We start from the raw sequence: 60948 nt of genomic DNA on the forward strand, positions 1-60948 counted from the left end.
CGGGAAGAAGGCCTCTCCTTCCTGGGACTACATTTTACCCCTGGTTTCCTTCCAGGCCAGACTGAAGACGCAAAGCCCATTTCAGAACCTGAGAAAGAGACTCGTGAGTTGGGGAAAATGATTGGGAATCACTTTGCTTAACCTAAGGGTTGGCACACTGGCAGGCACAGCTGGTTTCTGGAAGGTCCACAAGCTGTGAAAGACCATTACATTTTTAGGTTATTAGACACACACACACATACACACACACAAAAGAGCTGTGGCCCACAGCTCCTAAAACATTTACTGTCTGGCTTTTTACAGAAAAAGTTTCCTAACCCCTCCATTAGCCTCTTCCTCCCTTCTGCAGAGGCTAACCTCTTCCTTCCCCAAAGCAGGATCTGAACCGGCAGATGCTCAGCCTCTGGAGCTGGGAGGTCCTGGAGCAGGTGAGCGTGGAACTGGGGCCACCTGGGAAGCCTGGTTGGGAGGTCCTGGGGCGGGTGGGGGATATGCACAGAATGGGGCCAGGTCACCTCGGTTTCACCTCCTGGCATCCCTTTGCTCTTCCCCACTCCCAGCGGAACCGGAAGAGAAGGAACAGCCAACAGGACAGAAGCCAACTTTGAAAAATGATGAACTATAACCCCCGGTTCCCATTCATCCCGCCCCCTTCTCCTACCTCCTCTATTTATTAAACATCGAGGGTCGGGGGAGGGGTTGCTCCTGCCCTCACAGGCTTCAGTTCTTTTTCTCTCACCTTGATCGGAGGTGTGGAGAAGGGGACGGAAGGGACAGCTCACCAGTTCCTTCTGTAGTGGTTCTGTGGTAAAAACTGAAATTGCTCGATTTCCTAATCCCACCCCTGGTTCCCTACCCATCCAGGCCCTAATTTGGGAAAAATCACTATTATGTCTTAATTCTTTGCCTGTGGGTAGGTGAGAGATTGACCGTGAGGGGTCAACGGACCTGGCAGGGGGAGGGATGCCCTGGGATATTAGAGAGTCTCCAGTCTTCTCTGTCCTCCTTCCTGCTCCCTCTTCCACCACGAAGTCCGCCCTACAGGGGCCAGTGTCTACAGAGCCTTGGTTACCAGGTCTGGTTTCTGAGTGCCTATCTCTGCTCTTTTCTTCTCCACGGTCTTGTCTTTCCCTAAAAGGCCTCATCCCTAGTGACTCCTCTTCCCATGGTTTCCTTGCCTTCCTGTGGCAAGTTAGGCAGCCGTCTGCCTCCTGCCCAAGCCCTTCCATCCGGGCAGGCTGCAGCAAAGCTTGATTAATCCCCACCTGCTTGTGCACCCCCCCCCCCCCACTCCCCCCTCCGGTGGCCAGAGTAGGCAGGGAGAAAGCGAAGGAGGGAATCCAGCCACCTCTGTGGGAGAGATGTGTGAAAAACCGGAGCTCCCACTTGCGGGCTCTCGGGCACAAGAGAGTGTGCGGAACGGCCTGCGTGGGATGCCCGCCTCCTGCGAGCACTGTCGGAGTCTGCATTGGCCCAGTAGCCTGTCCCTCCATGTCCCTATGACTCTTGGCCCCCTGCTCTCTCCTCTTTTGCCCACCCAGACATAGCCTTTCCCTGGCCCCCTAGCCCCTTGGGCTGACCAAAATGTGCTTTCTACTGTGAGCCCCTATCCCAAGACCCTGGGAAAAGGAGAGGCCGTGGTGTGAATGTAAAAAGGCCACCTCGCCCTTTTCGCGACAGGCCTTGTGGGGGACGGAAGGGGGTAGGGGCTGGCCTGCCTTTCTTGAGTTGCTCTGCTGAGATGGGGGCCCTTGACCCACCGTGCCCATGTTGGGGAGCCTACCCTCCGTATCCCGAATGGAGCAGGAGGCACAGCTGCCACCCAGCTCCCAGGGTAAGGGGGAATCTGGTTGTGTCTGTCTTCTGTCCTTTTTTTTTTATTTTTTTTTTTGCCACATTGGCAGAAATAAGACCGCAGGGTCCCACCCCGTCCTGTATGTTTGAGTTCTTTCACTAGCGGTTGAGGCTGGTTGGACAGGTTTGAGTCAAATTGTACTTTGGTCCATTGTTAATTGAGAAACTGTTTCAATAAAATATTCTTTTCTACAGTTTTTGTGCCGTGACTTTTTAAAAAGTTTTTAAAATTTATTTGTCAGACAGCACAAACGGCGGTGGGGGGCAGCAGGCAGAGGGAGAAGCAGGCTCCCTGCTGAGCAAGAAGGCTGATGCAGGACTCCATCCCAGGACCCTGGGATCACGACCTGAGGTGAAGGCAGCTTCATCAACTGGGCTGCCCAGGCATCCCTTGTGCTGTGATTTTTTTTTTTAAAGATTTTATTTATTTATTTGACAGAGATCACAGGCAGAGAGAGAGGGGGAAGCAGACTCCCTGCTGAGCAGAGAGCCCGATGCAGGGCTTGATCCCAGGACCCTGAGATCATGACCTGAGCCCAAGGCAGAAGCTTAACCCACTGAGCTACCCAGGCACCCCTGTGCTGTGATTTTTTAAACGTTTGTTTCCTGAGTATAGACAGTTCCATGTTTATTAGAGAAAAATTTTAAGAGGAGTTTGAATCTCAACATTACATACACTGGTACCACCACAATATTAACATTTTGAACTTAGTTGAGATTCATATGTATTAAGTTGTTTCGTTTTTTCATGAAAACAAAACTGGTTTTATTTTTCCGCTGACATTTTTTGGACCTCTATGTCCCAGACTTTTTTAGGTGACAATCACTTTTTAAGATGACAACCCCATTTTGCAAATAAGAAACTGACAGTTCATGGGGCTCCTGGCTGGCTCAGTCAATAGAGCAATGAGACTCTTCATCTCAGGGTTGTGAGTTCAAGCTCCATCTTGAGTGTGGAGCCTACTTACTAACTAGCTAGCTAACTAAATAAGTAAGTAAGTAAGAAGTTGACAGTTGACAGTTCATAAAGGTTTCAGTTACGGACCCAAACAATCAGGTGTTAAGTCCCACAGCTATGTCTGAACTTAATTCTGATCTGTTAGCCCTCGCTGTTAACTGCTCTGATAGGAGAAGGTGTTGCTAGACATTCACCACTCAATTAATTCACCAGCACAACTAATTTAGGTTGTTCATCAGTCTTGATGGAACCATATTTTACCAAAGGAAGATCACTCCGGTCATGAATCACATATCTAAGATGTTTTTCTCTAAAGGCTAAACAGGTCAGACAAGTTTTAAGCCTGGAAGTCTTTTTTTTTTTTTTTTTCTTCAATAGACTATCTTTTTGAGCAGTTTCAAGTTCACACCAAAATTGAGCAGAAAGTACAGAGACTTCCCATATACCCTCTGGCTCCAGACAAGCACAGTCTCCCCACTGTCACCATCCCCCACCAGAGTAGTATAGTCATAATAATCTATGACCCTATATTGATTTTGTCATCACTCGGAGTATAGTTTACGTTAGGGTTCAGTCTTGACATTGTACATTCTTCGGTTTTGGACAAATGTAAAATATATGTACCCACCGTTACGTGTCATATAGAGTAGTTCCACTGCCCAAAATATCTTCCATACTCAGTCTCTTCGTCCATCCCTCCCTTCCCCCTCCAGCTCCTGGCAACCACAGATCTTTTTGCTGTCTCCATAGTTTTGCCTTTTCCAGAATGTCATCTAGTTGGAGTCAGACAGCCTGTAGCCTTTCAGACTGGCTACTTCTGCTTAGCAACATGCAAACGCATTTCCTCCATGTCTTCATGGCTCGACAGCTCATTTCTTTGTAGCTCTGAATAATACCCTGTTGTCTGTATACACCATGGTGTAGCCATTCACCTAATGAAAGACATCTTGGTTGCTTTTCCAGGTTCTGCCAATCATGAACAAAGCTGCTATAAATCTCTGTGTCCAGGTTTTATGTTTTTCAACTTGTAGCGGTATGTAATTTTACATATATTTTTATTTTTATTTTTTTTAAGATTTTATTTATTTATTTGACAGAGATCACAAGTAGGCAAGAGGCAGGCAGAAGAGAGAGAGAGGAGGAAGCAGGCTCCTCACTGAGCAGAGAGCCCGGTGCAGGGCTCGATCCCAGGACACTGGGATCATGACCTGAGCCGAAGGCAGAGGCTTTAACCCACTGAGCCACCCTGGCGCCCCGCATATATTTTTAAATTAATGTTGTAAGCATGCCATTAGCAATTCTTAAATATAAAAGTAGTGGGCTTTTAGTAGCCATTCTTTTGGAAGGATTGATTTTTACATTTTGAGTTTACATTTTGAGTTCTCTAGTTTCCATCATCAGATGGGCATTATTAACAACTCTGTAAAACATTGAATAGATATTCTATGGTTTCCTTAATCTTTCATCTGTTGCTTTCATCTGTTAATCTTTCATCTGTTTCTGCTTTTCAGTATCGCAAGTAACAATGACTACCTTTGGGCTCAGTGTTGTTTTCATGATCTCTTAGGTTAGGTTAGAAGGTAGGAAAATTTAAGGCAGTGGTTCTCAATTGGGGCAATTTTCCAGAAGACCTTTGGCAATGCTTGGAGACATTCTGGGCTGTCAAAATGGGGGGGAGAGGAGGAGAGATACTACTGGTATCTAGTGGACAGATGTCAAGAATGCTGTCAAGCTTCCTACCCTGCACGGAAAACAGCCCTTCCCACCACAAAGAATTACCTCGCCCAAAATGTCAATAGCATTGATATGGAGAAACCTAATCTAAATTCTCAAGTATCACCTTCTTTTAATTCTTTGCCATTGTGGATGGGAAGCAACATCATTCATTGATTAAGGACATGGGTTTTCGTGTCCCAACAAATTAGGAACTAGGTAGTAACCTATTCCTGAGACAAATCATTTGGCTTTGATTTTTCTTTTTAAAGCAAGATGACAACCTCACGTGGTTTCTTTCTTTCTTTCTTTCTTTCTTTTTTTTTAGATTTTATTTATTTATTTATTTGGAGAGAGAGAAAACAAGCAGACAGAGTGGAGGGCAGAGGCAGAGAGCTCCCCGCTAAGCAAAGAGCTCAATGTGGGGCTCGATCCCAGGACCCTGGGACCATGACCTGAGCCAAAGGCAGCAGCTTAACCGACTGAGCCACCCAGGCGCTGCCTTACATGGTTTCTAAAACCAACACAACATTAGTACTTTAATTTTGCCAACCTGATAAATTAAAAAGTGGCTTCGATTTTATTTTAGAATTGAGGTTGAACATCTTAAGTGCTGCTTGTATTTTCTTTCTCTGTGAGCTATCGCTCCTTACCTCTTGCCCCTTTTTTCTGTTAGGTTCTATTGGTCTTAATGACCTTTCAGGATTCTCACTCTATTAAGGAAATCAGTCCTTAATCCATGAATTGTAAATATATCTTACCCAGTTTAGGTTTTGACTCTGTATATGGTCTTCCGCATAAATTTTATTTTAGGTAGAATTTACCATTATTTTTGTATGGCTTTTAGGGATTTGTTGTGGTGTGTTCATCGCCATTCCAAGATTATAAGAATGTCTCCATGCTTTTGTCTAGTACTTATGGTTTTACTTTTTTGTGTCTAGACTTTGGATCCACCTAGAGTTTATGTTATTGTAAGGTATGAAGCAGTGATCTGATTAGCCAGTATTCCAATACCATTTAAATCTGGGTTTTTTTCTAGGCTGTTATGGAGAGCCACCTTTTTTTTTTTTTTTAAAGATTTTATTTATTTCACAGACAGAGATCACAAGCAGGCAGAGAGGCAGGCAGAGAAAGGGGAAAGCAGGCTCCCTGCCGAGCAGAAAGCCTGATGCGGGGCTCGATCCCAGGACCCTGGGATCATGACCTGAGCCGAAGGTAGAGGCTTTAACCCACTGAGCCACCCAGGCGCCCCAGAGAGCCACCTTTATTATATAACAAGTTCTCAGATGGATTTGAGCTTATATTAGAATTTTTAAGTATGTTTCAATGATACTTTTTAGTAATGCACAGCTTTGGGGCACCTGGCTGGCTCAGTCAGAAGAGCATATGACTCTTGATCTTGGGGTGATGAGTTCGAGCCCCATGTTAGGGGTACAGATTACTTATATAAATAAACCTAAAAAATAATGTGCAGTTTTAATTATTATAGTTTTATTCTCTTTTTAAGATTTTATTTATTTATTTGAGAGAGAGAGAGAGAGAGAGAGAGAGCATAAGAAGAGAGAAGGTCAGAGGGAGAAGCAAACTCCCCATGGAGCAGGGAACCCAATGTGGGACTTAATCCCAGGGCTCCAGGATCATGACTTGAGCCAAAGGCAGTCGCTTAACCAACTGAACTACCCAGGCGCCTTGGACTTTTATACTTTTTAATAACCTCATTATACTTTTAAAATTTTGGGGGGTATCTTCCTTATTTTTTTCCCAACAGCTTCAGAATTGGCTTATCTGAGAGGCAGCAAGAATGAGTGACTTAAATCCTGACTGCGCTTATTAGCCCTGTGATGTGGGTGTTTCTTTGCCTCTTGCCTCAGTTTTCCCATAAAAATTGGACTTACCTCATAAGGTTGCTGGGAGAGTTAACAATATATTTCTAATATATCTAATAATATAGAAAAGCTCTCAGAGCAGGGCCAAGGACCTAATGAACACTGTCTAAATGTTTGCTATTGCTATTAGCCAGTTCAAGAATCCTGAAAAAAAAATTATAAATGATGGAAACTGGAGATAGTAAGTAGAGGAATTGAGACTAAGGAGTTTACTTTGTTAAGGGGACAATATCAATTTTGGAAACCTTAAGGAATAGAGAAAAAAGTAAATGTAAGTGTCGTTCTTAATAATTAAGGATATGCTGCCTCCAGAAGGCTCGCTTTATTATATTTTATTTTTAAAAATTTTTTATTTGTTTTGGGAGGGAGAGAAGCAGAGAATCTCAAGCAGACTCCCCACTGAGTGTGGAGTCCAATGCAGGGCTTGATCTCACAACCCTGAGATCATGACCTGAGCTGAAACCAAGAGCTGCACACTTAACCACCTGAGCCACCCAGGTATGCCAACTCACTTTATTTTTTAAAAAATATTTATTTATTGGGGCACCTGGGTGGCACAGTTGGTTACACATCTGCCTTTGGCTCAGGTAATGATCCTGGGGTCCTGGGATCGAGCCTTGCATCAGGCTCCCTGGTCAGCAGGGAGCCTGCTTCTCCCTCTCCCACTCCTCCCCACTTGTGCTCTCTCTCTCTCTGTCAAATAAATAAATAAAATCTTTAAAAAAAATTATTTAATCTCTACACCCAACATGGGGCTTGAACTCATGACCCTCAGATCAAGAGTGGCATGGTCTACCAACTGAGCCAGCCAGGCATCTCCAAAAGACTCACTTTGGATCAAAGACACCAATAGGTTGAAAGTGAAAAAATGGAAAATCATATTTCATATAACTAAAAAAGAGCTGGAGTGGCTCTATCAATTCAGACAAAATAGACTATAAGTCAAAAGAGACTTAAGAAAGACATTCTCGGGGCACCTGGGTGACTCAGTGGGTTAGAGCCTCTGTTTTCAGCTCAGGTCATGATCCCAGGGTCCTGGGATGGAGCCCCACATCAGGCTCTCTGCTCAGCAGGGAGCCTGCTTCCACCTCTCTCTCTCTCTCTCTGCCTGCCTCTCTGCTACTTGCGATCTCTGTCTGGCAAATAAATAAATAAAATCTTAAAAAAAAAAAATCTCCAACACAGAAAACTCCAAGACCAGATGGCTTCACTGGTGAATTTTACCAAATGTTTAGAGATGAATTAACAGGGCACCTGGGTGGCTCAGTCAGTTGAATGTCTGCCTTCGGCTCATGGCCTGATTCTGGGCTCCTGGGATGGAGTCCCACATTGGGCTCTCTGCTCAGTGGGGAGCCTGCGTCTCCCTCTCCCTCTGCCTGCTGCTCCCCTTGCTTGTGCTCTCTCTTTTTCAAATAAATAAATAAAATCTTTTAAAAACTTAAAAAATAAAGACAAATTAACACCAATTCTTCTCAAACTATTCAGAAATCGAACAGGAGCAAATACTTCCTGACTCATTCTATGAGGAAGACAGTAGCATGATACCAAAGCCAGAAGAAGGCACTACAGAAATGAAAACCATAATCAATATGCTTATGAATAAAGAGGCAAAAATCTCAAAAAATACATATACTGACAAACAAATTAAGCAGTATATTAATCAGACCATATCGAGTGACCAAATGAGACTTATCCCAGGCATACAAGGTAGTTTCATATGTGAAAATCAATCAGTATAATATATCACCTTAATAGGATGAAGAGAAAAAACACATGATTATCGTAACTGCTGCAAAAAAAGCATCTGACAAAATCCATCACCCTTCCTGATTTAAAAAAAAAACAAAACACTAAAAAATCTAGGAGTAGAAAGGGATTATCTCAACATGATAAAGGCCATATTTGGAAAAACCCATAGTGAACATCATACTCAATGACGGAAGCTTTTCCTCTAAGATCAGAAATAAGACAAGGATGTTTGTGTTCACCACTTGTATTTAATATAGCTCTAGATGTTCTAGCCAGAGCAATTAAGTAAGAAAAGAGATCAAAGCCATCCAAATTGGAAAGGAAGAAGTAAAACCATCTCTGTTCACAGATGATTTGATCTTCTATGTAGAAACTCTACGGAAACCACAGAAAATCTGTTAGTATGTTTTTTAAGATTGTATTTACTTGTTAGAGAGAACACAAGCAGGAGGAGCAGCAGGCAGAGGGAGAAGCAGGCTCCCCGCTGAGCAGGGAGCCCAATGAGGGGCTCGATCCCAGAACTCTGGGATCACGACTGGAACTAAAAGCAGACACTTACCCATCTGAACCATCCAGACTCCCCTTTCCAGATTGATTTAGAGATTCAAGACAATATCTATCAAAATTCCAGTGAGTTTCTTTGCAGAAACAGATCATCTGATCCTAAAATTCATCTGGAAATTCAAGGAACCCCAACTAGCTAAAGCAATCTTGAAAACGGAGGACAAAGTTTAGGACCCACAATTCCAGTTTCAAAATGCAAAGCTACGGTAGTCAAAACAGTGTAGTACTGGCATATAGATACACATACAGACTAATGGAATAGAACTGGGAGAACCTCTATGTATATACTCAATTGAATTTTGACAAGAGTGTCAAGACAATGCAACAGGGAAAGAATACTCTCTTCAGCCAATGGTGCTGGGAAACTAGATTTCCACATGCAAAAAAATGTAATTGGAACCTTACCTCATGCCATATACAAAAACTAACTCAAAACAGGTCAGGGGATGGGGCGCCTGGGTGGCTCAGTGGGTTAGAGCCTCTGCCTTCGGCTCAGGTCATGATCCCAGGGTCCTGGGATCAAGCCCTGCATCGGGAATCCTGCTTCTCCCTCTCCCACTCCCTCTGCTAGTATTCCCTCTCTCGCTGTCTCTCTCTGTCAAATAAATAAATAAATAAATATCCTACAAAAAATACCAAACAGATCAAAGACCTGAATTTAAGAATTAATACTATAAAAAACTTAGAGGAAAACATAGGGGGATTTGGATTTGGATTTGGCAATTGTTGTATAATATGTATAAATATGACCCTGAAGGCAATAAATAAAAAAACAATAAAAGAAAAATAGGCAAATTTGACTTCATCAAAATTGAAAACTTTGTTCATCAAAGGACCCTAGCTAAAGAGTGAAAAACCAATATTTGCAAATCATGTATCTGATAAGAGTATAGTATCCAGAATACAAAGAGAACACCTACAACTCAACAACAAAAATACAACCCAGTTTAAAAAAAATCAGCAAAGGGTTTGAGTAGACATTTCTTTTTTAAAATATTTTACTTCTAAGTAATCTCTACACCCAACATGGGGCTTGAACTTAGAACCCTGAGATCGAGTCATGCGCTTTTCTGACTGAGCCAACCAGGAGCTCCCCAATTTTTTCTTAATCAATATTTTCAGAGTATTTCCTAGTTTTAGCTTGTCAGAATCTGGCTTTAATACACTGTATTGTAGTTTGTTTTCTATTCCACTAACTTTTGCTCTTACTTCTGATTTCTTCTATTTTCTTTAGATTTTTCCTCTATTTTTTTTTAAGATTTTATGTATTTATTTGATGGAGAGAGAGATCACAAGTTGGCAGAGAGGCAGGCAAAGAGAGGGGGGAAGCAGGCTCCCTGCTGAACAAAGAGCCCGATGTGGGGCTTCATCACAGGACCCTGGGATCATGACCTGAGCTGAAGGCAGAGGCTTAACCCACTGAGCCACCCAGGCACCCCTAGATTTTTCCTCTTTTAAAAAACTGTCAGGGTGCCTGGGTAGCTCAGTGGGTTAAGCCTCTGCCTTGGGCTCAGGTCATGATCTCAGGGTCCTGGGATCAAGCCCTGCATCGGGCTCTCTGCTCAGCAGGGAGCCTGCTTCCCTTAACTCTCTCTCTGCCTGCTTCTCTGCCTACTTGTGATCTCTGTCAAATAAATAAATAAAATCTTAAAAAAAAAAACAAAACAAAACCTGTCTGACTGACCTGAGCTGAAGGCAGACACTTAAGGACTGAGCCACCCAGGCACCCCTATAAAGTAAACTACTTCTGTTGGAAGTACAGTGGTTGCCTGGAGGAAACACATCTATGCAGTTGTTCGAGCTACGAGCCGAATTAGCCTCTTTTTTCATGGAACACCAGTTTTACTGGAAAGAACACCTGAGAAAAAAGCCACAGTTAATGGGATTCGGGTATTTGCCAGACATTTTGTACAAGATGAACAAAGTGATCCCGTCCCTTCAGGGAAAACAACTGACAGTATTTGTGCCAAAAATAAAATTTGAGCTTGACAACTTCCTACTCTTTTAACCCTTTTCCAGTAAAACCAGTGGTGGTATTACCAAATATTTTTTTTTTTTGGTATTATGTAATGAAATGCATTAACATCGGGAAGATCTGCAAAATTCAGTGAACCAACCACTTCCAAGTGACCAATACATGATGTTAAAAAAATCATGCATGGGGGGCTCCTGGGTGGCTCAGTCAGTTGAGCATATGACTCTTGATTTTGCCTCAGGTCATGATCTCAGGGTCATGAGATCAAGCCCTGCCTGGGGCTCTGTGCTGAGCATGGAGCCTGCTTAGGATTCTCTCCCTCTCCCTCTCCCTCTGTCCCTCCTCCCACTGGATGTATATACACACACTCTAAAAAAAAAAAATTATGCATGTGTAAAATACCCATTTTTAGTACAAGATAGACCAATAGATTTTAACTTATCAGAATATGAAAACTTCATTGACTTGGTTTTAGATTCCACATTGCAGCCAGTCTTTAAGAAACTAACATTTGGGGGCGCCTGGGTGGCTCAGTGGGTTAAGCCTCTGCCTTCGGCTCAGGTCGTGGTCTCAGGGTCCTGGGATCGAGCCCCACATCAGGCTCTCTGCTCAGCAGGGAGCCTGCTTCCTCCTCTCTCTCTGCCTGCCTCTCTGCCTACTTGTGATCTCTCTCTCTCTCTCTCTCTCTTTCTGTGTCAAATAAATAAATAAAATCTTAAAAAAAAAAAAAGAACTGTTAAAGGAATCCAGTAACAATGGAAGAAATTGAAGCCTAGAAAGAGTAGGCCCCCAGATGAAGGTATCAATGTATGGACCCATAGATGACTAATTACAAAGAGATACACTTTACAGTATAGAAATCAGATGAACACCATTTTAACAAAATGATCAAACTTATTCCAAGACTCCTGTTGTGGTATATCAGTGTCCACTCAGAACATCCACCAAAAACTGCTTAACGATGCTTATTGCAACAACAGTTGGACAAATCTATATTGAGAGACATTCTGCAAAATAACTGACCTAGACTCTTTTTCATGATTTAATTTAAAAAAATTTTTTACACTCTTGAAAAATATTAAAGTCATGAAAGTTTTTTTCCTTTTTTTTTTTTTTTTGTTAATGGGAAACTTCTTTCTCTTTATTTAGGCCTTGGGAAGAAAGTTAACTTCGGACACATATTATGTTTAAAAGAAAATCCAGTTTTAAATAGATAGGACCAGATGATTAGAGAAATGATTTCTTCTGTAGAATTTGGCCAAATTTTATTTAAAAATATAATATACAGTGTTTCACATTGTATAAAGATTGCTTGGAATCATAACATTCCAAATATATGGCAGGTACAATCCACCCCAACAGATGTCAAAAGTATTTGCTTTCATGTTGCTTTGGTCCAAAGACCAGTACCTAATCTTGTGCCAACATTAATTTAGATTTTTAAAAAAGATTTCATTTATTTATTTGACAGAGAGAGATGCAGCGAGAGAGGGAACACAAGTAGGGGATGTAGGAGAGGGAGAAGAAGGCTCCCAGCTGAGCAGGGAGCCTGATGTGGGGCTTGATCCCAGGACCCTGGTATCATGACCCGAGCCAAAGGCAGATGCCCAACAACTGAGCCACCCAGGCGCCCCGTGTTTTCATATTCTTTGGGTAAGTACCCAGTAGTGGAATTACTGGATCATATGGTAATTCTATTTTTAACTTTTTGAGGAACCTCCATACTGTTTTCCAGAGTGGCTGCACCAGTTTGCATTCCCACCAACAGTGCATGGGGGTTCCTTTTTCTCCACAGCCTTGCCAACACCTGTTTCTTGTGTTTTTGATCTTAGCCATTCTGACAGGTGTGAAGTGGTATCTCATTGCGGTTTTGATGTGCATGTCCCTGATGATGAGTGATGTTGAGCATCTTTTCATGCGTCTGTTGGCCATCTGGATGCCTTCTTTGGAGAAATGTCTGTTTGTGTCTTTCACCCATTTTTTAGTTAAAATTTTTAAAGTTTATCTATTTATTTGTGAGTAATCTCTGTACCCAACATGGGGCTTGAACTCACAACCCCAAGATGAAGAGTCACATGCTCTACTGACTGAGCCAGCCAGGTGCCCCTCATCTGCCCATTTTTAAGTCTGATTATTTGTTCTTCGGTGTTGAGCTGTATAAGTTCTTTATATATTTTGGGTACTAATGCTTTATTGGATATGTCACTTGCAAATATCATCCCATTCAGTAGTAGGTTGTCTTTTAGTTTTGTTGAGGACACTTCATCAGGGGGCTCAGTAGCTTGGAGTTCTTTAGCTGATTCTTTCTCTGTGAATCACTTTCTGAGTCATCTGGACTTTCAGGATCAGGTGAATCACCATCACCATCATCTCCAGCCACAACACCTTCTCCATCATGATCTCCTACCTCACTGGAGCCAAGTCTACAAGGTCCTCAATATCGTCCTGATAATTTACTATCCATACTTTGCTGGTATCGAGACTCTGATTCTTCATTAATTTCTTGTTTTCTCCTAGGTTGGCTCCTCCCAATTGTCTAGATCCAAGACAGCCATCTGGGAGGCTGAATGATTTACCCCCGTGTGGATGGGAATCTCTGACAGCATTCATCATTTCAGGGACCCAGACAGAAAGGAGGGGAAATGCTGATCACACTAAGGGTTCTCATCAGAATCCAATCAAGGATTGTACATTGCATGTAGTTATCATACTGCAGTGTTTTATAATCTCATTTTAAAATCTTTCATGAGGCCTTCTGCTTGGGCTGGTGGCAGATTGTGGGCTTCTCCTCCCTTCCTGGACCACCTTCCCAATTTAAAACTTCTTTGCTGTTAACTTTGGAACACTTAAAATTCTTTCAGCAATTCTCCAGTGGTCTCTATGAAAGCAATTATCTGAATTTTCTTAATTCTTATCTAAATCTTCTATTGAGGAGCACCTGGCTGATTCAGTCGGTGTCACGTAAGACTCTTGATCTCCGAGTTGAGAGTTTAAGTCCCACGTTGGGTGCAGAGATTACTTTAACAATTACAGTTTTTAAAAAATCTTCTAAAAAAAAAATCTTCTTCTGAGTCCTCACAACAAACCTATGAGGTTTATAAAAAACTGGGGCTCATAGAGATTATTATCAAAGGTCACATTGTTAAAATGTAGTGGGTCTGGAATTAGAATTTAAGGTTTATTTCCCGCCAGGTACTTTTAAACACTCCGTCTATTTTATCTTAACCCCGTTCCCAACAGTCTGATTACAGGTTAAATGTTCATATTGTGCTTACTGAGGACTGCCTTAATCTCTTACAGAAAAGACTGTGCTCTCTACAAGACCTTTCCCAGGCTGTGAACAACGCGGGAGCAGTGGTAGTGCACTCACTAAAAACGGATTTGTGGAAAGCCATCAGTTAAGAAGGGAACATACGAATCCAGCCCCTAAGGGGCGCTATCCTCGCCCAAGGACCTATACCTCCCGCAAGAGTAGGACTAAACGCTGAAGGGTGGACTTGGCTCTCAGCCAGCAAGGCGCCGGCGGAGGGCCCGCCCCCAGCGTACGCGCATGCGCCCGCGGGCCCTGCTGCCCCGCTCTACCCTACTCCGGCTCCCGCCCGCGTCCAGGTAGCGGGCTGAATGCGGGGGAGGGGCGCCGCGTGAAGGCGGGGCTGGAGGGGGAGTCTCGGGTCTTTGGGCTCCTTTGTTAGAGCCCCAGCAAAGGTTGCCCTAACTTCCGATACGAACCGGAGCTGTTCCTGCAGCTGCCCCTTCCCGGGCGGGGGTTAGTTCCTGGGTCTGGGGGCTTCCGGGGGCGCTGCCCGTGACCAGCACGCACCTGCTTCTTTTCGTCGCACCATTCCGGTGTCTCCGCACCTCTCCAGCTCCCGCACCCGGGCCCGTGGGCTTCCAGCCCGAGTCGGGTGTCCCGGGTAGCTTGAGGACACGGGGCTGGGCAGGTGCCGAGAGCCTGCGCCTGGCCCCATCCTGCCGGGCTGAGCCACTCGGAGCCCGAAGCGAGGAGCCTCCGGGAGACTACGTGCGGTCGCCTGCCTCGCTCGCGCCTACGCCTTCTGCTCCTATTGCTTTCCCAACTGAGCGGAGAAGCCGGGGGCGTGTTGACGGGGCCCTGCAAAGCGGGCTGGCTCGCGGCTGCCGCCTGAAGTCCGCGGGGTGCACCTTCCCGTCCATGGGCCGTGCTGTCACGGACCCTGCAGTCCCCAGCCGGTCGGAGGGCACCCCATCCTGACGTTCCAGGGTAAAGGGACCAGAAACCGCTGAGTGGCCCCGCCACGACCGCAGCCTTCAGGGCAGCTTTCTATGCAACACAGGGCCTGCAAAGGGAAGTTTCTCTTGCTTACAGGTCTGCAACTATCCATAAACAGTTACACCTGAATATGAATGTGTGCTGAGCCCAGGGAGTCACTTGAGTCAGTGCTAGGAAGACTTGGGAGTCGGGTTGTTGGGGGTTTGTGTCTCATTAAGTGTGTGTGTGGAAACTACCCTGGCACCTAGTGCGGTGCTAGGCAACCAGTAAGCCCTCCCTTAACTTCTTGGTTGGATGAATGAGAAGGTAGGTGACTGAGGGAGCAGGGCTAGCTAGGGCATCTCTGCTTATCCCACCCCTGCCTCCCCTGGGCTCCTGCAGACAAAAGTAATTAGGTTGAGCCTTTAATCACAGCTGGTTTCACAGGCGGGCAGACAAGGAAAAGCAGAGGAACGCAGAAGTTCTGGGGACACAGCATGCTGGCTGGTGCTGGCTCGCTGGCAGCGCCTCCCTCCACGACCCCCTCCAGCCCCCACCTCTTCCCCGTCAGTAATCTGCTGTTTTCTTGTCACCCTCAGGACACTGGGTTCCCTACAAGCCACCCCAGGCTTAATGATTGTCCAGAAGGTGGCTATAAAGGGAGCCTGGGAGGCTGGGTGGAGGAGGGAGCAGAAAAAGCCTAACTCAGCAGATCTGGGCACCGAGAGAGCCACCGGCAGGAGCTGTGGTCAGAGGCTTCGGGCCCCGGGCAGTGGGGCCTGCTCCCTTCCACCATGGCGGCCCAAGGCTACGGCTATTACCGCACTGTGATCTTCTCAGCCATGTTCGGAGGCTACAGCCTGTACTACTTCAACCGCAAGACCTTCTCCTTTGTCATGCCATCATTGGTGGAGGAGATCCCTCTGGACAAGGATGACTTGGGTGAGCCCTGGTGGGGCAAGGGGGTGGGCCCTGGGACCCAGCACTAGTAGGACAAATTGGGTGTTTGTGGCCGTCGGGGGGCAGCCTGCAGGTGCCGACTGAGGGGACTCTGACCATGTACCTGGGTTTGGGCGAGGAACTAGGCATGTGCTCTCCGCGTGCCTGAGGAGTGCTGCTCATCTGATGTGTCCTTATGTGCCTGTGGCCCACGAGTGCCCCCAGAGACATGTGTTATTCTGAGTGTGTTGAGGGTCACCCTGTGCAGTTTCCACACTGCATGCGGTCATGCTAAGACCGCGGGGTGCCTGCTGGCCATTGACGTTGTGAGCAACGGGAACTGGGGAGTTGGCAAAATGACTTCACATGGCCCACCAGGTGACGTTTCGGGAGAAGGAAGGTCCTTGACTCCACTTCTAAGCTCCTGAGGTGGGGCAACAGAACTTCCAGAAGCCCTGGGTTGGAGCCAGTGTGAGGGGGAAATGTCATCAGGCCTTTGTAAATCCCAGGGAGGGGGGCTGCCCGCTTCTCCCTTCTTGCCTCCTGACAGCTGCAGCTGGAACTCTACAGGAGGCTGCAAAGTCATGGGTCAGCCTGGGGCTAGCGCTGGTGGCGAGGAGCGGGGCCCCGGGAACCCAGCACAGGTTTTTCCAAGCCGTCTGGGAGGGGACCTGTCTCACCCTGCCTGGCACCTCGCCACACTTGACCCCATGCCTTCCTCCAGCCCTCCTCTGCCTCTGCCCCGGCCTCTAACTCCCCAGGCGTCCCACGTCCCGCTCTCACCCCTGCAGGACTCATCACTAGCAGCCAGGCGGCAGCCTATGCCGTCAGCAAGTTTGTGAGCGGGGTCCTGTCTGACCAGATGAGTGCTCGCTGGCTCTTCTCTTCGGGGCTGCTCCTGGTGGGCTTGGTCAATATAGCATTTTCCTGGAGCTCCATGGTACCTGTCTTTGCTGCTCTGTGGTTCCTCAATGGCCTGGCACAGGGGCTGGGCTGGCCTCCGTGTGGGAAGATCCTGCGGAAGGTGCGTGCTTGCTTCCAGGGAGCTTCTTTAGACTGGCACAGGGGATGCCTAAGGAGCATGTGGGAGCATCGGCACCCTCATCCCAGGGCAGCAGTTTCCCTGGGAGTTCCAGTCCAGCTCCTATTGCTTGTTAAGATATTTTAGGAGCTAAACATGGTGGGATCGGGTGGCAGATGAGGGAATTGGCCCTGCCAAGTAGAAGCGCCTTCTTCCTCATCCCTGTAACGTGAGCTCCTAGGTCTGCCCCACCTGACCTGCACCTTCAGCGTGTTGAATGGGGGCACCTCCTCCGTCCCCTCTATCCCACAGTGGTTCGAGCCATCTCAATTTGGCACTTGGTGGGCCATCCTGTCTGCCAGCATGAACCTGGCTGGAGGGCTGGGCCCTATCCTGGCCACTGTCCTCGCCCAGAGCTATAGCTGGCGCAGCACGCTGGCCCTGTCGGGGGCCCTCTGTGTGGTGGTCTCCTTCCTCTGCCTCCTGCTCATCCACAATGAACCTGCCGACGTCGGACTCCGAAACTTGGACCCCACCCCCTCCAAGGGCAAGAAGGGTGAGCACCCACCCAAGCTGGTGATTGGGGCACCTTCATTCATCACTTATTTGGCAGACTTTCATTGAGGACTGGCTGTATGCCTGGCCCCGGGCTAGCCAATGGTGGCAGGGGGAGGGATGGTGATGGCGAGTTGGTGGGGAGTAAATAAAACTTCGTTCCAAGAGACACTTAAGTACCAGACAAGTGGCAGATCCAACAAATGCTGTGACTCATGTTATATCCTGGTCCGTCCTCACAGCAGAGCCAGACTCCCCTGTCCTGGACAGCATCCCAAGCTTAAGTGGCTCAGATGCCTTCCGCCATGTGCCTTGGTCCTCAGTTTCTCTCTCATTTGCTGAGGCTTGCAGTGGAGGGGAGAGGGCAGAGCAGTGGGCAAAGGGGTGCCCTCCTGCTGATGCCTGGCTATGGGGATAGACTCTGGCCCTGTGGCTAGTTAATGAGTGGTGGGGGCTCGGTCAGGGCAGAGCAGCAAGAACAGAGCCTGAGGCCTGGCCTCCTCCTGCCCCCAGGCTCCTTGAAGGAGGAGAGCACCTTACAGGACCTGCTGCTGTCCCCCTACCTCTGGGTGCTCTCCACTGGCTACCTTGTGGTATTTGGAGTAAAGACCTGCTGCACTGACTGGGGCCAATTCTTCCTTATCCAGGAGAAAGGACAGTCAGTCCTCGTGGGTAAGATGAGTGTTGGAGCAGGGGTGGGCCTAGGGAGCAGGAATCAATGAAGGGGATGGGAAACTCAGGCCCAACTTCTCTTTATCCGAGGCCAGGCACCACCCAGAGAGTTGCGGCCAGTCACCCTTGGGGACCCGTACCTCTCTGGGTTCCAGCCATTCGGACAACCCCAGTGTGTTTAACCCCCTTCCACTCCTCCTTTCCCTCTTCCCACCACAACTCCTTACTCCAGGTAGCTCCTACATGAGTGCCCTGGAGGTTGGGGGCCTTGTGGGCAGCATCGCAGCTGGCTACCTGTCCGACCGGGCCATGGCAAAGGTGAGTGGGCAGAGGGGACAGGAAAGAGGAGGGTCCCTTTAAACCTTCCCAGCATGACTGGGACAGGCACCAGAGAGGCGGGAGCCCTGGGGCACGGGCAGGCTGGCATATGGGTTGGGGGAAGCTGGAATGATTCCACGCAACTCTTACCTGCTGAGGATGGGGTGGCAAAGTAAGGCTCTTGGGGAAAGGGTTCTAACGGATATCAAGGAGAGCCAGAATTTCTCTCAGCTTAGCAGCGGGGTTCTCTACAGGCCGAGGGAAGCTGGGGTTGAGGAGAGACTAGGTGCAGCTTGCTAGCACGTGTCCCCAAGGTGGAGGAGGGGATGTGGTGGAGTTTGGCCTCGGGATATAATGAGCAGGTCCCAGGGCCTCCCAGAGCTGCCCCGGGGCCAAGAACCGTGGTGGGATTGCCAAAAACCTGTCAGCAGAAGCCCTGCCGTGTCAGAGTCCAGGGGCGGATGTTGCCTGCTGCTTCTGGGGCGTGACACTGCTGGGCCTGTATCCACAGGCAGGGCTGTCCATCTACGGGAACCCTCGCCACGGCCTGTTGCTGTTCATGATGGCTGGCATGACCGTGTCCATGTACCTCTTCCGGGTAACTGTGACCAGTGACTCCCCCAAGGTAAATGAGGAGTGCCTGGCCTGCCACTGGCACAAGGATGAGAGAGCAAGGGCCACTGACTGTCAGGTTCCCTGTCCCTGACTCTACCCTGGCCCAGGCCTTTCTCTGCCTCTCAGATTTCCCTTTCCAGTTCTGGTTTACCTTGTGCCCTCTGTACTCTGGCGCTCCTTCTGGACTTGGGGCCTGGTTTTCTTCTCTTCCCTGTGCTCCTCTAGGATGTTGCTTTCTGGACTCCAGCTCTTCACCCTCTCGCTGAGCTCACAGGCTTTACGGAGCATGAGGTGCCTTATCTGTGGCTTTCCTCCTAGTCTGTCTTCCCCTTGTCCTACCCTGTCTGCCTTGCTGCTAGCATCAGTTCTAAGAGACAGCATCTAACTGGGAGGGATGGCTTCTGCGTCCCCTTCACCTACCCACTCAGGCCCTCAGGTGGACTCAGCATGGCTCCACACCTCTAGCTTGGCCCTGTCAGTTGTATCGGGAAATGGGGAGAGGGAGGCCACTCACTACCTCCTTACTGCAATCATGTGTTCCTGGGGCCAAGCATCTTTCTCTCCCCTGGCAGGGGTAGGTAGGTAGGGCTTCTCAGACTCTAAATGCCACCCTGCATTGTCCTTGCAGCTCTGGATCCTGGTGCTGGGAGCTGTGTTTGGTTTCTGTTCTTACGGTCCCATTGCCTTGTTCGGAGTTATAGCCAACGAGAGCGCCCCTCCCAACTTGTGCGGCACCTCCCATGCCATTGTGGGACTCATGGCCAATGGTAAGCGGTGCTCTCCAGAGCGTCCACCTGATCCCCGCTGTTGCCTTGTGCATAGGCTAGCTGGAGGCTGGGGCCAGCGCCACTGACTCTAGCCTCACAAGTGACCCAGGCTCTTACCCCCCTCCTCTGCAGTGGGCGGCTTTCTGGCTGGGCTGCCCTTCAGCACCATTGCCAAGCACTACAGCTGGAGCACAGCCTTCTGGGTGGCTGAAGTGATCTGTGTAGCCAGCACAGCTGCCTTCTTTCTCCTACGAAACATCCGCACCAAGATGGGCCATGTGCCCAAGAAGGCTGAGTGAAGAGTGTACAGGCTCCAGTGTGTCCTCTCCCACCTGTGGTCTTCCCCTGCACGGGGCTGGGGGGTGGAGGGGGGCAGAGAGAGAAAGGGGGGCTGCTCCGACTAGCACTGAACCTTTGATTTCCTCTTGTGCGCCTTTTCTCTCTCCCAGGTGGCGCTGGAAGTTATCAGTGGCTAATGAGGTCCCAGCTCCCCATCCTCTGTTCTATTTAAAAGGCAACTTTTTTTTCTCAGACTCCATTAGCTCCTATTTTCTGCCTTCAAACAGGAAACCCCTGCTGTCAGGGAGTCCCCTAGACCCTTCTTCCCCTCCTGGGCCCTCCCACGCTGTCCCCAGGAGAGGTGAGGCTCCTCCTGCAGCTGCAGGGCACCAGTAGCCCGTGATTTCTGCCCTAAGGCCACTTTGCACCAGCCAACTGCTATTGCCAGTACCTCCGATTCCTGGGGAGGAGGAGGCCCATCACGCTCACGGACACCCTTCGAAGATGGCAGGCAGGGCTGGGAGGGAGGGGAACTTGACACAGATTAAAACTAGATTTGATACTAAACACTATCACTGAGTCATTCTTTTCAAAAGGGTACTACAAGCCAGAGACCACTTTCTTTGGGAAATATTCTCTTGGTACCTGCTCTTTCCACCCCAAAAGGGGCAGACTTCATCTCCTTGGAATGGGCAACCTGACAGGGACTTCTTTAAGCTTACGGGTCCTCTGCTTTCAGCTTCACTAATTCAATGATCATTTTACAGATGAAGCTTCTGGGTTTCAGGCTGGTGAAACCATTGAATGGAGGAAGGCAATATTAACAGTGGCTCACGGATGGTGTAGTCAGAAAGCCTGCGTTCAAACTCAGATGCTTAGTAACTAGCTTTGAGACTCTGAGGCGGAGAGTCTGTACCTTACTAAATCTGTTGTCCGTAATAGAATACACCCTGAGATTAGGGTAAAAGCAGTAAAGCCTGGTGTAAACACCTGATAATACCCCACTGTGACCACTACTGCTGCCGCCACCCTAGACGTCAGCGATGCTGGAACTAGACCCAAGGCTCCTGACTCAAAGCCCTGTGCTCAGTTTTTGGTGCTTTTCCTGGAGAGCCTGACAAGGAGCTGAATCCTAAGAAGATTTGGGAGCAGATCCAGCCTGACCTTTTACTAGGGATGTGTGTGTGGCTACATACAAAGGAGGCCCCTTTGAGATGAAAGGGGAGGGAGTGTGTAGGGCTCAAACTATGACCAACAGTGGAATAAAATAAAATTAAATGCTTCATTTACTGAACTACACTGGGGAAAACCTTAATAACAATAGAAAGAAATACATTTGTCACTTGTCAACTTTAATAACGATAAAAAGAAATACATTTGTCACTTGTGCCTAAAATATAAAAAAACAAAACAAACCAAGCGAACAATTACTTGTTTTCTACCAGACCATAGCTCATCTTCCTAGAATTTCCTTATCATTCCCATCTCCCCACCAGAGCCTTTCCCCCGCAAACCATCAATTAGAATAGCGAACAGATCAAATGAATGTTTAATGAGCATTTATGGGCCTACTCCCTCCATAAATAACCCTGTACAGAGTTGGGAATCAGGCTCCTGATAGATATAGGACGGCAGAGAGCATGGCATTAAGGCTCAGGGATCAGTACATGTCATCAGGCTCAGCACCCTCCCGTCTTCAAGAGCACTAACGAGGCTGTGGGAATCTCCACTGGAGTGGATACAGCAGGATCTCTGCTATAGGATCTCTCAAAATTTGGGGGATCCGTTGCAGGCTCAGCCTATGACCCAGGTCCAAATGTTCCAGCCTTCTCTGCCACCTCCAGGGCTAACTTCAGGTTCTGGTCAAACAGCTCACACCTAGGCCAGACCCAAGAAGCACAAATGATGACAAAGTGTGAGGTCTCAGACTCTCCTCCCACTTTGGGTGCCAAAGTACTCTTGCTTGAAGAAGGACATGAATGGCAAGAAAAGTCTTTGGTTTCTCAAAATAGGAAAAAAAGACTAGTCTGTTTTTGTTTTATTTAAAAGTAACTCTTCTTATCCTTTTGAAAAATGACCTGGGGAAGAGCACAAAGGGAGGGGCAAGGACTCTTCGACCAGTATCTGGGGAGGGTGACCGCCTACCTGATGGGCATTTCCAGGGAGTAGAATGGATTCTTGAGAGCAAAGTCTGAGTAGATCTCATAAATCTTTCGGAGAAGAGAATCTATTCCAGCTTGCCTAGGATCTGCCAGTACCACAAACTTGATCCCTGGAGAAGGACCAATAATGGTTACGGAAGGGTAGAGAATGCAGCAAATATCCTGTGTGCAGACGGCATTTTCATAAGCCCATTTTAATTTTTATCCTTATTGCTCCATAAAGCAGGAAAGGCAAGACTGTGAATCTATAAGACCAGAACAGGGAAGTCACACTGAGATCACGTTTTGACCTCTAGCTCTGTCACTTAATTCCTAGTCTTGTGGTCCCTCAGCAGCAAGTGCCAGGCAGGGGACAGACTCGGGCAGTTTTCAATTATCCCCATTAAGGGTGTGAGGCAATGACATGATCCAAAGGTCATTTCCATTTGGCATTCAAGTTTCATTTTAAAATACACCTTCCGAAACGTGTGCAACACGAGATACCATTATGGTGAGTTTTATCTGCACACAGGATAACCACGGCTGAGCATTCTGGGTGGAGTTGACAAAATCGGCATCAGATTAAATATTGGCTTTGGATTCACAAAACAAATAGACGTATGTGTCTGTGCAATTGTCCCAGGAAAAGTTAACCACCACCCCCTTGCTTACCAAAGTTTCTTTGGTCAGTCCCTTCCCCCATCCCTCTGGTCTATCTGGAGATGCCTACCTGTCAGTGTCTGGAAGCAATGCAGCTTGAAGGTGTCGGTCTCCAACATCTCAATGCCTGAGCTGCCCTGTTCTGGAGACAGCTGGGAACCGATTGCAAACAGCCTATTTGCAAAAGAGGTAAGCTTGGGAATGCAGCCGGCCCTATGAGGGAGGGATGCTTCTCAAACTTGTCCCCTGAAGTGACCCTATCTGCTGAGGAGTTCACATTACACTGAGAAGTCAGAAGAGGCAGTGTCAACCGCCTAGCAGCAGCACCAAAATTCCTTTAAAATTCACTTGAGCTCTGCATGTTTTTTACACTCATACTTTGGTGTAAAACATTTTACATTGAAAACTGAGGGTAAAATTACCACTGGGCATATGTGTCATGGTTACTTACCCCATGGCTATGATTACCCAGCACATCTACGATCGTCGACAATGAGAAAAAGGTCTTAACGATAATTTAATTCAGTTACCTGACTTTAGAAACTAAAGCTGAAGGAAGAGAAGTGGACTTGTGCAAGGTCACACCACTGCCGGTATTACCTAAAACCTAGTCATCCTGGATTAGTTCTTTTTCTTTCACAACACAAGAACTGACGATTTAAAAGGAGGCTTAGAAAGGTAAGCACGGCCGCTCAGGAGACTTCCCGCAGAACCACACTAATCCAGCCGGCCTAAGGGCCAAGGGCAGGACCACAGGGCCTAGGAAGGGCTGGGGGACTTACGAGTGGAACATGGAGGCCAGCATGAGCTTCTCATTGGAGGTGAGGCGCGGTCGGCCGAATCGAATGGACACCGGGTAATTGGCAGGGTTGCCCAAGTACTCCAGCACCTCTTTCCCATCGGCCGTGTACTTGCCATTCACGTCCACGCCATTGATGGCCAGCACTGCGTGGCCCACTGCAGAGGTGAGGCTAAGGGTCAACGAAGCCCCAGCGCGGGGATTCCACCAAAGGGACTGGCGACCCGGCCTCACCCCGTCCCCTCTCCCTCCGCGCCCTTCCCCCGCCCCGCAGAGACACCAGCCCACTCTGCAGCACCCGGCCCGCCCATCGGACGCAAGCCTAGCCCACCCCGGATGCCGTCGCGCTGGCCAAAGGCAACCAGCACACGCTCGTCATGCAGCTTCAGCAGCAGATCAAGGGGGTAACTGAAAGTTTTCTCAGCCTCGGCCCGTGGCGCGTAGCTGTCCAACTGGTAGATCAGGCCGCCAGCTTTGTTCACCACATACACGCTAAAAATCGCCATTGCTGCCGCCGCGGCCCGGAGACGCCTATTCGGCCTGTTCCTGACGGCCCCGCCCCGGAACCGCAGCCTCGGGACCCGCCGCCGCCCACTGCTCCCTGACCCGCGCGCGCCGGCGCCTGCGCACTTGAAGCACCACGCTTAGCGGGGTCGCCGGGGGTCCCTTCGGGTTCCGGCAGATTGTTTTCTGTCTCTCTTTACTCGTTTCCAGAGCCAGGGGAAGCAAAGTGTGGCTGCCTCACAACTAACGGCAAAACCCAGTAAGCCGCGGGCAGCTCTCAGGATGCGACCCTCGGGAACAACCGTCCCCTCGCTGCGGCCCCCTCCCCGCTGCACGAGGGGGCCGGAGTTCCGGCCTTTCTCTGCGGGCTCCGCCCCTTGCCCCGGAAGCGCTCGTTGCGGATGGAGGTTTCTGGGCCGGTTGGGAGAGGCGCTTCCTTTTTGTCCGACATCTTAGTGAGGCTGCAGGGGTGGACGTTCCTCTTTCAGCTTCGCTATGGTGAGCTCTCGGGAATGGGGGGCCGGGCTGTTCTGAGAGCCGGGCGGTGCTGGGGCGCAGTTGGGGCGACACCGGACGGAGGGCCTCAGACCCGCCGGGCCGCTTTTTCAAGGTGGGTGGGGGGATTGCTTCACCCATGTGCTCCGGTAGTGGGGTTAGGACGGTGCGGGGCTGCCTCGTGACCTGCCTGCATTCCCCCTTTTTTCTCTGCAGCCGCCCAAGGATGACAAGAAGAAGAAGGATGCCGGAAAATCGGCCAAAAAAGACAAAGACCCAGTGAACAAATCTGGGGGCAAGGCCAAAAAGAAGGTAGGCGTGAGCTCCCCCCCACCACCCAGGAGTGGGGGTTATCGGAGACGCCGGACCCATGTGTCTTGGTAATAAGTGACGTGTAGGACAAATGGCTTTTAAGGTTGCGCGGTCTAGAGTCCGACTATTAGAACTTGTACTCCTCGTCACCGTTCTGTTGTTTTGGAAGAATAGGGTGGTACACGCTACTTAGAAGTTAGCAGTGTGTATTCTGAGGCCTAGTCCATTATATTTTTAATTGGTATCGTGGGGTTCAGCCTGTATCCGAAAGTCGCATTTTTATTTTTTCCCCCAGCCTAACGCATCTTTGGTACTGTTAGTGGCAGCTAGGGTTCCTTTTGTTTTGTGTCCTGGTTTCAATTATTTGAGTCTTAGTGTGTAGAACTTATGTAAAATCTGAATTTCGTAGGTTTGTATAGGCCAAGGAACAGCCATCCTTGCAGTATAGCAGGAGGGCAGTGGAAGAGTTCTCTGACACCGGTTGTTGTTCCGGGGGGATGATTTCTTTAGAAGCACTGATTTTCTTTCTCTTTTGGTGAGCAGAAGTGGTCCAAAGGCAAAGTTCGGGACAAGCTGAATAATTTGGTCTTGTTTGACAAAGCGACATACGACAAACTCTGTAAAGAAGTTCCTAACTATAAGCTTATAACTCCAGCTGTTGTCTCTGAGAGACTGAAGATTCGAGGTTCCCTGGCCAGGGCAGCCCTTCAGGAGCTCCTTAGTAAAGGTGAGAGGGTGCTTTTACACGTTAAATTGGCCTGCCTGTATTAGCCATCTTAAATGTTTTTACTGGAATTTTGTAAAGTAGGCACAGGCTGACCACTAGCCATAATATTCTAACATTAGTTACCCCCTTGTGTAGACCCCAGAGCAGGGTTCATGGTTGCTTTTGTCCCGTGGACCCCTATGTCCTGTTGGTGGAGCTTCAGGATCCCTTGTTTTCAAATAAATTCATTTTATTTAAAGAGTTACATAAGAAACCCAATATTGAAATATGGTTGTGAAAATAGTAAAAGTTTTGGTAGGAAAGTATTTTTTACTTAAGTATTCTTAAAATTTAGTGGTGATTTAATTACCATGATTTCATATTAATGTAAATGAATGTAAATGTTTTAAGCATCTGTAGTGTCTAATGTGGAAACAGTAATTTTTAAGTTAAAGCGCTATGAGGGTAAGCATCCCAATAGCAGGTAATTGGCCCTTCATTTAGGAAGAAAAAATAAAATTAGATCATCACCAAGACATGAGGGATGTTTGCCTTTGTTATTAAATTCTAATGCTCAAATTCAGTATTTTTAGTGTGTTAAATATTTCCTAGTACCGCATAAAAACCCTACTCTTATTTTTTTCTCTCTAGGACTTATTAAACTGGTTTCAAAGCACAGAGCTCAAGTAATTTACACCAGAAATACCAAGGGTGGAGATGCCCCAGCTGCTGGTGAAGATGCATGAACAAGGTAAGAACGAATGCGGGCTTGTGGTGTAGAAAGTGTATACATCCCACTTTTGTATTAGGCTCTAGAGTTCTGATTCTTTTATTTTTATTTTTTACAGATCCACCAACTGTACATTTTGGAAAATAAAACTTTATTAAATCAAATAAGTGGGTATGTCTCTTTCCTAAGAAAAGGATTTAGGTATGGGTTTGTTGACTTGAAAAAGTATCCGGAAACGATTGGCTTTTTTTATGTGACTGTTTGTTCCTTGCTGCAGCTTCTGTTTTGAACTGATGTCTGAAAGGAAATGAAAGGTTAGCGGGATAAAGGCTGACATCTCCAAAGGGATAGTGGGTTGGGGTCCTGGCAGTGGATCCACACCTGGATTGCCAGCGGCGTCCATTATTCCAGACCCGGCCGAAAGAGGGCAGCCAGCCTATACTGGTGCTGGAGCTATGATCAAAGTTGGCCCCAACTCTGTCTGGGGGGAGTTTCTTCAATTTCTGTTTTTCCTCTACAAAGAAGTCAACAGCTTTTAAACGGTTTTGCTTTGAGTAGGAAAATTTAGACAGCCCATTCTTGAATTTGTTAACTTACTTTCTTTAAGGAATTCTTCATAGGATGGTCCTATTTGTTGGTTTACAGAGCTGTATTCTCCATCCTGGACCATCCAAGGAGGTGTAGCACCTGGAAAAGGCCCATTAAGCAGGAATGAAGGCAGTCTTAAGTTTCAGACTACTGTGAAACATGCCCTTGCTATAAACTCTTACCTAATGCTCAAAAGCAAAACCCAGGAATTTTGGACCATGGGCTGGTATTTAACAGCTTTGTTGAGGCATAACAGACCTACCACTGCCCAATGGAAAATACACAATTTGAAAACTTTGAAACCATCACAGTCAAGATATTAAATATCACCACTATGTATTGTTCTGCCCCTTTAAAGGACTTCCTACTCCTCTCTGTACCTTTTCCCAACCCCAGGAAACTATGAATATGCTTCTGTTAATCTAATTTGCATTTACTAGTTATGTACCTTTTTTCAATCTGGCTTCTAATAATTGAGATTCATCTATGCTGCACTTAACAACAGTACCTTCTTTGTTGGGCACTGCTCTGTTCCTTCATTGAGGCACATTTGGATTCTTTTCAGCTTCAGTGTTGGGGTATTGCAACTAAAGCTGTGACCATCTGGTGTGCAAGCCTTTGTGCAGACATGTTTGCTTTCCTCCTGCAATGTCTGGATCATAATGGTGGGTGTATGTTTAACTTCTTAAATCCCTGAACTGTTTCTCCAATTGGTTGTGCCATTTTACATTCCCACCAGCAGTTTATGAATGTTTCTTCACATACACAGTCTTTAATTTTAGCCACTCTGATGAACCATCTTCTACATGATTTTACTAAGTTTTGAGAGAGTTCTTCATATATTTAAGATTCAAGTCCTTCATCAGATAGCACTTCATAATCAACCTTATTCTTTAAGAAAGTAATTGGGGGGCACAGTCCGTTCAGTGTCCACCTTTAAAAAAGATTTCAATAAGTGAGTGAGCACTGGGGTGGGGGGTGGGAGAAGAGGGAGAGAATCTTAAGCAGACTTGGTGCTGAGCCTGAAGCCTGAGGTGTAGCTCAATCTCACGACCCCGAGATCAGACCTGAGCTGAAACCAAGAGTCAGATGCTGAACTGACCATCACCCAGGTGCCCCCAAGATAATTAACTTTAAAAAGGTAATAAAATAATTGCCTCTTACCATCTGAGAAACACTGCTCTGGGCCTTACCTGAGTGGATGTTACCAATTCCTGGTGTATCCTGTAGTTGGAAATGGGGGTGGGGGGGGGAAATCCCAGATAAGAAACTGATGACAATATATTCCCAACTAGAAAAAGGACAAAGCCGCAGGCAGGCGGGTGGTTGGGGGTGGAAGCACCACAGTGCTACTTCTGTCCCCTGGTTGGTGTTAAATTTTAAAAGCACAGATAACAAAGAGTCCTGTCCCTCAAAAGACTTACGGTCTTAGTAGTGAAGATGTCTAAAAATAGAGTGCCTACTAGGTGCACATTAGCAAAACTCTTTCCTCACAGGACAGTATATGTTGTGGGGGGAGAGATTTAAGCATAAATTACACAGGTGACATTTTCAGCTTTTTACATGGTCCCATGTACATTTATAACAGGCAACCTGTTCACAGAAGCCTTCCATGAAAAGGTGACCTTTGAGCTAGGCTGAAGAAAGGTAGGCCTATCATTTAAAGCAAGGGCAATGACACGTGCAGAAACCACAAGATGCACAGTATGGTTGGAGTGTACAGGACATGAGGGGAGGCAGTGGCTTTCTGTGTTCAGAACAGGATTACAGGGGGCATAGAAACTTGCAGAAAAGTGTAACACAGGACATCTAGCCAGGAGGTAAAACAGGCCGCCTCCTCGACAGGGTGTAGGAGATGAAAGAAGAGGAAATTACTCGGCTACAGTTCTGGTAATCTAGGGACAGCAGGGGTTAGCTTCAGGTGCCTGTGGAATGTTTACAAATGTCCTAAATTGAGCAGAAACGGGGGGTTCTACAGAGGATGCCTGTAGGAGTGGGCACTCTTCAGTGGCAGTGGGGGCAAGAGGTGTGGAAGAGCTCACTGGACGGCGGGGAAGGAGGTCCAAGAACACATTATGTCTCTGTCAAATAAAATCTAAAAAACCCAACACACCATGGAGCGGTGCAGCCAAGAGACAAGACCCAGACGGCCAGAATAGGTGCAAAACGTGAGAGATGGAGGCCCTGGGAACTGAGCACTGGCCCTTCCTGACTCACTTATCCACGGTACCTGATGGCCGATGAATGTCAAAGGTTGTCCTGTCTCCATCCAGTCAAGCTCTGGGGCAGGTGGCAGGTCCAAGTAGGAGGGCTGCTGTGAGGCGGAGGCCACTAGACTGAAAAAGACAAGCAGGAGCCAGGCTGGCAGAGGAGGTCCTTGAGCCATGAGGACAACAGAGGTGAACTCTTGCCATTTTCCAACCAAAAAGTTACAGAATGCTCTAACAATCCAAACTCAACGAGATTCCTTAGCAATTTTACCTGCTGGTCCCTTTCCAGCTTCCAAGTGCTGAAGAGCCTTCTTCTGGGTCTGGCACTGGCTGAGGCTGAGTTTGATTCAGGAAAAATAAATGTGTCTTGGATGCTTAAGAGTCTGCCTAGGCCATGCTCCCACCCTCCAGTAGGAAACAAATTAGCATACTGACATAAGGTACTGCCCATTTTGCAAACTTCCTTTTTTCCCCTCCCAGCTCAGCCCACATTGCCACTGACAAGGCCTGCCCCCTGGCGGACAGGTAAGGGAATTCAAGCCGAACAGATGAAGTATGGAGTCCGTGAGTTCTAGAAGAGCTGGTAGGTGAAATGCTGGACCTGGGAGAACCAGGGATCAGATGGATTTGGATACTGCTCTGGCTCCTCCGAGGGACACCAACCTCTAAGACAGACCGAACCAGCTCCTGCCGGCTGTGCTCCACCTCACGAATCTGAGCTGCCATCTGTAGGGGAGAGGCTGCTTAGCTTGGTACAAGGCCAGGGGGCTGTGTCCTTCAGTGGCCTTTTAACTCACTTCTTTGATCACCTCATCCTCCTTTTCCTCATAGGTATCCAGACTTTTCACCATGGATTTCTTGAATCTGAAAAGAAAAAGGGCAAGTCAGCCAAGAACCTGTCTCTGCATGTTACAAAAAGATCCTCAGTAGATCATTTTTTCTTCAAATTTTGGATAATTTCAAAATCACAAAAACAAAATAGAACAATTAACACCCATGGACCTTTCACCCAGATTCACTGTAAACATTTTGCCATACTGGCTCCACTTTTCTTCTAGCACGTATTTCCTTTTTGCGAAATCAAAAAGGGACTTTAGAACATCATGAGACTTAACAGTTGTTATTATCCTACAATACACAGGAAGGTATCAGAAAAGTACCAATACTACCAATATCACTATCAACAATAGAACTACTAACCAAAGCTCAGGATTTCTCCTGTTCTTCAGTCCTTAGTAAATATCCTAAGGCTATACAGTTAGAATTTTGTGTTGAAGTTACTTGAATTGTGACTCTTTTATAACTGTTAAAAATTTGATATATAATTATGATAATCTGTCATTGGTTTGCAATGAGTTCTAGGATTTGCTTTCTGGCCTGATTTTATTTTGTAATTTATTTTTATAAATAGTGTTCCACAGCTCACACTATAGTTACCTAGCCCTTTTTGTTTCAGAGTGGCCCTTTTTGGTGGGTGGGCAAGGACCTGGGAAGCTGGCACTCCGGGTTTATTTTCTTCGATCTTTAAGTGATAACCTGTCTAAATCTAAAAGTGGCTTGTGGTGTCTTTACCAGTCAAAGCAGTCAGACTTGGCTTTGCCTTGTGCGGGTGCACGTTAAATGTATAAAGTTCAAAAGTCAAAACTGGGGTGCCTGGGTAGCTCAGCTGGTTAAGTATCTGCCTTCAGCTCAGGTCATGATCCCAGCGAGCCCAGTGTCAGGCTCCTTGCTGAGGAGAGTCTGCTTCTCCCTCTCCCACTCCCCCTGCTCATGCTAGCTCTTATACTTTCTCTAAATAAACAAAATCTTAAAAAAAAACAAAACAAAAAATGAAAACTAATAAAAAATTCAAAGAGTCCAGGGGCACCTGGGTGGCTCAGTGGGTTAAAGCCTCTGCATTCGGCTCAGGTCATGATCTCAGGGTTCTGGGATCGAGCCCTGCATCGGGCTCTCTGCTTAGTGGGGAGCCTGCTTCCCCCTTTCTCTGCCTGCCTCTCTGCCTACTTGTGATCTCTCTGTCAAATAAATAAATAAAATCTTAAAAAAAATTTTTTTTAAAAATCAAGGAGTCCATTTTCATAATTCTCAATTATAACTTTTTCTGCTCAACTATTCTTTATTCCCACCAAACACCGTTTGGAGCTGGGCCAGGGTGTAAGGAGTTAGTGCTTTTTGGCCTCAGTTCTCCATCTCCTGCCCAGTTTGAACCACAGATTTGAAGGCAAGGTAGTAGGATTTAGGCATTTCTCACCATTCCTTCATTATTCTCCACACTGAATAGGAAACAATAATAGAGGTCATGAGTTTTTCTGTAACTTTGGTTCTGGGATCCCCTTGGGTTCCATTCCCCATAATCTTAATATTGTCCTAATAAAAGTAGTGCGAGGCCATCTGTGTCCTTTTCCTGAAGCAGCACTCACACCTGCTCTACGCTGGCCAGCTGACTACACCCCAGTTTCTCAGGGTCCTTTAGGGGCCAGTTAAAATAGAATCTAAAACTATTCAAAGTGGGCACTGAGTGAGTACCAGCTGCTTGCACACACTATTAAAAAGCCTCTTCTATTCCTAAGGGACCTTAATATTCTCTGTACCACACATTTAAATAATCCATTATAGTGAACTTTTATTATATACTATTCTCTATTTGCTCAATGGATTGTAAACCCCATCCCCCAACTAGAATATCAACTTTTCAAGGACTCTATCATACTTATTTTGTGTCCAGTATAGTGACTAGAATGAGTGCTATGAAGACAATAGATACTTACAAAGGCCCTGCAGAACTTTCCAATTAACAGAGAAAGCTCCAGTACCTGACACAGACCCAGAGAAGTCCCATTCTGTTATTTCACCTTTCATAATCAGTGACTTACCTGGCATAGTCCTGGGGGGAGATCAGAAACTTCTCTTTCATTTGGAACTCAGCCTTGTTCTCCCACCAGAATCTGTTGGTTGCTTTCTTGTGTTCTGGGCTGAGAATGAATGGATAATCTCAATGACAGATTATAGAGTATTACTCAGACATCTAGGCATTATATTAAGTAATGCACACTGATATCTGGGTTTCTGCCTCTGGGCAAGGATGACAGAATACTGTTACATCTTCCAGATGTCCAGTCTCCCCTCTTCCAATAAAAATGGGAGAGGCGCGCCTGGGTGGCTCAGCCGATTGTGTGTCTGCCTTCCGCTCAGGTCATGATCCTGGGGTCCTGGGATCCAGCCCCACTTCCGGCTCCCTGCTCAGCACGGAGCCTGCTTCTCCCTCTCCCACTACCCCTGCTTGTGTTCCCTCTCTCACTGTCTCTCTCTCTGTCAAATAAATATAATCCTTAAAAAAAAAAAAAAAAAAGAAAGAAAGAAGGAGAATCTGGGAGGAGATGATGGGAGGTAACCCTCTACCACTAAGACCATGGCAACCATAAGCCCTCCACGCGTCAAAGATGCGAGGCTATAAGCTGACTGGACCCACCCCAATCCAATCACAAAAGCGTTCCTCCTCTCATGCATCCCAAACCACACCCCCCCGACCCACCAGGATGCGAATATGCTGGATGCGGCTCCCAGGTCGGATCTCACCTGGCCAAATGCTCCAGCAGACCCCCGTGCAGCACGGTCAGGTTTCCGTGGCTCAGGTGTTTCCGCACCTCACAGCCGCAGCAAAGGCACCAGCAGCGCCGCTCGTGCTCCGGCACGTAGCGCTCCACCTGGGCGGCGCGGACGGCCTTGCGGGCGGCCTCTACCTGCGGCGGAGAGGGGAGAGGACGGGAGAGCTCAACCAGGACCCCAGTGGAACCCCCACGTCCCATCTCCTAGCGTCCTCCCTGTACTGCCCGCATCCCCAACCCAGGCCGTCCGCGGCCACTTCCCGCCTCCCGTCCGCACCTGGGGCAGGAGCCGCTCCAAAGCTGCCTTCAGCGTCCGCTGGTGCTTGCGACTGTAGACGTGTCCGCGACCACAGAAGAAGGTTTGGCGGCACAGGGGGCAACGCTGCGCCGGCGCCATGGGACCAAGAGCCGGTATCTGCGACGCGTAGCAGCTCTTTCGCTCTTCGGTGACCCCTGACCCCTCGGGGGCGGGGCGAACCCAGCGCTTCCCCCGCGACCCCCAGCGGCAGGCTGGCGCCACTGCAGACCCATCTGCGGCTGCGCGAGTCCCGCCCCGGGCTCTCGGCGGTCGGGTGCACCCAGCCGACATCAATATTCCCAGATGCTATCCACCCAGAAAAAGTGGCGGCACCGTTGTGCAGATGCCGGGGAAAGAGCGCGCGCGACAGTTAGGTGCCACTGCAGGACCGTAGACCGCACGCATGTCGGGGCATTGACAAGGACCCGCATTAGACAATGGAACACATTGTAACTAGTATTACAGGGTGCTCACTGTGTGGCCAGAGCTTTACATTCACGAGGCACTTAATCCTCACCATAGCCCCACGTGGCGTACTATTATTACCGACATTTTACAGATGGGAAAACTGAGGCACGGGGAGAAAGTAACTGTGTGGAAGGTTGCACAGATGCGAAGCATCAGAGGCAGCACCTTTCATGCTCTGCTGTACCAGATGGTGGTAAGGAAGCATGCTGGAGGCGGCCTTCATCTAAGACCTAATCACAGCCATATACCCCCCGGGGGGGGGGGGGTGTTCTGAGCAGCTGTTACTATAAAACTGTAAAAGGGAAGCTATGAAAAGGGTGCAGAGTCATTGCTGAGGGTTAATAGACATTTTTATTCTGTAAGCATGCTCACTCAGTGGAATTTTCATTCTTTACAAGTTACTTTTCCTAGAATGAACAGCCTTCCATCTGTCCTGCTCCCCTAAGCCTTAGGGCTTAAAGTAAATTGCTCCCTACAGGGCTGAAATCTCCAGGCTATGATTTCTACCCTAGAGTACCCCCAAAAAAGCCTGGGGCCCAGCCCAGACCTTACTGATAGGAGGTGCAGGACAGAGCTAACAGAGTCCGAACTTCACTTGGATTTGTTACCAGTACTGGTGCATTAACCTGGATGGGCTACAATGTCTGTGGGCGTATATACAGTCAACTATACCTAATTCAGGCCCAGAAAGTAGCCAGACCCCCCTTCAGATCTTGACCTCCTCTTGGAGCTTCCCAGTAGACTCAGGCCTCTGTCAGATGTGACTCATTTAAAAGACCCCACAGCGCTCAATGCCTTGACCTCCCATCATTTCCCCGGAAGGGTCAGTCCTGGACCTTAAAATTGCTCCTCTGAATTCAAACTCTGAAGTTGTATTCTGACCACCATCTTCCATCCTCCCATGTGGCCTTAGTTTCCATCTTTTCTTCAACTGCAGGAAGATCTCCATTCCTGAAGATGAGTACTCTTATTCATTCCCTCAGAAAACTTTCAGCATCTACCAGCTGCTTTGCTCTAGATTCTCAAAGTGTGGCCTCCAGGTCAGCAACATCAGCGTCTGGGAGCTTGTTAGAAGTGCAAATTCTTGGGCCCCACCACAGATCTACTGAATCAGAAACTCTAGAGTGGGGACCAGCTATCTATAGTTTAATGAGTCCTTCAGGGGATTCTAATGCTTAATCAAATTTGATAATTAGTGGTCTAGGTTTTAAGTCCTCTTTGCCTTCACTTTACTCACTGGATCCCACGACCGTTCGTTCCTACCACACTCTCATGGCAATCTATTACTTCCCTTGACCGTCCCAGACCTCTCATTTCGTCAAACCCCAAAAGCAGATCAACCCAGCCATCTGTTTTCCTCATTTGTTCCCAGGTGCCTAGTGTAGACTACACTGCTTCGACTTCCACTACCTTATTACCCCTCTGCAGTTTTGCTTTTGAAACTGTTTCCCTAAAGTTCTGCACCATGGAGTGCTCATTCAGTTGCAACTGAACTTGACTGTGTGAAATGGAATTCAACATCTTCCACCTGAGAACATCCCCTATTTTCATCCTCCCAGGGAACACCACCAAACTAAATCCTGGAGTTTTGGGGAGAGTTATCTTTGATACCGGCTTTCACTCACTCCCCATATCCACCATGTTCAAGTTGTCTTACTGGATTATATATTACTGGATATACTCCTAGAGCAAACCTTGTTTCAATTCCCTTGTTCTTTTGCTTGGATTCACGTAAAATTTTTCTAACGGGTTTCCAAATGTGTGGTCTAAGTCAGCTCCATTTATCCTTCAGACTCTGGATTTAGGAAAGTCTTCAAGTGACTTTCTGGATTAATTTAATGCCTCTAAATTAGCATCAGGAAAAAATTTAAATTTCCCAGGATGACTTTCAAAGCCTTTTACAGTATGTTTCCCAAATTCTTTTTGTCTTATCTCCCATTACTTCCCTGACCTCCTCGACCTCCTCCTCCAGACAATATGCTGGAGTACTGTGCAATTCAGCATCTTCCAGCCCTTGGTTCCCTCTGCCTAAAATTTACTTCCTTCCAGCCCTGCCTAATAAATTCTATGATAAAGGATCTGAAATACAAACGAGAATGGAATTTCCATGTGGCTGGTGGCTTTGTCTGGCATATGGTAAGCTCTCAATCATTCACAGGCTCCTGTATCAATGTATTATTGAATAAATGAAATGTCACCCCTTTTGTGAAGTCTTCTAGAGTTGTCTGCAGGATTTTTTTTTTTTTTTTTTTTTTTAGAGATCTTATTTAGAGCACCTGGGTGGCTCAGTGGGCTAGGCATCTGCCTTTCGCTCAGATCATGGTCTGGGGGTCCTGAGATCGAGCCCCACATCAGCCTCCCTGCTAGGTGGGGAGTCTGCTTCTCCCACTGACTCTTTCTGCTGCTCATGCTCTCTCTCATTCACTCAGGTTCTCTCTCCTTGAAAAAATAAATAAAATCTTCTAAAAAATAAAGATCTTATTTATTTATTTGTCAGAGAGAGAGAGAGAGAGAGAATGCACAAGCAGGGGGAATGGCAGGCAGAGAGAGAAGCAGGCTCCTGAAAAGCAAGGAGCCCAATGAGGGACTCAATCCCAGGACTCTGGTATCATGACCTGAGCCAAAGGCAGATGTTTAACCTACTGAGCCACCCAGGAGCCCTAAAATAATAAAATCTTAAAAAAAAAAAAGCTAAACTAAAAGTTTTCTATGCTTAGACATCACATTTATATATATGAACATGATTTCTGTCACATTTGTAGTCATAGCCAACATATTATTTTGCTGGGATTTTTTTCTCCCCAGAATGTGTTGTGGATACCTGCGTTAGCACACAGGACATAATATTAAATACTGTCTATATCCTGATGACTCTCAGATGTATTTACATCTTCAGCTCAGACTTGTCTTCCGAACCCCACACTTACAACAATCATCTATCTACGTGATGAAACTGCCCTGATGTCTCACAGAGTCTAAAGATTTTATTTATTTATTTGTCAGAGAGAGAACGAGAAAGCACGAGCAGGGCGAGCGGCAGGCAGAGGGAGAAGCAGGCTCCCCACTGAGCGAGGAAACCGATGTGGGACTCAATCTCAGGACCTGAGCCAAAGGCAGGTGCTTAACCCACTGAGCCATGCAGGCATCTCTCAGATTCTAATCAGAACTGCTCCCGGTGCCTGGGTGGCTCAGTGGGTTAAGTGTCTGCCTTCGGCTCAGATCATGATCTCAGGGTCCTAGGATGGAGCCCCACATCGGGCTCTCTTCTCAACAGGGAGCCTGCTTCCCCCTCTCTCTCTGCCTGCCTCTCTGCCTACTTGTGATCTCCATCTGTCAAATAAATAAAATATTAAAAAAAAAAAAACTACTCAAACCTGCTCTGCCTACAGGCTTCCCCACCGCACTGTTCTCCCCAGTTGCTCAAACCAAAAATCTCAGCCTCACTTCCTCCTGTGTCCAACCAGTCCTGTTGACTCACCGATGCCGCCTGCAAGCTGCATCTCGGATCACCCTGCTTCTCTCCAGTTCTCGGGCCGCTGCCCCAGTACACCTGGGCTACTGCATCGCCTCCTAACAAGTCCTGTTGCTTCCACGTGTGCCCTCCTAGCAGCCACTGCCAATCAGTGGCTAAGCAGAATTTAAAAAATAAGGTGCACCTGGCTGGCTCGGTCTGAAGAGCATGCATGAGACTCTTGATCTTGGAGGTTGTGAGTTCAAGCCCCATGTTAGGTGTAGGGTTACTTAAATAAAATTTAAAAATAAATAAAATCAGGTTCTGTTACTTCTGTTACAAAAAAAAATTGAAATCCTTCTAGAAAGGCTCACAAAGCCTGGTCTCTGCCTCCCTCCCCAATCTCACCTGGGTCTTTCTCCCCTAATTTACTATATTCTGTTGTTCATGGTCTTATCCCCATTCCCTCAATAGGCAGAGGTGAGGAGGTCCCTCCCTCCCAGGCTTTGTCCACTTTGTCCTCTCTACAAAACACTTTTCCTCCTCATTCTACAGCCTGGATACTCAATATCCAGGTCTCGGCTAAAATGTCTTAGTAAAGGATTTCTCTGGGGTGCCTGGGAGGCTCAGTCAGTTGAGCATCCGACTCTTAATAGGGACTCAGGTCATGATCTCAGGGTGTGACATTGAGCCCTGCATCAGGCTCCCTGCCCAGTGCAGAGTCTGCTCAGGATTCTCTCTCCCCCTCTACTCTCCCCACTCTAAAATAAATAAATAAATCTTTTAAAAAATGGACTTCTCTGACCTCCTCTTCAGTCTAAGTATCTGTATTGTTTCCTCTCACAATCACCTAATATTTATTACTATTTCTTATCATTGAACATTAGTGGGACTGTTTAATATCTTTCTTTTAAGGTTTTATTTATTTATTGGACAGAGAGAGAGATCACAAGTAGGCAGAGAGGCAGGCAGAGAGAGAGGGGGAAGAAAGCTCCCTGCTGAGCTGAGAGTCCGATGCGGGACTCTATCCCAGGACCCTGAGACCATGACCTGAGCCAAAGGCAGAGGCTTTAACCCACTGAGCCACCCAGGCACCCTGTTTCATATCTTTCTATCTGGACTGAAAACTCTGAGAGAAGGACCATTTTGGGTTTCACTGTATCTTTAGCACCTGGTGTTGGGGGGGTGCTCTGGCTGCACAGCGCTGGGAGGGTCCAGAGCGAAGGACATGAATGACATGGTCCTTCCACCCACTCCCCAGTGGCTATCACACAGAGACTAGCACGCAGGTGGTCTGGGAGGAGAGAATCACAAAGCACTTCCAAGTGCATTAGGGAAAGGCCATTGCTCCAACCGGGCACCTGCCCGGGTCTGTCCTGTCTTTTCCTTGGAACCACTTTTTCTTCCCATCCTGTCGCTGCTCTTCCACACCTCCTCAGCCTGCCCCCTGCCTCCTAGGAGCATCAGCAGTGCCCCACAGAGCCTGGCTGGCTTTGGGCACTTCTGGACAAGTAGGGGCTGTTGTTTTCTAGACCTGGGAAGAAGACCCAGTGCTAACTCTTCCTGTGAGAAGTCTTCCCTAACTCCTCCAGACAGAGCTGATTGTTGTCTTCTCTGTGCTTCCAGAGAATATGGAATGTGCCTTTTAGAGAAGTTACTAGTGACCAGTCATAGCAAACAGTGTGATCCTACTACCTGACAAGCCCTACGCTAGGCTCTGTGGGGCTGGACATAAACATGAGTTGTCCTCACTGGTTGCCGAGGTCACTGTGTGTGAGCATGTCTGGGCAGGAACTATATTTTATATGTTGCTTGGTTCACTGGTTCTCTACCCCACCAGCCTTAACACCCTAGGAATAGAGCGAACGATTTGTAAGACTGTTTTTACCATCTTGGGGTGTTTGGGTGACGCAGTTGGTTGAGTATCTGACGTGGTTTCGGCTCAGGTCATGGTCTCAGGATGTGGGATTCGGCCCGTGACAGGCTCTGTGCTCAGCAGGGAGTCTGCTTGAGATTCTCTCTCCCTCTCCCTCTCCCCCTCCCCTCCACAGTCCTCTCTCTCAAATAAATACATAAATCTTAAAAAAAAAAAAAAAAAAAAAAAAAAGCTGTTTTGGGCACCTGCGTGGCTCAGTTGTTAAGCGGCTGCCTTCAGCTCAGGTCGTGATCCCAGGGTCCTGGGATCGAGGTCCACATCGGGTTCCCTGCTCAGTGGGAAGTCTGCTTCTCCCTCTCCCTCTCACCCTGCTTGTGTTCCCTCTCTCTCTCTGTCAACTAAATAAATAATCTTTTTTAAAAAAGTTTTTACCTCTTGAATCTTACTGATAAAATAATTTACTAACACATGTAATTTTAAAAAGGTTGATATAACACTTTAACTGTAATATAACAAAAATAAAGTTAGAGAAATTTATGAAAAAAGGTACATTTCAATAGATAAACGAGATTTGAAAATATGAGATAGTTGGAAATTTGCAAATACCTATGGTGAGAAGAGTTTAGATTTAAGAAAGGATATTCAAATGAATACTGAAAATAATTTTTCTTTATATTGGCTGCCTTGATATAATAACTAAATATTTGTTTGTACATGTAGACTCCCCGTGAGAACAGCAGACATAAACACAGACTCATACAGGTGTGTGGTATCGGTAACTTAAATATCAGAGCAGCTTTGCTGTCAGTGAAGTGATTTTCTGAAATGGCAAACAACTCTTGGTAAACTTCCTAACAAAAAAAAAACCACAAAAAACCCACAATTATCCTTCACTTTACAGAATAGTTGCATTCCTGAAAAGTTCAGTATATCTTAAAATGATGCAACAAGTACTTTCTGCTTAGCTGTAATACCAAGTTGGTTTCCTGGCTGAACTCCTTGTCTACAGCCCCAGGTATAAGGGTCCGTTCTTCAAGGTCAAAGGCTGCCCCTGGGGGGCAAGGGGAGAGCAGGAGAAGGAATGAGCGAGGTCATCCAAATTCAGTATTGTCTTCAAGCACTGTCTGAATGTCTGGAGCATTGGGATACAGCTTTAAACTTTGTTCCTGGGGCGCCTGGGTGGCTCAGTCCATCGAGCCTCTGCCTTGGCTCAGGATATGATCCCAAGGTGCTGGGATCAAGCACCATGTCAGGCTCCCTACTCAGCGGGGAGTCCGCCTCTCCCCCTCTCTCTCCTCCTCCTTCCTCCTGGCTTGTGTGCTCTCTCTCACTCTCCTCTCTCTAATAAATAACATATTTTAAAAAACCCAAAACCAAAACAAACAACAATGACAAAATACCCTTGTTCCTTTCTCACTCAGCCCACGAGGCTTCTCTGTATTCCCCTCCGACCTGAGGCTGGCACCTGGCCCTGCCACCAGGAAAGCACAGCAGCCCAGCTGGGATCTGAAGCCGCTGAGAACTCAATCCATGGGTGCTCTAGCTTCTGCAGGAACAGCAAGGGGGATGGGCCCCAATCTTGGCTCCAAGTTCCCACCCCTTGCTCAAAACGGTTAAATGGATGCCTGGGTGGCTCAGTGGGCTAAGCGTCTGCCTTCAGTTCCAGGCGTGATCCCAGGGGCCTGGGATGGAGCCTCATGTCAGGCTCTCCGCTCCGCAGGGTCCGGGGAGCCTGCTTCTCCCTCTGCCCGCCACTCCCTCCTGCTTGTGTGCTCTCTCTGTCAAATAAATAAGTAAAATCTTAAAAGGTTTGCCCTTCTCACTGCTCCTTCTTGGCCTGCTAGGAGGGTCTGTCTTTCCTTCAACTGCCCCACAGTGATGTCTTTCCTTAGGCTTCTTTCCACTGTTCCCAGTTGATTACAACCCCTCCTGTGAGCGGTGGGCTGCTCTGAGCTGGCATCTCCCAAGACTGTCCTCATAATCCAGAAAAATGGGAACAGCTCCAGGATCCTGAAGGGGCTTGAGTACTTTCTTCCTTTGGGAAAAGCAGGACGTGGGCTCCCTCTATGGGACGCCAGGCCAATGGTGTCAACTTCCAGCCTCAGAGCTGACCTCCACCTCCACCCCCTCCCCAGCCCCAGAGACCACACACACACACACACACACACACACACACACACACACACACCAGGCTGCTGCAGGTAACTTTAATACGGGATGGGCTGACTCCTGCTTCTTGGAGTTAAAGGTCAAAGAGGAAGGGCATCACATCTGTAAGAAAAAAAGAGTCAACAGAATCTATCCGCCCTTTGCAACTGCTGTTCCCTCAGCCCAGATCATGTCACGGCAGATAATCTACTTCTCCCTCAAGGCCCGAATCCCACCAGGTCTCCAGAAAAAGAAAAAGCCTCCTTTGCACATAACTTCTCATAGCCCGCTTCTCTCACTGTGTGGTCACCATTTCCACGGGCTGTGAGGTCAACTGCATCTCAGTTGTTTCTCTGTCCTCCCCCTGGACCGCCAGGACATGTCTGTGTGGGGTGGGGTCCCATCTCGGGCAGGCACTATCCCAGGGTCTCAGGCCACTGGCATCTTCTCCCCTTCCCACAGGATGTGTCCCCCCCCCCCATAGTGTGACCCAGGCTCCCTCCCTGCACACTCAGCTTCGAGTCTGGACGGTCGGGTCCCCTGCCCTGGGCCCCTCGCGTGACAGGGCCTCTCACCTGGCTGGCTCATGCACTGCTGGATACTCTCCAGGCGCGTGGAGACCAGGGCACGGGCCTCCTCGGCAAAGCGGCGGTGTCCCTCCTCGGTCAGCTTCCAGAGGCAGGAGCGGGGCCGCGTGCTGGCTCCGACCTGCATGGCGACCGGCACTTTCTCAAAGCTGTCTCGGAAACAGAGGTTGTGACGGACGGTATTCTTCCAGCCTTCCGGAGCCGTCCGGAAAAAGGGGAAATGTTGTCTGTGGACAGGGAGGAATGGTCAGGAAGGGCACAGTTCCTGGGGGAGAGGCCCTGTCTTGAGACTTCTGTTCTCCCCCAGGGGCCAGGAGCCCCAACCCCTCTCTCATGGCGGGGAGAATGGCAAGCCGGCCTCGAAGACCGGCTCTTTGCTGACGGAACACGTGGCAAAACCCGACCTGGTGTGTTGCTTGTCCAAACCCTCATCTTTTAAACCCAGTTTATTGCTCGCATTCCCAGGCTCATTTTCCTCCTTCCCTCTGAGGGCTCAGGACTGAGACTTGCAACGCGAACAGAGCAGAATCAGGCCCATCAGCTCCTGTGAGAGGAATCCAGGTCAAGGAAGGACACCACTGGTGGATTAATATTTTGATACTCGCCCGCTAGAGGGAAAAGGTCGGGGAAGCTCCTCACACTCCTGTGTACACGACTCTCAAAGCTAAATGTAATTCAACTGGGCTCCCCTGGGGGTGTGCGGGCCATGGCTGGCAGGCCAGCCCAAAGGGAAAGCTTGCAAGATGCTGTTGGGCAAACCAGACTTTCTACTGGAAAATTCCTGACAGGAAGGAAAGGAGAACTTCTGACCCAGGTGAATTCATATTTTAAAGAACTAAGGTATAGGGGTATCTGGGTGGCTCAGTAGGTAAGCATCTGCCTCTGGCTCAGGTCATGATCCCAGGGTCCTGGGATTGAGCCCCATGTCAGGCTCCCTGCTTCTCCCTTTCCCTCTGCTGTTCCCCCTGCTTGTGCTCCCTCTCCCTCTCAAATAAATAAATAAATAAAATCTTAAAAAAAAAAAAAAAAAACCCAAGAAACTAAGGTATAAAACAGTTGGGGGCGCCTGGGTGGCTAAGTGGTTTAAAGCCTCTGCCTTCGGCTCAGGTCACGATCCCAGGGTCCTGGGATCGAGCCCCGCATCAGGCTCTCTGCTCCGCAGGGAGCCTGCTTCCAGCTCCCCGCAACTTGTGAGCCCTGTCTCAAATAAATAAATAAAATTTTTAAAAAACAAAACAAAAAAAAACAGTTGGATTTTTTAGATGTGAAAGAGAGTGGATGTGAATATCTTCCCGCACACAGGATACGTGGACACACGTCTGGGGACAACCCGAAGCAGTGCCTGGGAAAGGAAGCCTGGGAACACACTTATCCTTTCAGACCCACATGGGAAGCCAAGGCAGCAGCCCAGGACCACGGGCAGATCGGAAAGTATCAGGCCAGGGTCCCTGCCCTCCCCCCTCACAGGGCCCCCCCGGGGGCACATACCGAGTGAAACTGTAGATCTGTTGCACGTTGAGGCCACAGGGGGAACTGTTTCTTAATGCCAGTGCAATTAGGTGGAAGTAATTGAGGGGGGGCCGGGACCAGAGCCTCCCCTCCTGGCTGTTGGCTTGCCGGAGCCTCCGACTCTGGAGGGGGGCCCTTTTGTGAGGGGGCGGGAGAGCCACAGAGGAGCGGTCATCCTGGTCCTCGGCCTCCTCTTCTGTGAGCTAGAGGAGCACAGAGTAGGAACTGGTCCTAACTCCACGGCCTCTGCTCCGGGGGGTGGGGGGTGCAGTGGCAGGGAGGGGGGTGGTCTAGGGCCACCTGTCTGGGCTTCTCCCCAACCCAAGGGGGAACGGCTGATTTCTGAACCCATTAACCCTTGGTTATCCCTAAGCAAACACCTCTCCACTGTATCATCCCGAAGCCGCCCTGCCTACAGCCCCAAGTCCGGCCCACGGGCCCAGAAATTTCTACCTCCCAGGTGCTGGGGGAAGAGGCAAACCGCTTCCGCTTCCGAGGGGGAGACTGCTCGCTGGAAGAAGGCAGCGACTCTGACTCCACTGCTGCGGCCTCCGAGGAGCAGCTGGTGTTGGCGAAGTCTTGCTCTTTGGGGGGCAGCTGAGGGGAGGGGAGTGTGCTTGGCAGATGCTCCCACTGGCGAGGTTCTCGGACCTCCAGCTTTCCAGGGGGAAACACGATGTTGGGGTTTACCCACATCCACAGGTTGGGCTCAAGGGCTGGGCCTGTTGGGAGAGAATGAGGTTGTGCGCCACAGCTCGCTGGCTCTGGGGGCTGGCCCGAGCAGAACCCACTCCCTGCTACTCACCATCGTCATCAGGGCTGGCTGTTTTGTTCACGGGTTCTTTTGGTGGCTCGACTATTCGGAGTCTATATCTGGCAACTGACAAAAAGAAAGATAGAAGAGGGTCGAAACGTCCTAGGATTTCCACTGCGGCCCCAGGATACTGGGCCTGGAAGTTTCTCTGGGAGATGGCTGTGGGCTCTCCCCAGGGCATGAGGACACCAAAGTTGACCTCTCTGACCTTCTCATTCTCCTCACTCCACACATCCTGTGCCCCGAGTGAGCTCATGAATGCCTGTGACTTCAGCCACCATCTCTCAATTCAGGGCTTCCAAATCTTTACCTCTAGCCAGACGGCTCTGCTTGCCCATAAACAGAACTGCCTATGGGAAGTCTTTATCGGAACAACCTGCAGGCACTTCGAAATCAACATTTCTAAAACCAAACTCCATCTTCCTGCTCTTCCTCCTGTGTACCTTGTCTCAGCAAGTGGCACTGCCACCTACCCAGTCCTTCAGGCCAGAAACGTGCATGTGTTCCTGACTTCTGATCTCTTCTTTCCGGTCTAGCCACACCCAGGCAATCCCCAAGTCCGAGAGCACCTGAATGGTGTTTATGTTTCTCTGCTGCTCTAACTTTAATCCCACGGCAGTTGGAGCATCTTCCTAAAATATCAATCCAATCTCGTCACCTTTCTACTTAAAAACTTTCTGATGGCTTTCCATGAGGGCCAAATTGAAGTTCCTTTTTTTTTTTTTTAAGATTTTATTTTTATATTTGACAGAGAGAGAGATCACAAGTAGGCAGAGAGGCAGGCAGAGAGAAAGGGGGAAACAGGCTCCCTGCTGAGCAGAGATCCCGATGCGGTGCTCGATCCCAGGACCCTGGGATCATGACCCGAGCCGAAGGCAGAGGCCTAACCCACTCAGCCACCCAGGCGCCCCTCATGTCTTCATTTATTCAGAACTCTTGTGTCCTTAAATAGTGATTGCATCTTTCCCATGAAGGTCTAGTTCATTCTTTGATGGGTTAACTCCTAGATACTTTATAATTTTGATTGTTACTGCAAGCAAATAATATAATTTTTATTATTTATTATTATTATATTTTCCAGTTTCTTCAGGCTGCTATGGAGGAATAGCGTTTATTAGTATGTTCTTATTATCTGCAAACTTGCTGGGCCCTTATTGGTTCTAATAATTTGTATATTGATTTTGTATAGTTTCTATCTTAACTTTCTTTTTTCTATAATAGTAGTTTTGTCTTTTTCTTTCTTTCTCTTTCTACTTTTTCCTCTTTTCAGGATGCCTGGGTGGCTCAGTTGGTTAAGCATCTGCCTTTGGCTCAGGTCATGAACCCAGGGTCCTGGACTCGAGTTCTGCATTGGGCTCCTTGCTCAGTAGGAAACCTGCTCCTCCCTCTGCCTGTTGCTCCCCTTGTTTGTACTCACTCTCTTTCTCTCTCTCTTTTTTTTTTTTTTTAAGATGTTATCTATTTGACAGAGAGAGATTACAAGTAGGTGGAGAGGCAGGCAGAGAGAGAGGGAGAAGCAGGCTCCCTGCTGAGCAGAGAGCCCAACATGGGGCTCGATTCCAGGACCCTGGGATCATGATCTGAGCTGAAGGCAGAGACTTCAGCCCACTGAGCCACCAAGGTGCCCCACTCACTCTCTTTCTCACTCTCACAAATGAATAAAAATCTTAAAAAAAAAAAAAAAAGACCTGTACTTTTTCCTCTTTTCAAATACTATGTTGAACATTATTAGTAATGTAATGGGAATCCTTTCTAATTATTGAGTTCTTCAATAAGTATAACCTCATTTTCCAGATAAAAACCTAGATTCAACTGCCATATGACGACACTCATTGGGCCTGGGGCGGGGCGGGGGGAGGTGGAAATAGATCCCCCTAATCCCAAGGAGCCAGCATAGTGCTGAGCCCATAGCTCTAATACACACTTGATGTGCTTCTAGCCCGCCACGTATTCATCCATCCAGTTAAGCTGAGCTCCTCCCATTTGCCCGGCAGTGAACAAGACAGACCTGGAGATAGGCCTTAAGCAAAGTAATTATGATAAAATGTGTGTTATGAGTGTTTGGACAGGTGGTCAGAGAAGGCCTATTTTGAAAGATGTTTAAACAGAAACAGGATGGGGGCACCTGGATGGTTCAGTCGGGGGAGCATCCAACCTCGTGATTTTGGCTCAGATCATGATCTCATGGGTCAAGGGAAGAAGGCCCACATCAGGCTCGGTGCTCAGTGGGGGTCTGCTTGAGGTTCTCTTCCTTCCCACTTTGCCCCTTCCCCCACTCACTCACACTCCCCCTCTCTCAAATAAGTAAATCTTTTAAAAAACCAGAAACATGATGGGTAAACTAGCCATTAACTTGGGCAGGAGGAAGAGGAAAGAGTGTTTCTGGCAAAGATAACGGCTTGTGGGAAGGCCTGGGATCTCAAGTGTGGTGTGTTGGAGATGAGGAGAGAGCCTGGGAGGAATGACGACACTGATGAGGAGCTAGGGCCTTGCAGACTATCTCAAGGAACTTCAATTTGGGGGCACCTGGGTGGCTCAGTGGATTAAAGCCTCTGCCTTGGGCTCAGGTCATGATCCCAGGGTCCTGGGATCAAGCCCGGCATCGGGCTCTCTGCTCAGCGGAGAGCCTGCTTCCTCCTTTCTATCTGCTTCTCTGCCTACTTGTGATCTCTGTCTGCCAAATAAATAAATAAAATCTTAAAAAAAAAAATCTGTCCTACCAGAAGTTTCCTCTGTCTCAGCATGAGGCCACTCCATCTTTTTAGTTAACCAGCCAAAACTTTGGAGGAATCATGTTCTAATCTCTCTTTCTTACACTATGGCTTCTCTGCCACCACCCTGACCCTCCAGCCTACCACCAGCTCTTGTCTGGATTACAGTAGTAGCCTCGTCTACTGGCTTCTTATCTCCACATTCAACACTTCAGCCACAGTGATATAGATCATGCAGGATCAGTTACATAATTTGCAGGGCCCAGTGCAAAATGAAAATGAAGGGTTCTTTGTTCAAAAATTAAAAATCTGGGGCGCCTGGGTGGCTCGGTGGGTTAAGGCCTCTGCCTTTGGCTCAGGTCCTGGTCCCGGGGTCCTGGGATCGAGCCCCACATCGGGCTCTCTGCTCGGCGGGGAGCCTGCTTCCCTCTCTCTCTCTCTGCTGCCTTTCTTGCCTACTTGTGATCTCTGTCAAATAAATAAATAAAATCTTTAAAAAAAAAGAATAAAAATAATTAAAAATCTTAAGACACTGAAAGCAGAGCATCAAACCAAGTACCAGCCACCTATGCAACTACACGGGTCACACCCTCGGGAATCATTGTCACTCCTTTGCTCAGAACCTTTCAACCATGCCACAACTTATTGAAAGTCAACCCTACGGTCCTTAAAGTGGCACATGGGCTCTTCCAGATCTCTGTTCCACACCCTGTGAACTACCCTCTGTATTTGACTTTGATCCAGCTTCACTGGCCTCTTTCCTGTGCCTCAAACACCCCAGGCATATTGCCTCCTTAGGACTTTTGTCCTATTTCTTCTGCCTGAGAAACTTTTCCTCTAAATATCCTCTTGGCTCACTGTCTCACCTTCTTCAACCCTCTGCTCCAATATTATGTTCCCAAGGAAGCCCAACCTGATGACCCTACTTAAAACTGTGGCTGCCACCACCTCAACCCACAGCCACCACCATTTCCGAGCCCTCTTACTGTGTCCTTTTTCCCCATCTTAGTTGTCACCTTATACCATACTATATATATTTTTATGTGGATTGTCCGTCTGCCCCCAGTAGAATGTAAGCTTCATTTAGACTTGTCTGTTTCACTCATTATGTATTACCAGTGTCTAGAATATCGCCTGGCAAATTGGAGGTGCTCAATAAATATTTCTTACTCAGGGGCGCCTGGGTGGCTCCATGAGTTAAAGCCTCTGCCTTCAGCTCAGGTCATGATCCCAGGGTCCTGGGATGGTGCCCCTCATCGGGCTCTCTGCTCAGCAGGGAATCTGCTTCCCCCTCCACCCCGCCCCGCCTGCCTCTCCGCCTGCTTGTGATCTCTAATAAATAAATAAAAATCTTTAAATATTTCTTACTCAACAAAAACTTTGGAATTCATTAGCATTACTTAAGGAGGCAGAGAGCTGGAGACAATATAAGTCTTCATTAGCAAGGAGAACTAAAATGCAAAAGGTAGTATACACAGATGGTAGAATACCACCCAGCCATCAGAAATAAGGAACCACATCTTCATTCAGCAACCAGAATGGCTCTCAAAAACATGCGAGTAGGCAGGGGTGCCTGGATGGCTCAGTTGGTTAAGCCACTGCCTTCAGCTCAGGTCATGATCCTGGAGTCCCAGTATCAAGTCCCACGTCAGGCACCCTGGTCAGCACAGAGTCTGCTTCTCCCTCTGACCCTCCTCCTCTAGTGCTCTCTCTCTCTCAAATAAATAAAATCTTAAAAAAAAAAAAAAATAGTGCGAGTAGGCCAAGGGAAAAAAAAAAGAATAAGCATTTAGTAAATTAAGGTCATCTCTACACAGAAAATAACGTTAAATAGTTCTCAAAGATACACCTATCTAATGATATTAAAACAATTAGGGTAGATACAGGGGAGTGTGGGGGGTGACGGAAGGTGGGATGAGGGCGTGGGGGGTGCACTGAAGGGGGACAATGGACTAATCCAAGCACCTTGCCCGAACAGATGGCAATAATGTACCACAAACTAGGAGGTGATACCTCCACTCTCTGCCCCTGAGGTCCCAAGAAAAGTCCTCTTTTTAAAGACCCTGACGGTCAACCATTCGTTCAGCAAATATTGAGCGCCTCTAGGTGTCAGCCAATGTACTAAGAGGGGGGCTACAGCCTGGAACAAAAACGATAACTTTTTAAAAAAAAACAGAACAACGAGGGAAATGTGTGGTGTGCCAAATGGCGGTAGGCGCCATGGGAAAAGGGCCGCGGTGAGGCCTAGAATGTTCTGGGACTGGGCGGACAGTGGGGAGGAGGTGGCAGGCGGCAGGCAGGCGAATGGATGCCCGGGTGGGACCCACTGCCCGCAGCAGGGGTTCTCCGTCGAGGCCAGCTTTGCCCGGGGCGGGGAAGGGGCGGGGAGGGGGCGCAGGCTCAGCGGAGGGGCGAGGGCCCGCGAAACTGCAGCGGGCTTCAGGTTGGCCCGCGGGACCCGAGGTGGGGGAGAGGGGGGCTGGGTGCCGGGGGGGGGGGTGCCGGGGGCGAGCGCCCCCGCGCCCCGCGAGGACGCCCCCCACCGCCCGCCGCGCCCCTCCCCCACGGTCCAGCGCACTCACGGTTCTGCTCCGCCGGGGGCAGGTGCGCGGTGGTGAAGGCCAGAAAGGACTCATTGCCCATGTCCCAGTCCAGCAAGCCCGGGACCTGGCCATGGAGGCTGGCCCAGAGGTCGTGGTGTTGGAGTTTCAGGTCCACCTTCAGAGAGAGGAGAGGTCGCCCGGCAGGGGGTGGGATACTCGAGACACTGAGGCTGAGGCCTCGCCCCACTTCCTCAAAGCCCGGGCTCGGATCCGGTTAGTTGGCGCCCGCTCAGGTGTGGAGAGTCCTCAATTTGACGCCTTTAATCGCCTTTGGCCTGCACCGGCTGCTCTCTGCGACCCCTCTCCTCAACCCCTACACTTTCGTTTTGGGGCCTGGGGATCCTGAAGGGAGGGATCCCCGGCTGTCTTCCCGCTCTGCATTTGTACCGAGCTCTTCCTGTGTTTGGTAAGTTTCCCTACCACCACCCATGACGAACCATCCCGGCATCGTATCAATAGTTACTTTTAGAGGTTCTGATAGATTCTGCGGCTTATCCAAGATCTCACCCATAGTACTTGGTGGAGATAGGATTGGAAGGTGGGGTTTTCTTGGGGTTTTTTTTTGGGGGGGGGGGTTGAGATTTTATTTAGGAGCGCCTGGGTGGCTTAGAGGTTAAGGATGTGCCTTTGGCTTAGGTCGTGATCCCAGGGTCCTCGGACCACGGACTCCCTGACCAGCCGGGAGTCTATTTCTCCCCCTACTTCTCCCCTCCCTGCCTCACCCCACCCCCGTGCTTGCGTGCTCTCTCTCTCTCTCTCTCAAATAAATAAGATCTTTTAAAAAATAAATAAAAAATAAAGATTTTATTTATTTGTCAGAAAGAGAGCACAAGCAGGAGGAGCTGCAGGCAGAGGAGGAAGCAGGCTCCCCGCTGAGCAAGGAGCCCCATGCGGGACACCATCCCAGGAACCTGGGATCATGACCTGAGCTGAAAACCGACTGAGCCACCCAGGAGTCCCAGGAGGGTGTTTTGTTTTGTTTTGTTTTCTTGGTTTTAAAAGATTTTATTTGAGAGAGAGAGAAGAAGAGTGAGAGAGAGAGAGCACAGGGTGTGGGGACCGGGACAGAGGGAGAAGCAGACTCCCTGCAGAGCAGGGAGCCCAAGGCAGGACTCCATCCCAGGATTCTGACTGGGATGCCAAATGAGACCCCTGGGATCATGACTTGAGCTGAAGGCAGTCGCTTAACTGACTGAACCACCCAGGTGCCCTAAAATTTGGTTTTTAATCATTTCAAATTTACAGAAAAATCCCAAGAACAGTATAAAAATTCTTGTATATGTGAATCCTATAATCCACCAATGACACCAAGTATTAACATTTTATCACATTTTAATTTTTCTCTCTGTAAAAACGACATTTATTGTTATTTTTCTGAACTAAAGGTAATTTGCAGACATAATGCCCTTTACCCATAAATACTTCATTGGTTATTTCCTAAAAACAGGGATATTGGCATATATAACCAGAAAGCCAGAAATGAGACCATTATCAAAATCAGAAAACTTAACATTGAGTTAATACTATATTTAACATACAGATGTTATTCAAATTTCACTAATTGTGAAATTAGTGACGACGTCCTTAATATAAGTTTGCTCCCTGGTCTAGGATCCGGTTCAGGCTCACGCAGTGCATTTCATCTTCAAGTCTTTTGTCCTCCTTTCATCCTGAGCAGTTTCTCAGCCTTTTTAATCTTTCATAACATTGACATTTTGGGAAGAGTATAGGACATTTATTTTGTAGAATGTCCCTTAGTTTAGGTCTGTCTGATGTCTGCTCATAATTAGAATTGTGCATTTGGGGCAAGAATATCACACGAGAGAGGTTGCCTCCTTCTCAGTAACTCACACCAAGAGGCACACGATGTCAGTGTGTCTCATTATTAGTGATGTTAACTTCAACCACTTGGTTTAGTGGTAGCCACCAGGTTTCTTTTTTTTTTTTTAAGATTTTATTTATTTATTTGACAGACAGAGATCACAAGCAGGCAGAGAGGCAGGCAGAGAGAGAGAGAGAGAGAGAGGAGGAGGAAGCAGGCTCCCTGCTGAGCAGAGAGCCGGATGCGGGACTCGATCCCAGGATCCTGGGATCATGACCTGAGCGAAGGCAGAGGCTTTAACCCACTGAGCCACCCAGGCGTCCCAACCACCAGGTTTCTTGAGGGTAGTTATCCTCCCTCTCTCTCTCTCGTAATTAGTAAGTAATTTGTGGGGAGATACTTTGATCTAGAATCCTGTTCCTTAAGACACCTGGCTGGCTCAGTCAGTGGAGCATGTGACTCTTGATCTCAGGGTTGTGAGTTCGAGCCCCACCTTGGGTGGAGGGATTACTTAAATAAATAAAATTTTATTTTAAAAAAATAAATAAGGGCACCTGGGTGGCTCAGAGGGCTGGGCGTCTGCCTTTAGCTCAGGTCATGATCCCAGGGTCCTGGGATCTAGTCCTGTGTTGGACTCCCTACTCAGCAGGGAGCCTGCTTCTCCCGCTCCTTCTGCTGCTCCACCTGCTTGTGCTCTCTCGCTCTGTCAGGTAAATAAATAACATCTTTAAAAAAATAAAAAATAAAATCTTGCTCTTGAAAAAAATTAAAAATTAAAAAAAAAACCTAGTCCTCATCAAGCTTATGCCCATTAATTCTAGTATCCATTTATGATCCTTGCCTGAATCAATCATTACTATGATGGGTGTAAAATCATGATTTCTCTAAATCTATCATTCCTTTCCCATTTATTTAACTGACATTCTATTGTAAGGAAGAGCTTTTCTGTATCTCATATATATTTTTTAAGATTTATTTATTTATTTTGAGAAAGAGAGAGAGATCACAAGTGGGAGAGGCAGGAAGAGGAGAGAGAATCTCAAGCAGATTCCCTGCTGAACGAAGAGGCTGATACAGAGCTTGATTCCAGGACCATGAGATCCTGACCAGAGCTGAAACCAAGAGTTGGAGGCTTAATCAACTCTATCACCCGGGTGTCCCTATTTTTCAAAAAGATTTTATTTTATTTTATTATTTATTTTTTTTAATATTTTATTTATTTGAGAGAGAGAGAGAGATCATGAGTTGGGAGGAGGGGGAGAGGGAGAGGGAGAAGCAGACTCCCTGCTGAGCAGGGGGCCAGCTAGTGCAGGGCTCAGTCCCAGGACCCTAAGACCATGACCTGAGCTGAAGGCAGATGCTTAATGAACTGAGCCACCCAGGCACCCCTATTTATTTATTTTTTAACTCCAAGAGGTAGAGATTTTATTTTTAACTAACTTCTACACCCAACATGGGGCTCGAACGTATAACCTTGAGGTCAAGAGTTGCATGCTCCCCCAGCTGAGCCAGCCGGGTGTCCCCTTATCTCATACTTGTTTGTTTATTGTCTGTATGGACCCAAAGGATTCTTAGAGTGGATTATTTATAATTATTAATTATAATAACTTATTGAGGTGCCTGGGTGGCTCAGTGGGTTAAGCCTCTGCCTTCAGCCCAGGTCATGATCTCAGAGTCCTGGAATCAAGCTCCGCATTGGGCTCTCTGCTCCGTGGGGAGACTACTTCCCCCCCACCCTGCCTGCCTCTCTGCCTACTTGTGATCCCTGTACTAAATAAATAAAATCTTTTAAAAAATTATAACAACTTATTATAATTGTTATAAAATTCTATAATTATAAAATTGTCCCAGATTTGGCCAGTGGATAAACTAGCCCCCTTTGGTACCTCTGTGCATCCTGGGTTCCCTATCAGAGCCTATGCATTCTGTACTACGCTGCCTGTGGCTTATCTAATGGTCCAGAAACTTTGAGTACCTAGCATATAGTAGACCCTCGGTAAATGTTGTTTCAACTAAAGTGAATACAACAGCTTCCCTTTTGAAAATTTGCTAGGACTCTACCTTTATTATCTCTAATAGTAATTCTAATGCTAATTTCTCTAATTGTAAAAATAATCTGTGTTCGGTGTGCCTGGCTGGCTCAGTGGGTAGAGCATGTGATGCTTGATCTCAGGGTTGTGAGTTCAAGCCTCATATTGGTTGTGGAGATTACTTAAAAGATAAATAAAATAAGGGGGAGGCACCTGGGTGGCTCCTCAGTTGGTGAAGCGTCTGCCTTCAGCTCAGGTCAAGATCCCAGGGTCCTGGGGGGATGCCTGGGTGGCTGCCTTCAGCTCAGGTCATGATCCCAGGGTCCCGGGATCAAGCCCGCATTGGGCTCCCTGCTCAGCAGGGAGCCTGCTTCTCCCTCCTCCTCTGTCTGCTGCTCTCCCTGCTTGTGTTCACTTGCTCTTTCTCTCTCTCTCTCTCTGACAAATAAATAAATTTAAAAATCTAAGAAAAAAAAAATCTGGGGGGAAAAAAAAAGATCACAGGGTCCTGAGATCGAGCCCTACATCAGGCTCCCTGCTCCACCGGGAGTCTGCTTCTCCTTCTCCCACTGCCTGTTGCTCCACCTGCTTATTCTCTCTCTCTCTCTCTCTCTCTGTCAAATAAATAAATAAAATATTTTTTAAAAGACTGAATAAGGGGCGCCTGGGTGGCTCAACGGGTTAAGCCTCTGCCTTCGGATCAGGTCACAATCTCAGGGTCCTGGGATCAAGTCCCGGTATCAGGCTCCCTGCTCAGTGGGGAGCCTGCTCCCCCGTCTCTCTCTGCCTGCCTCTCTGCCTGCTTGTGATCTCTCTCTCTCTCTGTCAAATAAATAAATAAATAATAAAAGACTGAATAAAAAGTTATTGTAATGCATCTACTCTTTAATAGGCCTTTTCTTTTTTTTTTTTAATATTTTATTTATTTGAGAGAGAGAGAGACAGTGAGAGAGAGCATGAGCGAGGAGAAGGTCAGAGAGAGAAGCAGACTCCCCGTGGAGCTGGGAGCCTGATGCGGGACTCGATCCCAGGACTTCAGGATCATGACCTGAGCTGAAGGCAGTCACTTAACCAACTGAGCCACCCAGGCGCCCTTTAATAGGCCTTTTCAAATCAGTCTACCATTTAAGACATTTTATCTGCCTGCTACTCCCCCTGCTTGTGCTCCCTCTCTCTCTCTCAAATAAAGTCTTTTGTTTTTAAAGATTTTATTCATTTATTTGATAGAGACACAGTGAGAGAGGGAACACAAGCAGGGGGAGTGGGAGAGGGAGAGGGAGAGGTAGGCTCTCTACAGAGCAGGGAGCCCGATGTGAGACTCGATCCCAGAACCCTGGGGTATGATCTAAGCCAAAGGCAGACATATAACCAACAGAGCCACCCAGGCACTCCACACTTATCACATTTTTTATTTAACGTACTTACTCGTTCGCATTTTTGGGAATCTGTTTTTTGCATTGAGTTCCACATAAACCCCATGAAGGAGGAACAATGCCTTGCTACATTTTATTCCTAGCCCTTCTAGTAGTGCCTAGTACATAATAAATGCTCAGTTAATGTTTGTTGAATGAATAAATACTGTTGTTCCTCTCTTCCATTGCCTTCCTCTCCCAGGCTCTTGGTTTGCTCTAGAAAGGGGTTGTTAAAACCATTGTTCCAGCATCTTCTATGTTTGTTGTTTTTTATTGTTTTTACAATTTTTGGCGCTTTCCCAGTCTCCACCTTTTCTTCAAGGGACTGTACTTTCATTCATTCATTTGTTCACTTATTCAACAAGTATTTACTGAGTACCTACTATGCCCCCAGCACTGTGGAGCACAGGTACTGCAGGCCCTTGGGAACAAAATGACTGCTCTTGGGGAACATACAGTCTACTGGGAGAGACAACCGAATAACCACATAAACATAATTATAAACCAGAGTAATGCTATGAAAGACAGGATAGGGGAACCTAGCGAGGGGATGGAGGTCAGAGGCTTCCCTGGAGGTGGAATAGGTAGGTGTGGGGTGGGGTTGGGGGCAGTCATAAGAGCAAGTCAGGCATATGGAATAGTCTGTGCAAAGGCCCTGAGGCAAGAAGAAACACAGGCTATTGGAGGGAACATGGTGAGAATGGAGGAGCTATGAGGGGAAAGACTAGGGCTGGTCTTGAAAATCACCTTAAAGATCCTGGTATTTCCTCTAAGATCAATACAAAAGTCACTGATCCTTACAAGGGACATGTATTGGAAAGGGGACCACTCCTGCCCTTTTCCCTCAGTTACCAGACTGTACCACTCTTGTCCTCTACCCAGGGTTCTTCCACTTCTGCTCCATCCTCCTAGTCTCCCTTACCCTATTCTCCACTTCTCCCACCCCTCAGCGTCCTGTTCAGGGTCTCACCCAGGTGGCCCTCTTTGTCCCTAGTCAGAGCCTGTACTCTTTTCCCCACCACTTCCCTTTGCTCCACCAACATCCCGAGACCCTCCGGCCTCCAGAGCCGCCCACACAATGCACCACAAGCCGGCTGGGTAAGCGGGGCAAAACCCACAGCCCAGGTGTGTTCTGAGAACCCTTGACTCCTGACTCCGAGTCATCCGGGCCCCTTCCGGCCTCCTGAGAGAAGCCGCTCTGGGTTGTGGGGCAGGGAGGGGGTGGGGAGCACCTGCTGCCTGAGGAGGAGTCTCTTCCCCCCAGGTGGAGCCCATAGAAGGGAAACACAGGGCAGATGTGGTGTCTGACTTTATTGAGGGGATTTCGGTCACTGACAAAAGGGTGAATTGTTGGGGGGGCAGTGAGATTAAAGAGGTCAAGTGGGAGGAGCGTCAGTTCTGACAGGAGTGGGCTGAGGGGATTATAGGGAGTGTGGGGAGGGGAGGCACCAGGGATCTAGGGGAGGGCAGAGGGAGGAAAAGGCTCCAGTGAGAGGGGGCAGGGAGGAGAGGTGAAGGCCCCTTAGAAGCCATGGTTGAGGACTGGGAGCAGGTAGTCTTTTCAGCAGAGGAGGCGGGCACACAGGCTGGGGAAATGGACAGGGTCCCGGACCTCATGGAGGCCCGCTGCCTGGCGCTGGCCTCCTCACTTCCGGGCGCCCAGGGCCAATGCGATGATGAAGCCCACCACCAGCAGGAACATGGCGACAGACAGCAGCACTGTGATGACCACCATGCCCCCCCGTCCGGGCCATTCCCAGCCCAATGGATTCCACCTTTCTTCCTGTCAGAAGAGGCGGGGGAGGCCTTGGTGGGCACGAGGAGCCCCTGTCCCGACCCGAGGCTCTCTGGTTCACCCAGATTTCTTTCATCCATTTATTCAACCAACCAGTCAGCTGAGCCACACATTCATCGCGTAAACGTTTATGAAGCATCTCCTATGTTGGCCACTGAGAACGCAGAAATTGATTGGACACGATCCCTACCCAGAGAGAACCTTTAGTTTATGAGATGAGTCAACCGGCTGTTAAAAGGCCAAGGGCTCAGGGCTAGGATACAGGTACGCAAAGAAGCTACGGGAGCCCAGGGAAGGCCAGCTGGTGGGGATGGGGTGGGAGGGCCAGGGAAGATTTGGAGAGCCCTGATTTACTTACGAGGAAGTGTGAACATTGGGATCTCTCTACTGGACTCGGTGGATGTCCCCTTCGTCACTAGGTAGGAAATGCTTTTGTGGAGGGGTTTGGGAGAGAGAGGAGAGACTCCTCAGTGATTATCTGGGACTTGGGAAAAGAGGGAGGGAGCCCAGGCCTCCCCCTTCCTAGCCGTGCCTTCCTCTAGGCTCTTGATCCCTTCAGCCGTATCCTTACTTTCCTACTAAGCTGACCAGATCCCTCCCCACCAGCAAATGTCAGGACCCATCTTCTCTCCCTGCACCCCCTCCCACAGGTGCCCTGGATCTGGGACCTACTAGTATTTGGTTCCTGGCACGAGGTTTGTCACCTGGTACGCACTGAGCCGGGTGACTGTGAATCCGGCCCCGCTGTCCACCACACTCACCAGCTCCCTGCGCCCACGGCATGGAGGCACCACGAAGCTAGATTTCACCACTGGGCAGCAAGTTGGGGGTGAAGTATGGAATATGAAATATGGGTGGTGAAATATGGGTGGCCCAGGAGAAGGGTTACAGGAAGGCAGGAGCTGGGGAAGGGGTGCGGATGGTGTCCTGGGTAGGGTCTCTGGGGATCAGGGGGCCACCTTGGGAGGGGGTAGCAAACCTTGGCTGTCATTGGCTCTCCGGACCATGAGTGTGGCATTGCCCCCTGTGAGGTGACAAGGGGGCAAGGCAACCAGCAGGCTCTCCGTTAGTGCCGGGGACAGCAGACCGGAGATGCTTGAGATGTTGAAGTCTGCTGGGGGGCCAAGTGGGAGTTCGAGCTGGGGCAACCAGTCCCCTTCCCCACCATCAGATCTGGCCCTGACCCCTGGGGGCCATTTCTAAGGATGCAGACGCCTCCCCTTCCACTCTACCCCACGTTGGCAGAACACAGGCCTTTGCTCATCTGATCACCAGGTGGCAGGCTTGGGCTGCAGAAGCTGGGCCATCCACCAAGCGGCCAGACTCTGGATGCCAGTAGGGGGCAGCCACCAACCTTACCGGGATTCTTAGCCTGGGGCCCTTTCCCACACCTCTCTGCCTCCCGGGTTTGGAAGAGGACCAGGAGTGTGCCTTGGGCTCAGTGACTGATGCCTGGTCACTGCCATCACCGGCCCCCCACCCTCAACTGGCCAGACCAGCTCCTCTTCGAGGGTCCCGAAGGCACAGTGCCTCCTGCAGTGGACTCAGAGTCCCTCCCCACACCCTACCAGAGATGGCAGAGACCTGCTGCAGCCCCCAGGGCCAGGACAGTCAGCAGAATCAGGATCAAGGGCCAGGTCTGGACGGGCAGCAGGGATGCCATAGCTGGGCCGGGAGCTAGAACAGGAGCTGGCTGGCTGTGGCTTCCAGAGGCAAGTGAGGCCAGGCCCCTGCGGTGGCTGATTTTGTCTTGGGGTGGGAGTGGCTGGAGGGGAATCCTGTCCAACCTGCCCTTTGGGCCCTATAGCCTCAGGACAGGCCCCCCAGACAGGTTTTTCAGGACAGGGAGCCAGCTCTCAGGCCAGAAGTGGGGATGCCTGGGCTGGATCTTGATGGCTTAGTCAGCTGCAGAGGGGCTGGGTTATTAAGGTGGGGGTGGAAATCACCCCTTCCCCTAGAACTCCCACATGTTAGGGCCTGAGCATTCCTGCCTGCACGTGCCTCTGGAAGTGTGGCCTGTTGAGGATGGCTCCACACAGATGAGGGGAGCCTTCCAGAAGGGCAGCAAGTTCTGAGATTGTCCTGGTGTGCAAGAAGAGGAGATGAATGCCAAGGGGCCCCAGACAGGGCCTTGGACGAGCGAGGATGGGAGGGAAACTGAGGCTGGTAGTAGGGGATGGGGGCAGCAGAGCCAAGGGTTCCAATTCACGGAGGCCAGTGAGACCCAGACACTGCTATTCGGGGAGAAGCAGAGGGGCGTCCGTGCCAGGGAGTGTGTGGGAGTCAAAGTCCTCTGGAGGGGCCAAGAGATGCTAGGGAAGACTTTCAGAGAGACAGGAGAGGCAGGAACCAGCCCTGTCCCGTAGAGAAGGGCAGCCAGCCTCAGTCAGCACCATTGTCAAACTGATGGAGAATGGAGGAGAGAGAGACCTGGCAGGAGAAAATAAAAAGACACACAACCCCTCTGACTACATCCTCCACCCCTGGGCTCAACCAGACAGAAGTGAGAGAGGAGTTGTGGAAAGCGAGGAGAGATGAGGAGAAAGTCCTCGCAATGGGCACAGGGCATGGGTCACCATACTTACCATTCTGGCCACCGTGGGCTGTCCATGTCACTGGCTCCCTTTTGTAGGTATGGAAACAGACTCAGAGGGAGACTTCGCTAGGAGGGGCCGAGAGCTACATCCCTGAAGGATGTCTGGACGCCATGAACCATTCTCTCTTCCCCAGTCCCATAGAAGGGCCAGGGTCCTGTAAGGAAGTGGGGGGGGGGCTATGTCCTTACCCCCATGATGGGAGGGGGAGCTTCAAAGCTGGAGTGCTAGCATGGGGTGACTGTGAGGCTAGAACCCATGGACTCAAACAGAGGGTAGGAGGCTCTCAGACCAGCGCTGGTGCACATTTCCGGGGATGATTTATCACTGAGGATCTCACTGAGAGGCAGGTTCTGATTCAGTGGGTCTGAGGTGAAGCCTGAATTTCTACATTTCTAATAAGCTTCCAGGTAATGTCGACTGCCTCGTCTGAGAGGCCCAGACTTTGAATTACCACATGCTCTGTGCTGTGCCCCTTACACACACACACACACACACACACACACACACACACACACACACACATGCAAGCAACAGATCCTCTTTGGAGGAGATGAGGGGCAGATGTGTTTTCCCCAGTCTCTCAGGACAGGCTGCCTTGGGGTGAGGAATTGAATTCTGTTTTTTCTGTGCCTTGGCTTTTGTCTGCCTACCACCATCCTACAAACCGAAAGAGGACCGTTTGCACATTGAGGAGAACTTTGGAGAGAGGGAACAAAGTAGGTGCTGGCATCCTAGGGGTGAGGGGATCTTCCTGGTGCTCTTGAAATCCCATCACTGACCTGGAAGGATGTGGACCCTGGGGCTGGGGAGGTATCTCTTCCAGTCCCAAACCAGGAAGCAGAAAGGGGGGGTGGGTTAAGTGCAGGCTGGGTTGTCTTGGGTCCACGCCTCAGTCCACACCCCATCTGAAATTAGGAGTGGGACAGAGTAGGGTAGGGCAGGGCAGAGCTCTGCCGGGATTTTAAAGGGCTAACAGGGTCCTGTGCCTTTAAGCCCTCCCTTTTCCCTCCAGCCCCCCTTCCCCACCCCGGCCCTCCCCAGGTTTCTGGAGGAACTGTGAGTTGCGTCTTCTCCCTGCCCTGCCGAGCTGCTCACTGGCTGCTCTGGAGGCTGTGCTTTGCGGTCTCCATGGAAACCATTAGTTGCTAAGCAACTGGAGCATCATCTGTGCTGAGCTCTCGCATCTAATTATCCCATCACAGCGGCCGAGAAGGGTTTGGGGAGCTGCAAGGAGGGGGAGGCCAAGCGCAGGAGCAAGAGGATAACTCTTTTAGCAAAGCAGATTCATTGACACGCTGAAGTCATTTAAAGCCACAGCACCCTGGGCCTCTAGGGGATGTCCTCGCAGTTTGGAGGAAAGGAACCAGGGCCACAAATGCCTGTGGGGTCTCTCTTTTGGACCCACGCTCTCTAAGCTGTCTCCCCCTCGGACTCTTAATTCTAAACTCACTGAACTCTTCTGCCCCCTTCCTTCCACGTCCCATACCCAAGTCAACAAACATTCATGAAGTACCCAGAGTGTGCCAGGCACGAGGAATACAAAGGCAAAATAAGTTTCTGCCTCCAGGGAGTTCTTGATCTCTCTATTTTGCCTGGACTAAAAGATCAGCTCCTAAAACTGACCTACTCTTGCTGAATTATAGTACTCTGTATCTGTTCCCAAACTGTGGTAGTTCTATAGCCAGAGGCTCGCAGATCAGAACCCAGGTCTGTCTGGTATTTCGGCGGTTCTTATTCTATAATGCAGCTTTTCTGGCTTGCCAGTCCATTAGAAACGTGTCCACTGGGGTGCCTGGGTGGCTCAGTTGGCTAAGTGTCTGCTTTCGGCTCAGGTCATGATCCGGGGTCCTGGGATGGAGCTCCCCCTACCCCCGCATTGGGCTCCCTGCTAGTGGTGAACCTGCTTCTTCCTCTCCCTCTACCCCTCCCCATCACTCGTTCTCTCTCTCTCTCAAAATAAATAAATACAATCTTTAAAAAAAAA

General features: G+C 48.6%; 7 protein-coding genes across 17 annotated transcripts in view; 3 read left to right on the forward strand and 4 right to left on the reverse strand.

The window, feature by feature from the left end:
• Positions 1-2048, forward strand: part of LOC111153750 (hypoxia up-regulated 1) — an 11380-nt gene extending 9332 nt beyond the window's left edge. For all 3 annotated transcript variants that reach the window (XM_022512956.1, XM_022512955.1, XM_022512958.1), the window contains exons 24-26: positions 56-103; positions 378-428; positions 561-2048. In XM_022512956.1, the coding sequence (XP_022368664.1) occupies positions 56-103; positions 378-428; positions 561-625 (164 nt within the window). In that variant the 3' untranslated portion in view covers positions 626-2048. The remainder of the gene's footprint in view (positions 1-55; positions 104-377; positions 429-560) is intronic.
• A 12212-nt stretch (positions 2049-14260) lies between these two features.
• LOC111153933 (solute carrier family 37 member 4) lies at positions 14261-20648 on the forward strand. Of its 3 annotated transcripts, XM_022513260.1 has the most exons (10): positions 14261-14308; positions 15527-15869; positions 16658-16890; positions 17200-17443; positions 17956-18114; positions 18347-18432; positions 18944-19057; positions 19273-19338; positions 19676-19814; positions 19947-20648. In XM_022513260.1, exons 2-10 carry the CDS (start codon positions 15722-15724, stop codon positions 20111-20113), a joined length of 1356 nt encoding a protein of 451 aa, XP_022368968.1. In that variant the 5' UTR covers positions 14261-14308; positions 15527-15721; the 3' UTR covers positions 20114-20648. The 3 variants fall into 3 exon arrangements, with proteins under 3 accessions (XP_022368968.1, XP_022368967.1, XP_022368969.1); XM_022513259.1 differs by lacking the exon at positions 14261-14308 and having other exon boundaries at positions 14405-15869; XM_022513261.1 differs by lacking the exons at positions 14261-14308; positions 19273-19338 and having other exon boundaries at positions 14405-15869.
• A 775-nt stretch (positions 20649-21423) lies between these two features.
• LOC111153721 (trafficking protein particle complex 4) lies at positions 21424-24530 on the reverse strand. Of its 5 annotated transcripts, none has more exons than XM_022512901.1 (5): positions 24025-24530; positions 23784-23851; positions 22965-23013; positions 22239-22365; positions 21424-21971 (listed from the first exon to the last, which is right to left on the reverse strand). In XM_022512901.1, the coding sequence occupies exons 1-5, from the start codon at positions 24197-24199 to the stop codon at positions 21893-21895; spliced, it is 498 nt and encodes a 165-aa protein (XP_022368609.1). In that variant the 5' UTR covers positions 24200-24530; the 3' UTR covers positions 21424-21892. The 5 variants fall into 5 exon arrangements, with proteins under 5 accessions (XP_022368609.1, XP_022368607.1, XP_022368608.1 ...); XM_022512899.1 differs by having other exon boundaries at positions 22239-22253; positions 22967-23068; positions 23677-23851; XM_022512900.1 differs by having other exon boundaries at positions 22965-23068; positions 23806-23851; positions 24025-24421.
• Positions 24531-24595: 65 nt separating this feature from the next.
• LOC111153722 (ribosomal protein S25) lies at positions 24596-26599 on the forward strand. Its single transcript, XM_022512904.1, has 5 exons — positions 24596-24695; positions 24909-25004; positions 25548-25731; positions 26362-26461; positions 26559-26599. The coding sequence occupies exons 1-4, from the start codon at positions 24693-24695 to the stop codon at positions 26454-26456; spliced, it is 378 nt and encodes a 125-aa protein (XP_022368612.1). The 5' UTR covers positions 24596-24692; the 3' UTR covers positions 26457-26461; positions 26559-26599.
• LOC111153719 (coiled-coil domain containing 84) lies at positions 26577-33283 on the reverse strand. 3 transcript variants are annotated; one of them, XM_022512897.1, is made up of 11 exons: positions 33121-33283; positions 32815-32978; positions 32112-32210; positions 30036-30102; positions 29902-29964; positions 29510-29574; positions 29259-29364; positions 28222-28252; positions 27038-27127; positions 26822-26954; positions 26577-26737 (listed from the first exon to the last, which is right to left on the reverse strand). In XM_022512897.1, exons 1-11 carry the CDS (start codon positions 33238-33240, stop codon positions 26638-26640), a joined length of 1038 nt encoding a protein of 345 aa, XP_022368605.1. In that variant the 5' UTR covers positions 33241-33283; the 3' UTR covers positions 26577-26637. The 3 variants fall into 3 exon arrangements, with proteins under 3 accessions (XP_022368605.1, XP_022368604.1, XP_022368603.1); XM_022512896.1 differs by having other exon boundaries at positions 26577-26954; positions 30048-30102; XM_022512895.1 differs by having other exon boundaries at positions 26577-26954.
• Positions 33284-41178: 7895 nt separating this feature from the next.
• Positions 41179-49417, reverse strand: LOC111154028 (forkhead box R1). Its single transcript, XM_022513377.1, has 6 exons — positions 49288-49417; positions 43986-44060; positions 43634-43902; positions 43160-43383; positions 41660-41898; positions 41179-41207 (listed from the first exon to the last, which is right to left on the reverse strand). Exons 1-6 carry the CDS (start codon positions 49346-49348, stop codon positions 41179-41181), a joined length of 897 nt encoding a protein of 298 aa, XP_022369085.1. The 5' UTR covers positions 49349-49417.
• Positions 49418-56217: 6800 nt separating this feature from the next.
• LOC111153961 (uroplakin 2) lies at positions 56218-58045 on the reverse strand. The gene is given in 6 exon segments (XM_022513317.1): positions 56218-56313; positions 56315-56355; positions 56726-56796; positions 57040-57178; positions 57347-57478; positions 57952-58045. Coding segments are annotated over 6 exon segments (558 nt in total). The 5' UTR covers positions 58031-58045.
• Between the last annotated feature and the right edge of the window lie 2903 nt (positions 58046-60948).

This window comes from Enhydra lutris, unplaced genomic scaffold (genome assembly GCF_002288905.1).
Source record: "Enhydra lutris kenyoni isolate GAN:26980312 unplaced genomic scaffold, ASM228890v2 scaffoldscaffold34, whole genome shotgun sequence".
In the NCBI taxonomy this organism is placed as follows: Eukaryota; Metazoa; Chordata; class Mammalia; order Carnivora; family Mustelidae; genus Enhydra; species Enhydra lutris.

Excerpts from the sequence above, each read along its gene's own strand:
- LOC111153719 (XM_022512895.1), bottom strand. The coding sequence starts at position 33,240 with ATGGCGCCGGCGCAGCGTTGCCCCCTGTGCCGCCAAACCTTCTTCTGT. Across the intron at positions 32,979-33,120 it reads TGGAGCGGCTCCTGCCCCAG|GTAGAGGCCGCCCGCAAGGC; the intron begins GTGCGGACGGGA and ends TCTCCGCCGCAG. Across the intron at positions 28,253-29,258 it reads TGACATTCATCGGCCATCAG|GATACACCAGGAATTGGTAA; the intron begins GTACCGTGGATA and ends TTCCAACTACAG.
- LOC111153721 (XM_022512898.1), bottom strand. The coding sequence starts at position 24,199 with ATGGCGATTTTTAGCGTGTATGTGGTGAACAAAGCTGGCGGCCTGATC. Across the intron at positions 23,069-23,676 it reads CTGGCCTCCATGTTCCACTC|GCTGTTTGCAATCGGTTCCC; the intron begins GTAAGTCCCCCA and ends TTTTGCAAATAG. Across the intron at positions 22,366-22,964 it reads TTGCTTCCAGACACTGACAG|GGATCAAGTTTGTGGTACTG; the intron begins GTAGGCATCTCC and ends GTCCTTCTCCAG.
- LOC111153933 (XM_022513260.1), top strand. The coding sequence starts at position 15,722 with ATGGCGGCCCAAGGCTACGGCTATTACCGCACTGTGATCTTCTCAGCC. Across the intron at positions 15,870-16,657 it reads TCTGGACAAGGATGACTTGG|GACTCATCACTAGCAGCCAG; the intron begins GTGAGCCCTGGT and ends TCACCCCTGCAG. Across the intron at positions 19,339-19,675 it reads CAGGCTTTACGGAGCATGAG|CTCTGGATCCTGGTGCTGGG; the intron begins GTGCCTTATCTG and ends TTGTCCTTGCAG.
- LOC111154028 (XM_022513377.1), bottom strand. The coding sequence starts at position 49,348 with ATGGGCAATGAGTCCTTTCTGGCCTTCACCACCGCGCACCTGCCCCCG. Across the intron at positions 43,903-43,985 it reads AGCCAGCCCTGATGACGATG|GCCCAGCCCTTGAGCCCAAC; the intron begins GTGAGTAGCAGG and ends CTCTCCCAACAG. Across the intron at positions 43,384-43,633 it reads CTTCCCCCAGCACCTGGGAG|CTCACAGAAGAGGAGGCCGA; the intron begins GTAGAAATTTCT and ends GTGCTCCTCTAG.
- LOC111153722 (XM_022512904.1), top strand. Across the intron at positions 25,005-25,547 it reads GGGGCAAGGCCAAAAAGAAG|AAGTGGTCCAAAGGCAAAGT; the intron begins GTAGGCGTGAGC and ends TTTGGTGAGCAG. Across the intron at positions 25,732-26,361 it reads TCAGGAGCTCCTTAGTAAAG|GACTTATTAAACTGGTTTCA; the intron begins GTGAGAGGGTGC and ends TTTTCTCTCTAG.